The sequence below is a fragment of the Cryptotermes secundus genome, unplaced genomic scaffold (assembly GCF_002891405.2).
Source record: "Cryptotermes secundus unplaced genomic scaffold, Csec_1.0 scaffold289, whole genome shotgun sequence".
NCBI classification, from domain to species: Eukaryota; Metazoa; Arthropoda; class Insecta; order Blattodea; family Kalotermitidae; genus Cryptotermes; species Cryptotermes secundus.
Genome location: NW_019722431.1, coordinates 181195 through 253283, shown reverse-complemented (window position 1 = coordinate 253283; position 72089 = coordinate 181195). Strand labels below are relative to the sequence as shown.

The following is a 72089-nucleotide window of genomic DNA, read 5'->3' as shown; positions in this document are numbered from 1 at the left end:
CGAGCCACGGTTTCGCCAAGTCGGATACATAGAAAGTGATGTAGAAACCTAGTTGGTTACCTGAGCGGTAAAGTTTCGAAAAGCGCTCGATTCGAATCCCGGTCAGGACACGAGCCATCCTCACCGAGGTTTTTCGTGGTTTCACTCAGTCCCTCCTATATAATGTGGCGGTGGTACCTCGATTTGGTCTTGAGTATTCCTTTCCAAAGCCTCTGTGATCTACCATCCACCAATCAGCCTATCATCCGAGTTTAATCCAGAAAGAGTGGACAGAATGAATGGAGACAAGTTCGCCGGCGATAGAGTGACATTATAAATCTAGGGCAGTGTTTTTCAACCGCCGGGCCTTAGTCTTGTAGAAAAATAATTTACCGGGCCACGGACTCACAACGGTTGAGAACCACTGATATAGGGGACAAGAGCAAAGCGAAGGATACTGTAGAAAGACTGTTTTGAGGCCGGTACAGGCATTAAATTGCTTATTCCGTAAAGCGGACAAAAGAGGACATGTAAGACCATTCACAGATTTAACGTTGGTCTTCTGGGGAATGACACCGTGTAGTCTGGTAGGTGGTTATAAACGTTTCGGAGGACCATACGGTCTCTATCTTCAGGTTGTTCCGAAACGTTGCAAACCACCTACGAGACTACACGGTGTCATACCCCAGAAGATCGCAATCCGAAACAAAGATTATACAAAGCATTATTTTTGCCGGATGTTACGGTGGAATGAACATTTTAATGAGACACAGTAGTTCTCACGGCTGTGAATGTTAAGGTTACGTTCTACCTTGATGATGGAGGCGGCAAGTTTCTCCGAAACGCTGGTGCCTATCTAGTACACTATGAGGCGTCACCTGTTCCTGTGTGTTACGTTACATCGTTGTCAAAATCTATACAGCGTTGAATGGCAGCATGACTGATGAACTGGAAAGGATCTGGAAGGAAACGGTCGCGTCCTAATCGAGGTACTATCTCGGTATTTGTCTGGAGGGACTGGGGAAAACTACGGGATAGCAAATGTTCCAGTCTGCACCTCCCCAAATACAACAGAAACCCGTGCAATATTTTAATTTACCTTGTAGGAGTTAAGCTGTTCCACCTGAGCGTCACTCTCGGGATAGCAGCTGTTTGCTGGACTCCAATCGGCCGGGCGGGCACCACAGCGACAGAGGTCTGACTGCGCGCCCTGCCTAGCGTTGGCAGCAACAGCAGACGGGCGGGAGAGGGAACAGATGCGCGCGTATTCACATTCACTTGTTCCCTGGTCCACGTGACTACTGAGTGGCCTTCTCCCCTTACCCTCGTCAGAGTGGGCACAAATGTTACACTTTCCACGATACTCACGAGATATATCGCCTGCGAAGAACATCTGTTCTACGTTTCTTTCTGGTAGACTAAGAAGCGTAAATGTAAGCTTTCGGGTTTTCACAGCGCAGAACGTTCAAACTGACGTCTTCCGGGCTGTGACATCGTGTAAGCTTGTAAATGTAAACCAACGTTTCGCAGGAATATATTGCCTCCATCTTCAGAGTTCAAGTGAGTAAATTTTGAAATTCCCTCTTTTCCTTGTCCCGCCTTTGGACCTGAGTGACCATCTTATTTGCAACGTGTCTACGTAGCTCAGCCAATTTCTTAACCAGCATACTTCAACCTTGAACATGGACACGCCATGTTCCTTCGAAACATCGGTATCCGTGTACAAGACTACACAGTGTCAGCCCGAAAGACCACAATGGGGGGGGGGGGGGGGGAAACGCGAAATTGTTCCTGAAATCACTTAAGAACCACGCACGAAGACGTATTAGGGGAGCGGAGGAATAAATCCAAGCATTCGTAACTCCTGTCATAGCTGTAAGTAAATTGTTAGCTTGACGCCATGGCCGTTTGCCCCTGGGGAAGGAGCGCCTGGTCCTACCTGGATAGGAGATTGGGTGATGACTTGAGAGCCAACACTCGCTTGCTGCCTGCATCTTGCTTACCCTATTCTCCGAACCTGAAGATGGAGGCGGTAAGTTCCTCCCGGCAGGGACAAAAGAATTTTCCCTTTTCCACAGCGTGCAGATCGGCTCTGGGGGCCTACCCATCTTCCTATCCAACGGGCACGCGGGGGTCTTTCTCCGGGGGTAAAGGGGCCGGCGCATGAAGTTGGCGAGGTTATGAATGGTGGTGCTATACCTCCACTCCCCATACGTCTTTATCGCGTGGTGCAGGGACTACTTCACCCTGATCACCCTCTCAATGCTCATTTTCCCTTCTGTCCTACTTCTTGCTCCTTTCGTGTCCTCACCCCTTCATCATTCCTCGCGGCCATGTCAACATGCATCCATCGCAGCAACACGAGGCGCGGGCTGTTCTCGAGGGACTGCGCCCGGCTCACAGCAATCAGGAGCCCCTTCACAGTGACTACTGTCCACTGTCTTAGTCACTACGTTCACTGAGCTACGAGTATCACGGCTTCACAGCTTTTGCTGAAGATAAACAGATTTATCCGGCGCTGTTTCCAACCGACCTGTACACAATTTCACGGGTAATCACTTTTCTTAAAGGAGGGCATGCCGTAGCGTAGTTGGTTGAGGCACTCTGCTACAAGCCGGAAGGTCGCGGGTTCGATTCCCGACGAGGTTATTGGATTTTTCAATTGACCTAATCCTTCCAGCCGCACTATGGCCCTGGGGTTGGCTCAACCTCTATCAGAAACGAATATCAGGAAACTTCCTTGGGGGTAAAGGGCGGCCGGAGCGTAAGGCTGACAACCTCACCGCCATATGTGAGCCGAATGTCTAGAAAATGTGGGAGCCTCGACGTCTCATAACCCTATGGGTCTCCACGGCCTGTGACAGGGATAGCTTTACGTTTTTTACTTTTACTTTTTTTTCTCCAGGGATAAGGGCTGTAACTCTGATTTAGTTTCTTTCTAGAAGCTGCGCTTTCAAAAAGTGAATGACAGAGAAGGCATCTTTTGTGAGACGAGCGATTTTATTGGATTTGCTGTTCGACAGCGCCTAGGCGTGACTGATGTGTTCCTCACCTCGTAACGCGGTTATGTAAACTCGAGGCAAGTATGTAAAGCGTCAAGATACTGTTCCATTTCTCCTTTCAGTCTTCGAGGGCTTTGTCAGCAAGAACAGAGTCTATAGTCCGGTCGCGATTTACTGATCCCTAGCATCGGCGCTCAGCGCTGTCCGCCTCTAGACAGCAATGGCCAATAGTGACGTTTTGGCAAGGGGCGCTGGGAGTTGTATTATTTTATTCGCGAACACTGTTCCACTGCCACGGATCCGAGCAGGCTGGCGTGGCGGTAACGCTCTATATTTGTTTTATATTTTGCTTTGGACTTGTATCCGGAAGGTTCTGTGTTTGGATCCAAGCTGGCACATCGGTTTTCCTAATTGCGGGTTTTCGTGTTACTTCTCAGTTCCTCCAGGCAAATGTTAAAACAATGTCTCGATTAGGTCACAACCGTGTCCTTTCACATACTTCCAAATTCATTCATCACCATTCATCCCACCATGAAAGCCGGGATAGCTCAGTTGGTATAGCGACTGGCTACAGCTGCACGGCCCAGGGGTTGGAGTTCGAGTCCCAGTAGGAGCAACAGTTCTCTCCTCTCCTCGTCGTCCAGACAGGTTCTGGGGAACACCCAGCCGCCTATCCAGTGGTTACCGGGGTATTTTCCCCGGGGGTTAGGCGGCTGGGGCGTGAAGCTGACCACTTACCTCTAACTAGTGCAGAGGTCAAGATCTATACATCAACTCCCCCATACGCCTTCAAGGCGTAGTGCTTAATTAGTTAAGTGCAGGGACAACCATACCTCATCATCCCACCATGTGACGCTACACAGTCTGAGGGTCCCATTTCCAACAGGAGACACTGGCGCTTGCTGCATTTCGTTCCGAACCTCTCGTCCTTCGGTCTGCTGTCTAGAAACATAAGGATTACCGTATTTACGCATGTATAGGCCGCACATTTTTTGCCAAAAATTCAAGAGGAAAACTGGGGTGCGGCTTATATTCGAAATATTCGAAATCACACTTCATTTAAAAAAAATTATATTCATAATTAGTAATACAGGGTGTAATACTCCTGAAATAATATTCCAAGAAAATTATTTTTTCTATAATTTCTGTCTGAAAATTGTGCTGCGGCCTATACACGCACGCGGCCTATACATGCGTAAATACGGCATCTCTTGTTTTGTATGGACGGGAAGAGCACAGGTTCAGGTTGACTACAAACCGTACAGGAGAATGTGAAGCTTCATAATTCGCACACCTAGCCAAACTTTATTAGGGTGACCAAATCAAGGAGGATGAGATGGGTACGGCCTGCAGCATGCATTGAAGAGAAGACAAGTGATGCAAAATTTTGATGGCAGATGCAGAAGGAAAGAGGGCACCAACAATACGTAGATGTATGTGAGAAGATAATATTAAAATACGTCTTAAAGAGATTAGAAGGAAGGATGTGGATTGGATTAAACTGAGTCAGGATAGGAAACAGTGGCGGGCTCTTGTGGGGACGGCAATGAAACTGCGAGCTCCGTACGATGATGTGGATTTCTTGAGTACTGAAGCACTGTTTGGTTCTCAAGATGAGCTCTCGTACACGGAGTGTGTCTTACTTATGATTGTAATTCACATCAGTTTATTTGAGACTTCACCAACAGCGGCGGAGTATAACTGGCAAGCATGTAAATACGTAAGCACAAAAGAAAATAAAGGGAGAAAATGGACCAGAAAAAAAAGGAGGGGAATGGAGTAAAAGGAGATTTTTTTAAAAATAATAATTCATTTCAACTCTGTATTTATGTGTTCACTTAACTGCCCAAATGCCAATTATAAAGTAACCCCGGGTAGAAGCAAGACACAAAACAAATACATGCACATAAAGAAAACACAAAACAAAGCATTCTGAATCACTTGAAGATAAAGTTGTCCCTTTGCTTAATTAATTCAGCACTACGCCATGAAAACGTTTCGGGGAGTGAAGGTATAGCTCGACAAGAGGCAGCGTGAGCCCCACAGCTGGTATGGACACTGTGGAGCGCAGAAAAATTTCTTGCCCCTTCCAGGAATCTATTGACGGCCATTCAGCCCATATCCCGTCGCCAAATATATATCGTTTAGATAATAATTATAATTCCATTCGTACAATCGCGTTAAGCATTGGGGGCGGCCGCACACCAACTGCGTCAAGACAGGCATCCAGACATGAGATAAAAGACGCAGTCTTGCTTCATTCGTGATTCGTCAGCAAGAAGCTGACGTCAGCATCATGAATCAGACCGGTGTGGGGCGGTTTTTATAATCTCATTCGTTTCAACTGTGCTCCTGTCTTTGCGTCATGTCGCAGACACCGTGTCTTGACTGTTACATGTCTTGTCGCATGCCGGTGTGCGGCCTACCGTATGCGGCGAGAATATATATGNCTGCACTGAACTGAACGGCACTAGGGCGGGCGGGCGGGCGGGAAACGTAACAGATTGTACCCTGGTGGTCCACTTCCACCGCAGCTGAGTGCTAGGGCAACATGATGAAGATGAGTGAACAGAAAGAGCAGATACTCGGTGTTGATAAGATAACGGCTAATGGCGAATGTACGAGACCGAGGAACAAAAACAGTCCCTTCACAAAACACAACCTGATTACAGCAAGCCTCTCACCACGAAACCAACTGCTGCAATCTTCAACTAAGAACCAATGTAGGATCCGAGGGCCTCACAGCCCTGGTTAGGAAGAGTACTGTCCTCTGGGATATAACGCCGTGTAGCCCATTGACAGTCAACCAACGTTTCGGAGGAACATGTTGCCTCCATTCTCATTATCGAAGAATAAGCCGACGAAGAAACCAGCGTTAAAAACAGATGGCAAACAGAGCTCTGAATATGGAGATGGTATGTTCCTCCGAAACGTCGGTTGACTTTCAACGGACTATGCGGCGTTATATCTACATGCGTCTTGGAACAACGCAACGCTTTCTCTTCAGGGTCGAAGCGTAAGCTAAGCGAGAAACAATCCCAGTGATTTTCATGATGGAGGCAGTACGTTTCTCCGAAACGTATGTGAATTTCTACCAGATTACACGGCGTCACACTCCATTATCACTGATCTGAAAATCTCAGATCATTCGATAGGAGTTCCACGCCTAGAAAATACGAAGTTCTGCAACACGTAATGCTCGAAAGCTGATACACACGGACCGTCAAAATGTTTTCGCTGTTTCTATCGGCTTTCTCGTCACGTGACAAGTTGTTTGTACGTATTTGTAGGCCGCTGCGCAGTTTCAGCTGAACATAAATCTCAAGCAGCTCCTAATCCAACCACAATAAATAACTCTAACACATTGAGACCGTGTATTCTGACTTGAGATTAACTTCCGAACACGTTCTTTGAGAGTTCTATCGTATATAACAGTCCGCTGCTGCAAAGCTCATCGCAATACAGATATCACACTCACACTACCGCGAATTATTCCACTTGTATTTTGGTAAATACGAGGCCCTTATAAAGGAAATATTCCAAATAAACATTCAGCCCTCTTCGACTTTAACATGTTTATAAACTCATAAATAATTACGAGTATTTCTCACAGGAATCTACAAGCAAATTTATGTGTATCTCGAAAAATTCCGTCTTCTGGGATGTGGCTCCGTGTAGATCCTGTGTGAACTGACGTTTCGGAGGAACGTATCGCTTTCATCTTCAGACCAAGTCTGCAGCCACCTGTTCAATCTGGTTCCTTGTTTGCGGATTTTTCTATCCTGAAGATGGAGTCGATAGCTTTCTCCGAAACGTCGGTTCACACAGGATCTACGCGGAGCCACAACCCAGAAGACGCCATTCTTCATGGTCACCGCCGTGAAAACCTCAAATCTTACTTATGTGTATCCCCTTCCTTGCTTAACTAGTACAAACGTTAAAGTGGAATAAAGGAAGGCACGCGGTAGTGTAATTCGTTGATGCACTGTGATACAAGCCGGAAGATCGCGGGTTCAAGTCCCGATGAGGTCACTGGATTTTTTCAACGGACCAAATCCTTCCAGCCGCACTACGGCCCTGGGGTCGACTCAGCCTCTAACAGAAATGACTACCATGAATATTCTTGAAATATTCTTCTGGGTAAAGGGCGGCCGGCGCACAAGGCTGACAACCTTGTCGCAATCTATGAGCCGATTGTCTAGAAAATGTGGGAACCTCAACATCTCACAACCCTATGGGCCTCCACGGTCTGTTATAGGGATACTTTTACTTTCTACTTACTATGCTAATGTACAGAGGAGTTCTATCTACTGGGATGTAAATCCCTGTAGTCCGTTGAAAGTCATCCGACGTTTCGGAGGAAAATTTTGCCTTCATCTTTGCGGTCTAAAAACAACCAGACTCCCTGACCCTCAAGACGTATGTGGTAAGTTCTTCCGAAACGTCGATTGACGTTACATGCCAGAAGACAGAGCCCTTCATAACCACCGCTGTGACAACATCAAATCCTAAAAAGCTTAGGGAAACTTTAAAAATGGGCAAAATAATTGTCAATTTAAGAACATCGCGTGCCACAATTTAAGGTACAGATAATCTCTGCACGCGTCACTCAATTGTATCTATGATCATTTATCTAATAACCAATAAACTCCCCTTCTAGAAACTAACAGTCTGTGATAATCAAGACTTTCCAGCATTTTATGCAACCTGAAAGTGTTCACAAGAGACCGCCATAGGTCATAATTTGGGGATAACTGAATCCAGTCCACATATTCTAAACTTATTTAAGATTCGTTTTAATATTATCCTCCCATCTACCGCCTATGTCTTCCAAATGCTCTGTTTCCTTCAGGTTCTTTGCCAAAATACTGCATGCTGCTTCCTTGGCTTACTCTTCGATCATGAAGATGGAGACCGTATTTTCCTCCGAAACTTCTCCATTTTAACACATTTTAACAGCGTTTATCGACAATAAGCATATAGCACTGGAGCGCGCGTACATATGAACTGCTTTCTCTTCAATTTCAATAAAACGAACAGGGATACCACGTAAACGTGACTAGCTAATGGATTCTCGGGTTCGATTCCCGAGACCGATGAGACCACCGCAGAACACCCCCCCCCCTTACGTCCAATGGGCAGAAAAGGTCTGTGTCCCCGAGGATAAATCGGTCGGAATGTGAAGATGCTCACCAACGCCCGCCTAGTTCTGAGACAAAGAATTCATGAAGCGTTATCTCTTCTTCCCCACACGCCTTTACAAACAATTACACACAGACGAACCTTTATATTTTATCCACTCTTACGTAAACATTCATAAAATGGAAAATATTTCAAATCATATTTTCAGATCTCAATCTTATTTGTCAATACTCAGAACACGTGCCAGTTTACAGACAACTTTCATGGTTTCACGAAATCTCTCCCAGTGCATGTCAATACAGCACTTAGAAAATAAAATATATTGGCTGATTCCTTCAGATCCTTTTCTGATTGCTTTACTGTCTCGCTGGACGCTACATAATCTCTGCAGCTTAACGACTATCGCTGATTTACGATATACGGCAGGGCTCAATCAGTTGCTTAACACGTACCGCCGTGTTGATGCGGCAACTTCTCCGACATAACTGTTGTGCGTATTGCCCGTTATAGGCGAACTCTATACAAATCGATACATTTATACGAGAAACCAATGAAGTCTCAACGGGTAAACTTGAACATTTCCGGTCTCTGGTTTCGGTATTCACACATAACCCTTTCTTTAATACACACTATACATCAGAGCCCTTGAGGCACACTCTGAAATCACTATTTCACTTAACATTAACACTGAGCCAGAGTACAGTTTCGAGCTCTTATGGTGAAGGTTACGAACTCTTCTGATCCATAACAAGAATAAATCCCTTATTCAATTAAAAAACCTTATGCCTCTCAGGCTATTTAAATACTGAGTGCTACATCTAGTCCAAAGGTATATGAGGTAACTGAGAAGTGAAGAAAATTACATACTGAGAAACTTCATAATCTCTATTCATCATCTAAGACAACCCTACACGATGGTAGAGGCAACAACGCACAAGCAAGGAGCACAATTACAGATTGCAGATGTAACACAACAACGGGCTTACGAATGGAAAAACAGGCCGCCAAAACAGAATACCTGAAGTAAATGATACAAGGCAAAACAAGTGGACTCCGCCCCTTGTGAGGTGTAATAAGAATTTTACAAAATTATAATAGATTTAATTGATTTAAATTAAGTGAACTACAGCGTGTGCTATTTTAAAGCATATCAATTGACTACGAGTATGATGTATTAAACCAGGAAGCGTGAAGTCGCATATGTGACGAACGGACAATATTAGAGCAGTGTAGCAGTTTTAGCAGAGTAAGACACCTGGAGATGGCCATTTGGGACCGAAACATGTCGTGTCGAAAGTGAAAGTGTAAGAAGGAGGGAACATTTTGTTGCAATGTTGACGGACTGTATAGTAGAAATAAACAGTACCGGATATGGTAATGAAGCAAAAAAAAAAAAAAACACGAACTCCGTGGCCTGTAGTCTGCAATCGAATTATACCGACTGAGCGACCGCCGCTTGTCGGTGAAGTTAGTGCCAACTTTTGCGGATAGAGGGTGTCACGTGATCAGCGCAACGGAACCCCACGGACGTTAATCTCGGTTTTCTAGTCCGGAGCCACTATCACCTTCAAATTGCTTCACAGTTATCCTCACGAGGCTGAGTGAACCCCGTTCCAGACCCACTACTTGTTGAAAATCTGGTAGGGCCGGGAACCGAATCCGGGACCTCTGGGTCTGTAGCCAGGAACACTTACCACTAGACCACATAGGCGGTCCGTATTCGAAGTAATATGGTAACATTTAAGAATTCGCAGGAAACACGTTACATCTCCGCTACAAAGCCCAACCCGTTAATGCTGTTTCGGGAAACAGTCGCTGTTTATTGTGAGAACCGTAAGGAACACATAGATACACTATGTGGGCAGAATGCAGAGTTTTTATTTTGATTTGAGAGCAGCTGGTATAAGTAACCACTTTGCTTTAAAGGGTTAATAACCTACTTAGTCTGTTCACAACTTCCAGGTTTAAACGAAGAGATGACAACGTTTTGGAGTAATGTATCACGTGAGTGGTAATTAATCAGTTAGTCAGTTTTCTACTTTGTTTGCACTTCTGAAGCTTACAGTCTCACAAGAAATGCTCCCCCTCTCCAAAATCTGACAGCTGTACAAATGAGAGTCATCGTGAAAATACAAGGGGAAAGTGGTCTCTCATGTGGGCTATTATTTCCTGAACAATCTACTAACACACGTACACATTTGAGTTGTTTTGAGAGGTGCCCAATGACAGAGTCACGTGATAATTTGCCGGATGGTCCGCCCCCGCACATAGCCGCCCTGGCGCCGGGGAATCGATCGGTCGGTGAGCAGTTCTGCTGCACTTCGTCCATCCCACGGGACGGACGGATTGGCGCAAAGAAACCAAACTTGTTCAGAAAACTGGAGCGCAGGATGAAATGGAAAGATACCCCGTCCTGTTCACACACATATGGCTGCTAACCGCGCAGGCGTGTTCATTTCCTATCCAAATTGCAAAACTACAGGGTGCTAAGTAACTACTAAGAGCGCGGTCATTCCTGGTATGCGAATTCCTCGCCTTTTAATGAACCCGACATAATTGTCGTGTTCACAAGAGCCTGAATACTCAGTTACCTGCCTAATTAAGCCATGTCCCAGATGCGGCTTGACACAAAGACAGACTTGACCGTCGGCCGTAACGTAACTCCGACTACAGACTGAATTCATTCTACATAATATATAAAGCATAGTCTGTACTTCACAGGAAACATTACGTCACGGCTACAAAGCCCAACCGGATATTGTTGTTTACAGAAACAGTCGCTGTTTGTGTGAACCAATAGTATGTAGTATGCTAAAGCTGGCAGTACATATGGTAACCAGTGGGTTTTAAAGAGTTAATCAGCCTTACTGTCTACCAAAATTACCAGGTAAATAACTAATTAGCTGCTTCGTTCTCAAACATAGCAACTCGCCATCACAAATGCAGCAGAACATACAGTACGCGCCATGAATGTTCCCAGTTAACATAACTACATAAGTATGTTTAGTCGGCAGATATGACTAGCTTACTGACTCTGACTAGCAGACCATGTAATTAGCCGTTTACCCGAGTAACGAAATTGAAAATTAAGTCCATGGTAGGAGAACCCCCAGATTCAACACCGCTGACACCAAAGTCCGCCACTGGACACGATCCTGAGCCAGATCAACGCATTGTGGTGATCGTGTACGTCCGGTCGCCTTCATGTTCCCTCTCCGAAGTCTAAAAGCTATGGGGATAAATTTACGATTCTGCGTACTGCATTATGCATTGAGCCGATACAACGTCATATAGCTTATACCGAACTTCGGCATTAATAAAAACTGTTCGTTGGCAGGACGATCGCCTCTGTGGTCTAGTGGTCAGAGTTCCTAACTACAGATCCAGAGGTCCCGGGTTCGATTCCCGGCGCTACCAAATTCTCTGAGGAGTGGGTCTGGAAAGGGGTCCGCTCAGCCTCGTGAGGATAACTGAGGAGCTACTTGAATGGAAAAGTAGCGGCTCCGGTTTAGAAAACCGAGATTAACGACTGTGGGGATGCGTTGCGCTGAACACGCGACACTCTCTATCCGCAAAAATTGACACTAACTTCGCCGACAAGCGGCAGTCGCTCGGTCGGTATAGTTCGCTTGCGGACTAAAGGCCATGGACTTCATGACAGGACATCCAGCGGCAAGTTCTAGAAGCTATCGTAATTCATATTTTATTGAACCCTATAAACTTTTCATGATATAACTCTCGATAAGAAAAGTCTTTATCTTGTGGGATATAACGCCGTGCGGTCCGTTGAAAGTCAGCCCATGCTTCGGAAGAACATATCGCCTCCATCTTCTGGGTTGAAGAGTAAGCCAAGCAAGAAACCAACATGAAGCAGGTACCAAGCTGAACACTTCTACCGACGTAAGCGTAAAATGGTAAATATGGAGATCTATTTGTAAGGCTGTTTCGCTTTGTTGCAGTATTTTTGCCTTCGATAAATTGTAATGTTATCCCTTCATTTATATTATCTCAAAAGACAACTGTAAAATAAAGTGATTTTTTTTTTCAAAATAGTGACCAGAAATTGATCATGATCCTTTGGTGTAGATATCTTACTTCAGTTTACAATTTTACCGAACAGCTTAGTGTACGAGTATCATTAACTTTCTAGACATGTAATCTGGAGTTCCTCTATTCGAATCTCGGTCGAAACACCGGCTATACTGAGAATTTCGTTATTTTCCTTAGTCCCTCCACGCAAAGGCCAGGATAACACATCAACAAACGCCTCCGCCCCCAAGACACCTTCCTTAAAAATGCCTCCCACCAGTCATCCTACGATTCGACGATATACAGTTTCGATTCTGACGTCATAAAATAAACCACGAAGCACCGGCTTACTGCTTCGAGTCTCATCAGGTGGTTTTATGGGCGGTGACGACGTGCAGCCGTCAAAGTATGTCAGTGGGTTAATCGTCACAGCGACAGCAGCAGCAGCATCATCTAAAGTTAATTCTCGTGTATACAGAGTGCAAGCAGTTTATTTCCCTGTAAAACTGATCTCTGTGCAATCTTATTCCATTTAGGAGACAGCCGGGTTCTGCGTCGGCCGGACCATGCCGCAAGGTGACGACACTGTGTTTGCATGGCGGGACGGCAATCTCGTCCGAATATCGCGTCAACACGTTGGCAAACGCAAGCATGGGGCAACAATTCTAGTCACGTTTGTCGCGTTACCGCTTCTACGTTTCCAGTTCGCGAACGTTACCTTCTGGTGATCCGTCAGTTAGTTATATATAATTAATTGAGTCAAATGAATCCCTGTAAAAAGTAAACAAAAAAATGTAAAGATATTCCTGTAACAGGCCGTGGAGGCCCATAGGGTTGTGAGACGTTGAGGGTCAAACATATCCTAGACAATCGGCTCATAGATGGCGGCAAGGTTGTCAGCCCTAAGCGCCAGCTGCCCTTTACACCCAAGAATATTCCTGGTACTCATTTCTGTTAGAAGTTGAGTCGCCCCCAGGGCCATACTGCGGCTGGAAGGATTACGTAAATTGAAAAAATCCAATGACCTCAACGGGATTTGAACCCGCGACCCTCCGGCTTGTAGCAGTGCCTCAACCAACTACGCTACCGCGTGCGCTTGTGCTTAATTAATTAAGCATCAGGCTATGAAAGCGTGCCAGGAAGTGGAGGTATAACTCCATTATTCTTGACTTCGGCATGAGATGGAACTGAGTGGTAAGCTTCACGCCCCGGCTGTTTTACCGACGGGGTAAAAAAAAACGATACCCATTGGATAGGAGGTTGGGTGGACCCCAGAATTGGTTTGAAGGCCGAGCAGAAAAAAATCTCTTGCCCCGCCCGGGAATCGAACCCCACCCGTCGCTATACTGGCTCCGTTAAAAATCGACGATTTCAGCCAAAACGATGATAATTTCGAGTCCTTTAAACTTTCTACACAAAAAACACATCCAAACTGTAATGTCGCTGTTTTTGTCTTTTTTAAGAATATGATCTTCTGAGGCGTGACGCCATGTAGTCGTAAGTGTAACCGATCACTCCTTTTTACTAACATACTTCGCCTAATTTATACATACCTTCATTTTTATGTAATTACTGTATCTCAACAAAACTCAAAATATGAATTCGAGGGAATGCGCATATTATCACGCAGTACGATATATATACGCAGTATATATTGCCATGGGCCATACATTAAATGGGGATGACTCATGACTCCTTATGAACTCGTGATTCAGTCTTGCTTTGTATTTATAATGCATGATGCAAGTCCCAAGAGCACATAGCCAGGGACTTCACAGAGGTACTTCCCAATGTATGACCAATGAAAAACGCCTGTTACTGTATGATGTCATGTTTAGCGGCAGTAACGTGATAGCGCAATTCTTTGTCCCAAGACAGGCAAAGCCTAGTATCTGAGCTGTGCAGACGCGTGATAGCGCAATTCTTTGTCTCAAGACAGACAAAGCCTAGTATCTGAACTGTCCAGACGCGTGATAGCGCAATTCTTTGTCTCAAGACAGACAAAGCCTAGTATCTGAACTGTCCAGACGCGTGATAGCGCAATTCTTTGTCTCAAGACAGATAACGCCTAGTACTTGAACTGTCCAGACGCGTGATAGCGCAATTCTTTGTCTCAAGACAGACAAAGCCTAGTATCTGAGCTGTCCAGACGCGTGATAGCGCAATTCTTTGTCTCAAGACAGACAAAGCCTAGTATCTGAGCTGTCCAGACGCGTGATAGCGCAATTCTTTGTCTCAAGACAGACAAAGCCTAGTATCTGAACTGTCCAGACGCGTGATAGCGCAATTCTTTGTCTCAAGACAGATAACGCCTAGTACTTGAACTGTCCAGACGCGTGATAGCGCAATTCTTTGTCTCAAGACAGACAAAGCCTAGTATCTGAACTGTCCAGACGCGTGATAGCGCAATTCTTTGTCTCAAGACAGACAAAGCCTAGTATCTGAACTGTCCAGACGCGTGATAGCGCAATTCTTTGTCTCAAGACAGACAAAGCCTAGTATCTGAACTGTCCAGACGCGTGATAGCGCAATTCTTTGTCTCAAGACAGACAAAGCCTAGTATCTGAACTGTCCAGACGCGTGATAGCGCAATTCTTTGTCTCAAGACAGACAAAGCCTAGTATCTGAACTGTCCAGACGCGTGATAGCGCAATTCTTTGTCTCAAGACAGACAAAGCCTAGTATCTGAACTGTCCAGACGCGTGATAGCGCAATTCTTTGTCTCAAGACAGACAAAGCCTAGTATCTGAACTGTCCAGACGCGTGATAGCGCAATTCTTTGTCTCAAGACAGACAAAGCCTAGTATCTGAACTGTCCAGACGCGTGATAGCGCAATTCTTTGTCTCAAGACAGACAAAGCCTAGTATCTGAACTGTCCAGACGCGTGATAGCGCAATTCTTTGTCTCAAGACAGACAAAGCCTAGTATCTGAACTGTCCAGACGCGTGATAGCGCAATTCTTTGTCTCAAGACAGACAAAGCCTAGTATCTGAACTGTCCAGACGCATGAGTGCGTCGTTCCCCAAAGTGAGAACAAAGGACTTTATACAGTCCTAAGTTAAAATGCAAAGAACGCTGTAAATAACCAATTAAATATAGTGCTATGTTGTGAAAGTTTGTCTCGAGTTTGTCTGACCGCCTTCGTTAGAGCCAAGGCCCAATTAACGGCCCTTGTGATAGTCTCATATTCCCCGACCAGGGTGGCACCCAACAATAATGAAGGTGAGGCTACATCGTCACCAAAGGCAGCTGCAACAAACTTGAACTTCTCCAGAAGGCAGCTGCGGCCAACTTTACCTACATCCGTGACTACACACAGACCCTACGGAAGCTACCTGCTACATAAGAGAACAGCGCCATGTTTGTTGGTGGCCATGACTCGTACTATTATGTTTTAATTGACGATGATTTCACGAGAGAAAGAAAGAGGGAGACAGAAAGAAGGAAAGAGAGAAAGCAGAGCATGGGGGAAGATAAATTTAGAGACACATAGAAGAGACTTCGAAGTTAATTAATACAATAAATTCTAGAAACGTATTTACTGAATTGTCGCTTTCAAACTTGTAATATCCCCCCTATAAACATCATTACCGTTACAGATACGTAATTAAGTTAATGGCCTTGATAGTATGCCTCTGCGATGTACATAGGAAAGTGGTGTGTGTAGCTGTGGGCAGAGTTCAGGTCTGCACAGCACACTGCTTCACTTTAGCTACATTCATTTCTGTTCAACCACAATTTGGCAGGGCACTGAAATTTACCCTCCATGAGTTTTCTCAAAACAACTGTCCAAGTGGCGCCGGTACGCGACAAGGGTAGGCCTCTACAGCTTAGTCGGGTTTGCCTGACTATCCATCCATAACAACTTCAGAATCGCTCAATGGCTTTTCAAGTTATTCACTGTTGCAAAGTCTTACTGAAGTGTGTCGAATAATTCAAATTTTAATAGATAAAAACCTGAGAAGAATAACGGACCCTTTTCACGAACAGCTACTTTTGTTTCTATGCCATCTTGAGAAGAACTCGCTAAACAGTTCTTGGGGCAGACATCTTTTCGAAATAAATGTTGTAGCGACAAACTAAACACACCCTGGACATTTTATTTATCATACACTTTGCCCTTAAGTACTGTGGCAAGATAATTACGGGAAAGGAAGTGAACGCATCAGACTTGCTAAGCATAGGGCCCACCTAACTCTTCTCTGTCCAGTGCATATTTAATGAAATATAAGGAAACGTCTTCCATGAGCTTCTGGAATGTAAACCCTCGCTAATCCGGATTAATTATGCAAAATATAGCCCTAAAAGGCAAAAGAAGGGCACAAATAAATAGAAAATTTAATACTATAGATAGGTAAAAGGTAAAGCTATCCCTGTAACAGGCTGTGAAGGCCCATAGTGTTCTGAGACGTCGAGGCTCTCACATTTTCTCTAGGCAACCGGCTAACAAATGGCGGTAAGGTTGTCAGCCCCACGCGCTGGCCGCCTTTACTCCCCAGGAAGATTTCTGTTACGAGGCTGAGTCGACCCCAGGGACATAGTGCAGCTGGAAGGATTAGGTCAAATGAAAAAATCCACCTCAGTGGAACTCAAACCCACGACCTTCCGGCTAGCAGCACAGTGCCTCAACCAACTAAGATACTGCATGCTCCCATAATAATACAGACAGTGCTGATGAAGCTGTCTTGTTCCTATATCCCATGTGTCTTTCAGAATACGTACTCAACTGCGAACAGATTTATATTCTGATTATCCAACACCCGTATTAGCCAGGGTTTACTGCAGCTGTACTTTTGTTAGTAGGCTGATACAATTCAAACCGAAATTCATCCAATACACAGCCCTTCCTCACTTCGAAGATTCAATGAAATATAGTTATAGAGACTTAGGTTATGGTTCTCAAGAGTTATGATGCCTACTATCTTCCAAAGACGAGAAGGTAACTGTAACCATTATGAAGCTTGTATGTGTCAAAATGCAAGGTTCTCGACCACAACATTCATCACAAGCACAGATTCTTGGGAGAGTTGGAACCCTTACTGTCTGTACACATGAAACATATCATGTCTCTAGATCACATAATTGCTGAGCTGAATTTCACCAAATTTGATTGTGAAGATTTTAATGTATGATGTAATACACAGATGGCTCATAGATGGCAGGGGGGTTGTCAGACTTATGTGCTGGTCACCCTTTAACCCCAGGAACATTTCTGTTACTCATTTGATATAGGCTGAATCAATTCCAAGGCCATAGTGCAGCTGGAAGGCTTAGGTCAGTTGAAAAATCCAGTGATCTCATAAGGAATTGAACCCGCAACCTTCCGGCTTGTAGCATAGTGCCTCAACCAACTACACAGCTGCATGCTCCACCTCCCCCACCAGTACCAACACATATATCTAGTAGAGTCGCCTAAAGCCGCTGCCATAAAATCCCATACTCTGAAGACAGTTATAAAGGGAGAATCCACAGAAACAGAGAGAAAATGAACTGAGAGAGGCCCAAAAGAAGCTTTCCTAGTAATGATCAAAGCTGAAGAGAAAATGCTTAGTCGACTGAGAAACATAGAAGAAACAGATCCCATGGAAACTAATGCTCTGGCAACGACAGTACACGATTGCTACAATTCTGCTAAAAGGCAGTGTAACTGGATTATATAGAGATCATTAACATAGGAATTGGAACAAGAACTTATGCATGCAAGAAGTGTAACTTTGGAAATGAGAAGCAGCTGAACAAGGGAACTGGAGTCATTTTAATGTGAAGTAGGGAACAGGGGTGACACATGAGTTCAAACTTCACAGCACTGTATCTATTTGAAACATATTAATGAGATGATTCTCATCTGTATTCACTGAAACAAACATTCAGCAAACACCAACACATTTCATTTGGGAAACTCATCAAAGTGCAGACCCATGTATTGGGCTCAGCATGCATGAACTGCATAAAACGTGAAGTACAATGGAAATTCGTATCTATTGGCTTATGTCTCTGACATTACTTTGATGAATCAGGATTAAATTTTGGTATCTGAGCGCCTTCTGCTGAAAGTTTTCCCAGTCTACTCGATTTTGTTATGCATCAATCCAAAACCTATTTCCTGGGAAGTACTAATAAAAAGGCGGAGGGCATACATAGATAGAAAGGACATCTCATAAGCTGCAGAAATTATGGAGGACACACAATGACCAAGGTGATCTCATAAGTTTCTTTTTATATTTTCAAAATAAGTAGGCTGAAAACCAGACGGCCTGTATGACATAAAATACAGATCTCATTTAAATCTCAAACACTGGGTATGAATGGCTAGCTCGCTTAATAAGTTTTCATGCTGTCACTGGTTAAAATCTGGGCTTGGATACCAGATATCCTGAGACTTTCATTTTCTTCAGTCCCTCTAAGAAAATACTTTAAATTAGGCCATAACACCTTTTTTCCACATCCTTTACAATTCATTATTCACTGTCACCTTACCATCTGATGCTATACAGTCAAGAGCTCATGACTGCATCATTAAATAAACCACAAATAAATAAATTCCAACTTCTACTTCACACATTTATGGACACGGAGAATTTTTAACAAAATACAAGGTTAAATAATTTCTGCTTGTGCAGTGTAATCTCTGCCATGCAATTAACTTTGAAACAAGGTATTTGTACCAGCAATAAATGAACACCAAGGCCACTCTGATATGCAAAATTGCAAACAGTGGCAGTGGAAAATATGTGTAGTCCAGTAAGATACAGCTTTCAAAGTTTGATTTCAAAATTCGTTCTTTGTAGTTTACATCTCACTGGACTTATGATCGATAACAGACAAAACAATCTCCAGCGCTTGTCAGCACTGAATTTACTCACTAGATAAAGGCACAAATATTTAATTAAATACACATGAGAAAGGTTTCAAATAAAAGTTATAATTCTTAATGAACAACTTACACAATCAACACGTACACTGTTCAAAATGAAGTTCAAACATGCACTTTGCAAAGAGAAATACCTCTTAATGAACACTGCATATGGTACATAAATCTTTTTCAAACTAGTAACAAACTAAAAACTCCCTCTGTGTAAACTTCTGTCAAATTGCCACTGCAATAATTAAGTTGCCTGTAATGATTCAATTTGAGGAACATTAAGCATTTTAATGTGCCTCTCATGAACACATTTTTTTATATTAAACTGCTGTTTTAATACTGGTTTGCTGTGATAAAAGGACAACTTTGGTGCTCACCTACAAGGCAACAGGGTGTAGTAACCCAGAATAACAGAACATGAATCTTCAGCCCTGGGAAAACCTCACACCTCACAATGAGAATCCTCATTCAGGATACGAAATAGACTGACCAAAATTTGTTCAGTTTCAGTCTCGCAATATACATATTATTCTAAGATAATTATACAGGCCACTCCATAGCTCAAGCGGTTAGTCACTGCCTTCCCACTGTGGCGGCCCGGCCGCTCTATAGCTCAAGCGGTTAGTCACTGCCTTCCCACTGTGGCGGCCCGGCCGCTCTATAGCTCAAGCGGTTAGTCACTGCCTTCCCACTGTGGCGGCCCGGGTTTGATCACGGGTCTGGTCAAGCGGGATTTCTTGTGGACAAATGGCACTGGGACGGGTTTTCTCTGAGTACTTCGGTTTTCCTTGTCAATCTTCATTCCACCAAATTCTCCATCATCATAATCACCTGGGGCAGGCTATAATAGGCCACTTGGTGGCCGCTGTGCCAAGTGGGCCCAGTTGGACTCCACCCCCCACTAAGCTAATTAAAAAAAAAAAAAGATAATTATATTTACAGTTTCCCCACTATGAGAAGTTTTGGCCGCAACTCCAGCCATCATACGGAAGTACTTACACAGTCATTTGGGCTGCGCCATAGCTCAAGCAGTTTGTCACTGGCTTCCCACCATGGCGGCCTGGGTTCGATCCCAGGTCTGGCCAAGTGGGATTCGTGGTAGACAAAATGGTGCTGGGGTAGGTTTTCTCCAAGTACTTCAGTTTCCCCTGCCAATCTTCATTCCACCAATTGCTCCACAATCACCCTCACCTATCATCTGGGGCTGGTACAATAGGCCAGAAGTGGCCACAGTATAAGGGACTTAGTCCCACCCTATTAGCAATAAAAAAATATACAGTCACTCTAAACTTTCTCTCCTTTCCCCTCTCCAATGGTCAATGTTTACAGTTTTGGTAAGGTTGTATTGTTGTTTACATGCAGGTCTTTAATTGTGGACTTAGGCAAATACTGAAGACAGACGCAGCGCATTCCTCTGAAGCACTGGTTAACTTCCACTGGACTATACAGTGTAGGATCCAAGAAGGCAGTGCTTCTAATGAGTAATAAATTGGAAAGGATGTTGGAGAAAATAATCACAACCTAATTTGAGGTATTATTTCAGGATATGTTTGGAGGGACTGAGGAAAACAACAAAAACTGTCACTCAAGATAGTCTATGTCATGATCACAATTCAAAACAGTTACCTCCCAGATACAAATCAGAAACATTATTGTTTGTGCCAACTGTCCTCTGCTCCTCTGAAACACCCCATCATCAGTAACTGTGTGTGAGATAAGATGAACACAGCTCTGTTCCTCCGCAAAATCAGCGAACTTCCATTGCACTGCTTGGCCTCACATCCCAGGATAAATCTTCATAGTCACCGCTGTGAGAACCATGAATCCTACACGAACATATGGTGCTCTTTCAGGGATGAACATTGTCAAAACTGTTAGATATGTTGTGAAAGAAGAGTGTGGGAACAGTGAGCAAGGGAGGAGGAGGGACTTGCACAATTAGTTTGTCTGAAGTCATCAAGTGATCAAGCAATAAAAATCATATTGGCATCTGCCCAGAATGACTCCCGAACTAGTGTAGATATGACACCTAAACCTATTCCTGACAGACTGTAACTACTGGGTTCTCATTCTGATCTGATGGAGAATGAATCTGCTGCATATTCTCGTCAGGGTTTGGATATGACTGAGAACAATTTAATTACACTGTATTTCTTATTTTGAGGAGGCTTATGAGATAACCTTTTCTTTCTGTCTGTCTGTGTATCTTCCCCTCCAATTCCGGTCCTGTTTATATAACTTCTGGACTGACCACAGAGAGAACACAGTCTCCAGCAATTGGATGCACCAGTTTCCACATGGTCCAAGTCTTATAAAAGCAAAGAAGGCAATTAGTTCTTCCCAGAACTTCTTGTTTATTGCTTTTATTATAATTTGCTAAGAAAAAATGAGAAGCATATATATAACATGGGGCCAATGTTTTCATGACTGCTCATGATATCTGTTGATTCAGTGACAATCATTTTGCATTCTCAGGGCTAGGCTTTTGTCATGCCAAACACCAGACAATTCTGGTGAGCTGGTGAGTGGGTGGTAACGCTCTCACTCTCGTTTTGTGGATTATTTTACGACACTGTCAGTACCTAGATCACGCAGCACGGAATGGTGTGATGCATGATGCGCTGCAAGGAAGCGGTTGTGGCCTATCTGATGTACTGAGCCATGTTTATGTTTGAATGGCCCAGGAAAGTGTTGGCCAGCCCGGTACCTCTCCCCTCCTCGGTTTACATAATCCCATCCTTCCTGCGTACCACGTGATTTCCCTTTCCTCAAACTGTTTAGAAAGAAACCCCTATATCACTGCAGTGGAAGCTGACAGTTGGCCTTTCGTTTGCCAGCGGTTGGCAAGGTAGTTGGTGAAATTCTGTTTGGATTCTCATTCTGGCCATTGAGGACAGGGACTGCCTTATTGCAATGGGTATGCTGGGAGTGTTGCAACAAGGGTTTTGCTGAGGTTTTATTTTATTATGTGACTGGGTTTGTATTGCCCCATTTTGTGTGGCTGAGTGTGAAAATATAATGAGGGTTTACACAGTGGTTTGTTCTGTGTGTTTTTTGGCCCACAATGCCCCATTTGTGATTCTGTTCAATGTGAAAATGGGGTAACATTCTGAGTAATTAGTTGCTGTTATACAGTCACTCCCAAAAATTAGTTCTTTTCAATGTCTCTTTCATCCCTCAAAATTTTCACCCTTATGACAATGAGAAAATTACATACTGAAAGGTGTCCAATAAACTTCTAATTGTGGTCCCCACCTCCCCATGTCCAAAGTTGGGTCACCATAATACATATGTCAATACACTCACCACAACTCCTTCTAAAATGTGCTCCCCCAACAAAATCGTATGTGCATTTCCTGTTTCTGACATCCAACCTACATGTTCAGTCCTATTAAAGCATCACAATCTAACAGCATGGATAATATAATTTATAATGGTGCCACAGTGCAATTCATTGAAACACTTCAGTAAACATGTAAATAGATTATAACATTTAACTTATGTGGTAATATATTGTGAAATACCATTAAAATTTCAATACCTTCAAACACTGAACTAAAGTGACAGAAACAGACATAAATGTTTTAAATGAAATGGGAAAAGGGTTAAAAAGAAATGTCGTACTACTTGTACAAAGCCAAATTTTAAGTAACATTCCTGGTACATTAGAGCCAACAATATATCACTGTTACTTACCAGTTAAGAAGAATGTTATGCTATCCGACCAACTCCTACAACCCAGAAATGTCTGCGCAGAGCGTAAGCAGTCCAACCCATTGCGATCAAGACGAGAGGAAGGCAAAGCGTCCATCGGTAGACATGCGAGACTGGCAGCACATGGACTGGTGAGCTTGATCTTAGTATCAAACTGCACAACATATATAAAATAGAGAAGCAAGAAAAATACATAGAATTAGAAGCAGCAAAATGATAAATATAAATTTACAAAACTTATGAAAAACATGTCTAAGTTGCATGATCATCAGGATGGTGATGGAGATCATTACATCATCACCGCAAACTTACAAGATTCTGTTTTCAATAAACAAAGGTAAAGTTGTGCCTGTGCATAATTAGCTAAACACTATGCCATGAAGATATGTAAGGGAGAAGAGTTATAGCTCCACTGCTCTTGGCCTCGGTCAGCTTCATGCCAACAGGGAAATTGCTCCTGTTACCCACTGGACAGGAAGCTGGGTGGGCCAAGAACTGGTCTGGACGTTGTGAAGAGAAAAATCTTTCTCCTGCTGGGATTCAAACCACAGCTGCCCAGCCCGTCACTATGCTGATTAAGCTACCCCAGCTCCTCTTTCCAATATAAAATGGGAGACAAAACTGCCATACCAGTGAACATGTGAACATGCTGAACACAGAGAACTTTTCTTTCATACGGTTGCTTGAACAATGTATGACATAACTTCAGAGATGCTTTCAACAGGCAATAATCTAGGAACCAACATCGAAGTAATGTACTGACATTTAAAATAATGACATGAATTCATCGAAATCAGCATCATGAATGCTGGCACCATGTACCAAGAATTAAGATGTGCAATATGTTGCTACTGGGGATGTAATACTGAAAGTGTTCTTGATCTAGAAATACAAAAATTTTCAGTCACACAATGTATCATCAGTTTCCATAACATGTGCCACACATTTCAGCACCTAACTGCTTTCTTCAGGCACTTAATTACTTGAATATATGTGTGTAAACTCTAGTATACTTCCTGCATGTAAGTAATTTTGTGAGCACCTACCAAACACATGTAAAGAGTGTTACAACTACGCCACAACGCTTGCAAGACACAATATGAATCTTCACTGCTATGAAAATCTCAAATCACATTCATCTATAATGCTTCTAATTTCATATGTAACGATACAGATTCAAATGTTTCTAAATATTAGAGGCAGTATTCAGAAAGCAGTAGCAATTGTACTAACTTAATGGCTTGGAGATCTGCAGCAGTAACGATCTCTGGGCGAAGTTCCCGCAGGACTTCAAGAGCAGATCGTTCACCTGCCTGTACAGCTCCATCCATGTAGCCACACCACTGTGTTGCAGTTTCTGTACCAGCCCAATATATCCTGCAAATAAAAACATTGCTAAAAGCTGTTCTGGAAGCAACCCTGACACTCACCTGATTAAAAATATTACCCACAAAACATTGGCATGATAAATAATTTGTTAAGTACATGGATTAAAATAAAATGTTAAATAAAATGGGTACTTTCTGACACATTCACATCAGAAAGTTGTAAAAAATGCACCTATTACCTGTTTGTTTGCTGTCCACTTGAAATCTTATATTATGGAATTATACTAATATTTTTTTATGATATTCCAGTTTTTGTTAAAATTGAACAATAATAGACTCAGAATGATGACCTACTTCTTTCTGCAGCTATCTCAAGGATACTGATTGCAAAATTTGATAAATAATTATCAGGGTGGAAACATTATGAAGAAAGCGAAACAGAGAGAGAAACAAAGCACACATTTTATGCCCAATATGCTAATAATTTAACAAAAGGGAGTAAATTTGACAGAACTGTTACACTATTTACACATTTCAGAACTTGTTTACTTTATGTATAGTTGCAATACCATAATAAAACATAGCAGGCAAGGCATAATGGAAGAACTAACAACAGATTGGGAAGGAAGTATTCAGCACTAGACACGTAGATGTCTTGCGTTACTGAATTTTAATCAAGAAGAAAAAATCCTCTTCTTGATTAGAACACCGATTTTTCAGTCTCAAACTTCAAGAAACATCTGACATCCACTTTTGCTTTGNCCCCCCCCCCCGTGCCAGTGCTGAAAGAGGACATGGCCCGAGAATTACATTTCTTCAATGCGACAATATGAAAATATTTCATCGAAGAATGTTCTGATATCAAAAGGATATGTAATGCATTTTAAAAAGAAGTTTCCAGTACTATAAATTGTGACTGCAGTAAGAAAGCAGATCTAGTAGGGAAAATTCTTGTTCTCATCTCAATTCTCAAAATTTTTCCAAATTCTCATCCCAAACTAAAAAGTAATTCCTGCGCATGCCTATTTAGAACATACTGAGAAGTACAGGAACAAGATGGAAATGAAATATACTCAAAGAAAGAATAACAGGTAAGCCAAAAAAGAAATAATCTACAGGGAGGTCCAGAAATCCAGAAATTCCTAGAATGCATGAATTCAGAACATTCTGAGAGGAAAATAAACAGGATGGAATGAGACCTCACTATAAACCACAGACCAGAAATACATGGTGCCCTTTGCAACAGCCCTACACCATAAGGTTGACAAGGACCGACAAGCAAATAAATTATGTAAAAATGGCTTTACTTTATGCCAAGCAGGTTGGCATAACCCTGATGAAGTTGAGTTCCATCTTGGAGGTAATCATTTTAATTCTAGTTAGGTATCAAATGTTCTAACCAAGAAGACTGAAATCAAAACAGGGACAACAGGTTCGGAAAGACGTCACACAGAAGGGAGGAAGGGCCTAGGAGGAAGATAGAGAGAGAGGCCTGATTGCTAGATGACCCACATAAAAGTGGAAATGCCAAAAGATGAAGGACAAAGAAGAAGGAAAGAGAGAAGGAGGATGACATTAATAAAATGCCTCTACTTCTTCACTCAACTGCCTTCTTTGAAAATTCTAAATCTGTGTAAGTAATAAAGAGGAATAAGTTACCTTCCAAAAGAAGCCCTTATGTGATGAAACCAGCCCATCACCCCAGGCGAGGTCCCATGCATTGGGCAGCCTCCTACATAAGTCTCGTCACTCCAGTTCTTCTCTACATAGTCAATGGGATCATGAACCCAGTCACCCCAAAATTCCGAAAGCGTCTGCAATACTGACTGTTTCCGATGGCACGGCTGAAGTATAAGTATCAAAAACATGGAAATAAATGCATGATTGCTGTAAAACTGATATGTTAGTGGCAAACTGCCCGTAAACTATAATAACTAAAACTATTAACTAAACTAGTAACAAAATAAACTGTAAAGGGATTGCTATTACCACACCTCAAATCTTTTTGACTGGTCTGATTTTAAGTTTCCTAACAATGGTGTTCTGCCTCCACAGGTCACGATGATCATGAACATAAAGCACTTAGAAATATGGAAAAGCAGACCAAAACCATTCTCAGCTGATGTAACCCTTGGTCTCAGTGTGAAACTTCATGTACCTCTTTCAGTGGTGACTAAATTCTTCTCTCAAACTACACATCATCCTCCATTATGAAAAGAACAAGATACAGCAGCTTTTTCACTAGAAAGCTCCATAAAAACCTCAAGTCTGGATACGACTAGTGTATCCACACTAGATCCGAATAAGGTATTTCTAAATATAAAGTAGGCATGCTAACCACTCAACCATAATACTTGGTCACATGTAATTCTGTGCTAACAAAACTCACGTCTTTAGAACTCCACTCTATTCCGGTTTTGCTTGCCATGTAGCCGGCTATAGCAGGTTGACCGTCATGTGTAGTGGCGTCATATGCTGCACTTATGGGTCCTCCATCACAAATGTGCTCAGCTTCATGTCCTCCACAGCTGAACACTTCTCCTGAGAAACCTTTCTCCCTCCAAAAAGCCTGAGAACATAAAGCAACATGCTGGCATGTCAGCCAGTGTAGGGTAACTACACAAGCAATCTTCACTGTTACTATGACAATCTTGAATGCTCACACGCACAGTATCATTCACCATGTTTAACGAACTACTGCTGCAACATGTATCGCCTCAGAAGTAAGTTAAGTTGCAGGAGTGGGGTGAGCAATACCATGCCCTCAAATGTGCCCACTGCACCACATCTGATAATAGATGCATATGAAGCATTGGTGAAACAATGATAGGAGTGGGGTGAGAGTAAGGGGCTTGACACTGCAGCCTCAAATGGGTCTACTGTATCAGCTCCTGGTGATGGATGAGTCTGAAGCACTGGAGCTGGATCATGATAAATTCCTTGGCACTGTAGCCTCAAATTGGTCTACTGTACCAGCTCCTGGTGATGGATGAGTCTGAAGCACTGGAGCTGGATCATGATAAATTCCTTGGCACTGCAGCCTCAAATGGGTCTACTGTACCAGCTCCTGGTGATGGATGAGTCTGAAGCATTGGTTCAATACATACAGGAGCTGGGTCATGATAAATTCCTTGGCACTGCAGCCTCAAATGGGCCTACTGTACCATCCCCTGATGATGAATGACTTCAAGACATTGGTGGAATGAAAGCTGGTTGAAGAAATTCAAACCACTCAGATAAGCATCTGACCCGGTTCCAATTTGTCCACCATAAATCCCACATGGACTAACCTAGAATTGAACCCAGGGCTCTGCAGTGGGAAGCCAGGAACTCACCTCCTTTGCCTGGGAAATACTTAGTATTCCCTGTGACAAATTCATGCCAATAGTATGGACTGTGTGCTTTTCCAATCACCTTAGTACATTACAGAGACTACTACAGAGGAACCCCCATATAATGTTTCTCGATTTCAGGCTTTTCCTCTTCTAACAATTAAGTTCAATGATTCCAAGTCAGTAAATTCAGTGTTCAATCTTCTCCACTTAAGATTTCCTTGTGTCTAGCACTCAAATCCACTGCTCCACAATGAAACCTTAAACGGGAGTTTCACTCTAGTAACTTTAAGTTGGTTATTTAACGATGCTGTCAATATCAAGACTGTAGTGTTGCAGAGCAATAACGTACTTTGGGATAAGTGATGACAAACTTGGTGAGGTGACCAACAGGATACCGCTGTAATAACTGTCTGTGCTTGAGAGGCAGAGGTGGAGAGAACAGGATTCGGAGTACCTCTGAAGGCGGTAATGCTACTACAATATATTTACTCCTGAAAGAAGAATGAACAAGCATATATTTTTAAAGAGAATGAGAAAGAGGTGAAGAGACAAACACGTAAGTTACCTTGACTTATCTCAGAACTACCATAATACCTTCATACACAAAGTTTCAATAAAAAAAACTTCAGATTTATTACTTTACACACAAACGAAACTCAGATAGCTCAATCTGTATTGTGACTAGCCTACAGGCTGCACAACTGAACAGGTGGGATTCAATTCCCAGCAAGAGCAAGAGCTTTCCTCTTCTCCATAACATCCAGACTGGCTCTGAGGCCCATCCAGCTTCCCATATTACAGGTACCAGGGTCCATTTCCTCAGGGGAAAAGCAGCTGAGGTGTGAAGCTGACCACTCACCTCCATCAAGTGCCATGGGTAACAATGGTGGAGCTATACCTCCACTCTCCCGTATGTCTTCATAATGTGGTGTGTAATTAATTAAATCCAGGAATAACTTTACTTTTGTATTACATATAACGCTACATGGCTAAACAACCAGCAGAACCACTATATTATTATTCACTGCCTCAAATCTCACACTGAGGACTTTATAAAAATAAATAATGTCATCTTATTCACTAAAGAAAATATATAGCTGTCCCTGTTCCCATGCAACATGCTATAAGAGTACAGAATTGTGGTGGTATAGCTCCACACACTCTACACACTGGTACAAGACAGAAATGAGTGATCAGCTTCACACTCAGTCACGGAGGCAACACCCCACTGCTTCGCTTTGTGCTGAACATTGGTGCGGTTCTCATTTTAACAACAGTCATATCACACAAATAAATTATAGCTTACTTAATGTCTGACCTCCCTGTTTGAGGAACCTGCTATGATTTATATTACTCTACTATATATTGCACTGTAATTCCTTTATTTGGTCTACTAATACATGTAAGGTTTACAGGACAGTGAAAATTTATATTGTGTATTAAGACACCAGAATTTTTGTAGGTGGTTACCAACATTTTGGAGAAATGTTCTACCACTGACACATATCAGGCCCCTCTAAAACACTGGAAACCGCCTATAAGACCATAAGCCAGGAGACTACAATGCAATCTAGGTAATTACTGTCTTCCTTACCTATGCACTTGGCCAGATTGAGTGGTCACTTGGACTCCACTTTCAGACTGCTCAATTTCTGTTACTGGGGTGTTCAGGATAATCAACTTGTTCCCAATTTGAGCGGAAAGCTTCAAGGCTATCTGCTGTGCTCCCCCCTTAACAGAAACAAAATAGCTTAACACTGTGAAGTGCATCTAAGTAACACTAGTCCCTCAGAACCCTTAACAAATGTCTGAACTTCTCACAGTAACTTCTTGGACATGTAAGCAAGTGAAGGGTTAAGGAAGCATTTCCTAAAGTGTGTACTGTGGAACACTGGTGTGCTACAAGAACGATAAAAGCACGTCACACAATTTACTTAAATACTGTTTATTCTATATTGAGCTGTTTACTGCCGTAACACATTAATTTGGTATTAGTATTCTAGCTTGTGTTTTAAAATGATTTAATAATGGTATTTCTTTTTCAAGATTTTCCTACAGGAGGCCTCTGTGTGTGCTCACTTATACTTTGCACCCCCACCCTCACCACCAGAATGCCAAAAATTTAAAAACTATAACAAACTGTGCTGTAGGTAAATACAAAAGGGAAATGGTGGGTAATTTATTTTTCTTGAGACTTGCTTCAAGTCACTGCCAGTAGCTATGACTACATAACATAAAATGATGGAATGAAAGATGAATCTGAGAGGACTTGGAAGGAATTGGTCATGGCCTAACCAGGGTAAGTCATCATTATATACTGAGCTACTTAGCTCAAGCAATAATGCTTCTGCCTTGTATTCAGGAGGTGCTTGGTTCAAAACTCAACTGGGACAGAGAGCACATTAACTGCAGTTTCTGGGGTTTCATTCAGTCCCTTCAAATCAAGGGATAGCACCTTAAAATTGTGCCATAACTATATCTTTTATGATTTATTATTCACCATCATCCAATCATTCCATGCTACACAGTCTGGATAACTGATGGCATTATTAAATAAAGCCCTGTCAATATGGAGTTAGTATTCAACATTCTGCAGTCTGCCTCCATCCCTACTGACATCGATATCATCACTACAGTCACCACGAAAGCTTCATAACATTTAAACTGTAAATAAAAGTATACTAAAAAAAAGTAAAGGTATCCCTGTAACAGGCCTTGGAGGCCCATAGGGTTTGGAGATGTTGAGGTTTCCACATTTTCTAGATAATCGGCTCATAGATGGCATTAAGGTTGTCAGCCTTACGCGTCGGCTGCCCTTTACCCCCAAGAATATTCCTGGTACTCATTTCTGTTAGAGGCTGAGTCAACCCCAGAGCCACAGTGTTGCTGGAAGGATTAGGTAGACTGAAAAAAGTCACCTCATCGGGATGCAATCCAACGACCTTCTGGATTGTAGCATAGTGCCTCAACCAACTACACTACTGCATAAACTGTAAATAGGTATATAAAAGAGGATAGTCCTTACATGCATTATCAGGAGTATACTATTTGCACAGGCTATACATTAATATTATCTAGAAAAAACAATATTCACCAATTTACTGTTTACAATCTGACCTTTATCCGTAACTCTCTTGCTCCAGTTGCGCTTGCACTAAACTGATTGAGCAGTCCATGTGTACCATTTGATAAAGCTATAACATACAACGCTGACAGCTGTGATGCTTCAGTTCCTGAACACAAAAGGTGCATATCCAATTATAGACTGTTTTAACCTACCAACTTTTTCTTTTGAGGATGCTATACTGAAAACAGTTTCAAAATCCAAACACCCATAAATATTCATAAAAATACTACTACACACCAACTAACTAACTAATCAGCTATCTACATAATTACTACATTTAAACCCCATTTTAATGTTCCTTTGAGGACCACTCAACTTGAACACTAAAGAAATGAGATCTTTAGAAGAGAGAAAATGTCAAATTTTGGAACAATAAATAACAGACATGTGTCATTATTTTGTACTAATTTTACTAAGCTTAAATCAATTAGTATTACACATAATAATAATTTTAATACTTAATAATCACTTGAAAGGCCAATGGATATATCAGCAAGAATTACAAATATATATATATATAAATATACACACTACTCTGTCCAAAATGTATCCGACCTTGGGCTGGGAAAAAAAAGTTCTGTATCTGGGTGGTTACAATACCTAATCGCCTTCAAAATAGGCCCCTTGTGACTCCACACACTTAGCCCAGTGGTCCTTCCATCGCTGGAAGTAATTCTGGAAGGCTTCTTATGGAATGGCATGCAGCTGCTCCGTCGCGTTCTGTATGATGTCCTCACAGCTGTCAAAACGGCAGCCTTTTAGCGGTGTCTTCAATCTTGGGAACAGCCAGAAATCACAAGGAGCCAGGTCAGTAGAGTAGGGAGCCTGGCAAACCTGCGGAATGCTGTGCTTGGCCAGGAAACCCTGGATCAGGTGTGATGAATGAGCTGGGGTGTTGTCATGATGCAGCTGCCAGTTGCGTGCGTCCCACAGCTCCAGTCTCTCGCGCCGAACTGAATCACGAAGATGGCGGAGGACTTCTTGGTAGTACTCCTTATTGACAGTCTGGCCTAGTGGTGCGTACTCATGATGCACAACACCCCAGTAATCGAAAAAAACAGTCAGTATCACCTTCACATTGCTCCGAACCTGCCGTGCTCTTTTAGGCCTCGGGGATATTGGATGCTTCCATTGTGACACCTGGACCTTGGTTTCCGGGTCACATCCATACACCCATGACTCACCACCAGTGATCACAGTCTTCAGGAACTCAGGATCCCTGTTGGTGCACTCCAGCATGTCCTGCGTGACCTCAAGGCGGAGTTGTTGCTGCTCCAGCGAAAGCAGGTTGGGGACAAATTTTGCCGCCACTCTTTGCATGCCCAAATCCTCAGTTAAAATTGTGTTTGCAGAACCTCTGCTGATCCAAACCTCATCAGCAACTTCACGGATGGCCAAACGACAGTCCTCCATGATCAGTGCCCGCACTTTTTCAATGACATCAGCATTGACGGTCTCCCGGAACACTGCTCACTGTCCGCCAACATACAGCCATGTTTAAAGTGGTTGAACCACTCTTTAATTTGAGTGACCCCCATTGCATCATCACCGAAAGCCTGCTGAATTTTGCGAATTGTTTCCGCTTGGGTATCCCCAAGTTTCTGACAAAACTTAGTGCAGTATTGCTGCTCCAAGCGTTCTGTCCTCTTGAGTGAAACGAGAATGCGACGAACACGTGTTACACCACTTTGCTATCTGGCAGCCACAGACACATCCAGCGGTGTTGCGAGTCAGCAAAAAATCACGCATGTGCAGGAAAGTCCCTTCTACCACTGCGTTCAGTTTCCCAACCCTTTGGCCATTACCTACAGCGGAAAAAAATAAAGTCGGATACTTTTTGGACACATGATATATATATATATGTACAGTCTCCCACAATATAGGAGTATAAGGTGTACTCAATTAAGGCACATATGTACTGATATATTTGGCAGTTTTATACTGATGGGTGATCTAAGCAGCTGAACTATAGAAGTTTGTATATAAAACAAAACTGAAGCCTAACCACCAAAACCTTGTAGATTTGTTGGAGGAAGATTCTGAAATTAGGCTTTGGGTCTTGTTTTTGTAATTAAACCTCCAAGGTTAGCAGTGATAACATGGAGGACCACATGATGGTAACTTTTAAAGTTACTTGGACAACCCGCTAACACGTAAGTATCCAACATTTCCCCCCAGCATTATGACATCTGTGTGGTTTTCCCTCGAAGATAAGGGCAAAGTTTCACATTCATATTAAAAAGAAAAACACTTTGTCACTGGCATAGTATTCCCCTGTAACATCAGAGGTGAAAAAAAAATGTATTGTACTGTGCAAAGTTCTAAATAAACTGCTGTCATATCGATACCGATGCTCTGAAATAACCTGCTGCCTCCATCTTCAGGGAAACTCTTCTACTCTGACAATGGAGGCAAAAGGTTCTCCCAATATGTTGGTATCCACGATGATACCACACAGTACCACAACCAAGATTTCAATCTGAAGCTAACTGTCGCTTAGCCAATTCAGAATTTCACCACCTTCTACGTGGAGCCCATTGGTTTTTTACTGAACCAGACATACCACATTCTAACACCGTATTTCCTTAATATCCATTTTAATATTAGCCTCCCATCATGCCAAGGTCTTCAAACTGGAATCTTCCTTTCAGGTTTTGAAACCAATATTTTAGATGCATTTCTTACCACTCCTATGCAAGCTACAAGATGAGGCATAAAAGATTAAATGTGCATACCAAATGTGGAACGAATGGCTGCCCTCACAATATCCTGGGCTGCTTTGGTGGACAGATGCCTAAGCAACAAAGTCTCCATTGTAATTGAATCCAACTCCTCAGCAAATATACATTTCAATGGATCAACAATTGTCACTTTGCTTAACATCTGCTCAATCTGAAAGAAAAACAACAGCACACTTCTTTAGTCTTGTTTATATACAAGACTCTCAAGAGATAGCATCCATATTCTAAAGGATTTCAGTTAACAAAACACCATATTTTCCAGAAAATAAAGCACTCTTCTTTCAGGCAAAATCTGCTCATAAAAGTGGAGCATGTTTCATACTGACATGCTCAATTTTGTTTGGTATTTCGCTAAAAGCTACCACCAAAAATTATGTAATTTACTGCTATTAATTTGTTCTCATTTTTTAAAATTTGTTTAGTTACTTAAAGTTTTCATTACTTTCTTCTGTGGTTCAACAAAGAAAAATGTACTGTTCTTTGTCTAAAATATATATAAAGGCATGCCATATCTTGAGTGACCAACTTTATGGAAATAAAAGAAATCTCAATGTAAGTTGAAAACAGAATCTAGTAAGATTCTAATTATGACAAAGATCTTCATCACTGTCTAATAATGACAAACACTCAGATCTTTTAGCCACGGGGTTACAAAGTTAGATTACAACAAGCATTCAGCTTAATTTTGCAGGATTATAGGATGGACGACTGGGTAAATAAGGTCTGATTCCTGGCAGAGGCAAAAGATTTTTCTCTTCTCCACCGAGTCCAGGGAAGTTCTGTGGCTCACCCAGCCTATCTAATGGGTATCTGGGACAGTCTCCCTGCAGGTAAAGTAACAACTCACCTCCATCTAGTGCCAAGGTAAAGAATGTATGGCGCTGCAGATCCACTCTGTCATGAATGTTTCTTAATTAAGCACAGGGGTGTTTGCTTCTTCACTTTTAAATTCATTAATTTATAATTCTGGATTTTATTTTATTCTGTTCCTCTTTCTTCCAATGAGGAAAAAATTACATATGCAGTTATATAATAACAGGCTAGCTCAGTATAAGCACTGCAATACATTTTGTAAACTTGACATATACAATGTACAATGACTTTAATATAAAATTTTCAAAATGTTTTAATACAGCATTAGGTTTAATCTTAATCAACCATTCAACACATTAAGTTATGGTGCAGAAATATCAAAATATCTCCAAATACTGGTAAACATACTGTCTCTTGTTAAACAGTGCATCTGTCAGAGAACTGTAAAAGTATACCGAGAAGCTTACTTTTAAAACAAACTGTCGAAGTTCATAGCAACTGTAAAATGAACCAAAATATGGGAAACTTGAGCTGTACTTCTCAAACACTGTGGCACCTGCTAGCACCACTTTACAGCCAGCACTGTACTGTGGGTATGTGTGGAGATTCAGCTCTTGCAGCAACCGCAAAATGTGTGGCTGTGATGAGCTGACCCACTGACCTCCCAGATCAAATTGTTCTGTTAGTAGATTGGATGTTTTCAGGGGTACTGTCAGGGTTCGGCCACCTACACGATCTGAAATACATGAAACAGAAATTTCACTGTGAAACTTCATTCAAAAGTAACATGCCTGGCTTGTATTTGTTATATGAGCCCACTTCACATACTGGATGGGACACCGACTAGCCTGGCTGTTTTCATGATTTTACTCAGATCCTCTAGGCCTTTGGCTTCCGTGAAGGGTGTGACTATTGGCTTTTCATGGACTCTGGAAAATGGAGTTTGTTATGACAGCTGCATAATTCCATTATATCTAGGTTTACTTTATTTTATATACAAGTAAGCAAACCATCTTGATAAAGTCCTCCTGCACACCACTGCACATCTTCACTAACTGCCACACTGTCCATAAATGTACGCCTACCAACAAATGATGCATTCAATTAAACACATTATGAGAATAATTTTCATTCCTGAGATTACAGTAAGTTCAACTGCTACTGATAAATAGACTGCAATAAAAGTTTCCAACCTTTTGCTTCTAGTACTAAAATCCTTAAACTTGAATCTCTCCTCAAGAGTCTGTACGCTGCAGTCAAACCAGAAATACCAGCTCCTACTATTATGACATCTGTTTCAGTCATCATGCCCTTCTCACCGCGCTCAACGCAGTTACTTGCAGATATAGCGTAGTGTGTCATTATTTTTGGATTTTATAAAAAATACTGATCACGTAACTCATTCCACTCAAACCCACACACGGCATAACACACACTTTCAACCGCAACATAAACACACACACAAAAATACTTCGTCTACCGCGGTCTCACGCGTCTCACTGACCTCACGGATCACGAAATAACTGATAGCCTTTGCTTTCGTTAATTTAAGTTGTGACGGCTGTGCTTCCGAATATTCGTTAGTTCGTTAGTTCGTTAGTCTTGTTGAGCTGCTTAGCTGCTGGTAAAGAGCGGTAAAATATATAATGCAAATCAGCCTGATAATGTGTGTATGCAATTTGTATTTGAAAACAGTATTAATTATAATTGAAATTGAGTGTGTTAAAGCGTTGTGACGCAAAAGCAGAGTTTTAAGGCTCTGACTGATAGTGGTTACAGATGTTCTTTCCAGGAAGTCTTCCTTCTTTATTTACTAACCAATAATCGTAAATTTTTGCAAATATTTGTTTATGATGGATCCAGAATCATGTTATGATGAAAGAGTATGTGCAACATTGAACGCCGAAAAGCATGAGACAAGCTGTGCCAGTCAAGAGAGGCCTAGTGTCAGTGATGTTCCAGCATTAATACCAGCTTCACAAAATCGAATAGAACAGTATTCAAGTGTAGCTAGTGGTCAGAGCGTAACGCCAGCTGTAAGAACCAATCTTTTAACACAAGCTGTTGAGCGTTATAATAGATTGCATGACAGGCAGAATGCTTCATCCACAACCTGTGGCCCATGTAGTTTGTCATCTCGTACAATTTGCAGCATGCAAACCAAGGGGTCTCAACCAGAAAATTATATAGGTAACGGTAATTACTGTACTCAGGGTGTCAGACGTTTTGGTGTAGATGTTGAAGCAACACAACATTCTCAGAGTAGTAGTAAGAATTGCAATGAAGAGCGTCACAGAAATGTTATAGGGCAAGAAACTATGTATACACCGAATGCTTCTACAGCTGTTGTAGTAGAATCAGCTCCACAGGAAAGGGAACAGTCAGTTAGACCACCTCTTGTAGGCCAAGCTTCAGCTTGTGACAGTTCAACAGCAGTGCAAGATATGTTGTTGCCAGCCGTCGGTAATACAGGAGCAGAGGATAACTCTGATCATTCAGTTCAAGAGGACTTACTGCAACACACTTACACTGAAAAGGAAACTGATTATTCTGGAGCCATAAAAGAAACCCAGTTACATAAGGCATTTTGCTCTGGTAATAGTTCAACAGAAGATAAGGATTTAAAACTCTATTCTTGTTCACAAGGAAAAGAAGATAAGACAGAGGCTTCTAGAGATGTGAAAGTTTTGTGTGAAATAAAGGAAGATTTTGTCTGTGGTAGGGCTGCAGAGCCTCGAGACTGTCACGTTTCAGGTAGGGTGTTTATGGCAGTGCCATGCCCAGCTGACCCTCAGTACCAGACTTACATGTCATCAAGTCAAAATCAGGATAGTTCTGCTGTAGCAACTGAAGCAGTGGGAAGTGGTAGAGCCCCCTCACCTGCATCTGTCTCCAGTGTGACATCAAGCCGACGTCTAGAATGGGATAGTGGTGCTGATGTTGGGTATCAGAATTACCAACCTGAGAATGGTGAATCTTCTCCAAATGAGGGTCTCAGTACCATAGAAAGAATTGCTTTAGCAAGAGGTTGTTCTGCTGCATTGAGACTTGAACCAGAGGGTACATCTGGATCAGTGCAGCAGCTGAATACAGTACAATTTAAACCTGTTGCAAAAAGTTCAAAATTTGTTTGCAAGAAGCCATTGGCTGTATCAACACCTGTAGAATTTGGGCAGAGAGTTGCAAGCTGTGTAACAGGAACTGATAGTGAAAGTGAAATAATACCAGATGTGCAGTTGCAGGCAGAAAGGTGTATCTTTCATGGAGAGGAACACAGTTGTCATTTAGCTGAAAAGAAATCCACTTCTGTTGTGCAACAGAAGGTTCCGAGTTTACAGTTTAAAGGACAGGAAAGCTGCAGTGTTGTCTCCTCTCTGCGTGATCTCCGTGAACTTGGGCATCCTCGAGCAAGTAAGAACTTGCTTTGCCGAAGTCAGAGTTACCAGAGTTTGTTCTCAAAGGAAGATCACAAAACTAAGGCTTTTCAGGACTCTAATAATGGTTCATATCCTTTGCGGCATCAGCATAAAAGGAACAATGGTTTAACTGCATGTTCCCTATCATCATCTTCAGTATCTACCGTAGTCACAAACCATGAATGTACTAGGATACCAGATAAACCAATTCACACTTCAGAATTTCATGTGCCTGTTAGAAATTCTATTGGCATTCGGGTATCAGAAACTGAAAAAGGCCCTAAATCTCTGTGTGCCACACCAAATTGTAATCGGAAACATGATGACAGTGCTCTAAAACACGTTGCAGCCTTGAATCCTGAACAAGAAATAATGTTAGAGGGCACAGACTCAGACATAATTGACAAAACTGATAGTGCAGTGGAAGATGCAAGAACTGCTGAACATAATCCAAAACATATGTTTGTTTTGAAACAGAATTATGTTCATGTTTCAAAGGTACAGCCTCAAAAACAATCCTACCAAGAGATGAAACCCTGTAAATTACTACTGGATAACACAAAAATTGAAAATGGGGGTTCTGCGTTTTGTAAAGGCGTTCAGAAGAGAAGAAGCATTGAGTGTCAGTGGGGTTTGTCAGCAAATGGAGCACCACAGAAACTTACTGAGACAGCTGAAGGGAAATTAAACGATATTGGTAAACCGTCGTTGGAGAGGAACCAGAGTGAAGAAGACTCTACAGAAAAGAATTCTGGAACGTTAGATAGTGTAACAAGTAGCACACAGACAGCAGGCTCATGGTTTCTGGGGGAGACTCCCCAGTCAACAAATGAGAATCAAAATGTAAGTGGCCGAAGAGGTTCATCTGGTGTAGTTGGTAGTGCAAACAGTTTCGAATATCTTCCTGGCCATGTTTATGAAAACAATACACTTGCACTTGATAAAAACTTGTATAGAAACACGACTGCAGGATGTTCGTTTGCAGAAAGTGCATCATCTCAACCAGTGGCAAGTTTTGCAGACAGTAAATTTGAAGCCAGTAATGACATGTCCTGGGGGTCATCTGTTTCAAGCTCTTTCATTAGGGATATTGAAAAGGGTATATCTATGCTTAAAGATCTTTTAAATGCAAAATCATACAATTCTGACAAGAAAAAGAAGCTTATGCGACAAGTGGTGAATAGGCTGATTGAAACGAGTGATGCTGAAGGTAAAGTAGTACTGGAATCGAATGTAGCGTGGGTGCCTCCCAAATCACATTCAGCTGCTTGTGTAAACGGTCACGCTGTCCAGGAGGCCAGTCAGGAAGTTGTGAGTGGTGGACGTAAGATGAGAAGAACAATGGAGAGGGGAGAGGTGTCAGGTGAATCTGGCGGTGAACAGCAAGGTGGCAGCAACCCTCGGCTACACCAGACATCTCTTGTAGCTGACAGAGGTACTCAGTCAGGTAATGCTCTTAGATCGTGGTTATATTCAGTACCACCCACTGTCTGAGCTATATTTTCACATGCAGTGTATTAGGAGCTGGCTGTCATCTTGTCTTCTGATGTTGCATTGTAACATAAACCCCAGGTGTAGACAGTAGGATATGGGCACCACATTGNCAAGGTGGCAGCAACCCTCGGCTACACCAGACATCTCTTGTAGCTGACAGAGGTACTCAGTCAGGTAATGCTCTTAGATCGTGGTTATATTCAGTACCACCCACTGTCTGAGCTATATTTTCACATGCAGTGTATTAGGAGCTGGCTGTCATCTTGTCTTCTGATGTTGCATTGTAACATAAACCCCAGGTGTAGACAGTAGGATATGGGCACCACTGAGAAGCTCATGTGAACATGGTAATGAACTTTTTGCTTCATATTAAGGGAGGGATATCTTTTGTAGCTGAGCAGCTGTTAGCTTCTCAGGAAGGACTCCTCTGCATATAGTGAGATATTCAAATTGATTTCATCAATGTATGTATTAGCATAGTTGGTATAGTGACTGTCTGGGCTGAACGACCGAGGGGTCAGAGTTCGAGTCCTGGTAAGGTCAGAATTTTCTCTTCTTCATATCGTCCAGACCAGCTCTGGGGCCCACCCAGCCTTCTATCCATTGGGTACCGAGGGCTCTTTTCCTTGGGGTAGAGTGGCATGGATGTGAAGCTGACCACTCACCTCCAACTAGTGCCGAGGTCAAGAAAATCTGGATCTATACATCCACTCCCCCATACGTCTTCATGGCATAGTGCTCAGTTAAGCACAGGGACAACTTTACAGGAGCTATATTTATGTGAACCCTGTTATGCAGTGCTGTCTGAAGCTAGTGGACCGTCCTCTCTGTCAGTAAGTCGTGCAGACAGCAGGGCTGAGACAACCACAAGTACCACACAAGGGCGTGCTGGTTCTTCGTCAACTAATTCCACATTCCCTAGAAACTGGAAAGAACTAACCACACAGTCAGAAAGAGAATATGAGCAGTGCAGGCACAAGCCAGGTAAGTGAAGTGTCATACTTTCCAACTTATTGTATTTGGTCTCAGTTTGATGTCCTTAAATATTTTATAGTGATACTGTGGCATATTTGCTCAAAGCAGGTATTGTGGAACCAGGAGAGACAACCATTACTAGACAACTGCTTTCTGAGCACATAACAATACCAGGGCCATTGCTAAGCGACATGAGCATGCAATGATGTAGGAACTGTTGGAAGCAGTATTTTCTGTGTGGTCTGTGCTAAGACTACATAAGGAGTCAGTTGTGCGTTGTTTGTTAGCTCAGCTTGGTAGCCAGTTAGTTCAGCAGATGGAAGCCAGTCGAGAATTCACATCTGAAGTTGGAGGTTGGCAGTTGGAAGCCAATCCAGCCAGGGAAATAGCAGCTGAAGGAAGTACCAGCTGCAGCCAGCAGTCAGAGTATGAGGTTGGCATGAGATGGCCGCCAGCCTGTGAGAACATGATCCTGGGAGCAGAGGAACATCTGCTGTTGGAAGCTGCTACCAAGCAACGTGACTGAGGACACTGGTCTGTTTGATAGTGATCTGTGAAATGTAGTCACAAGCGGTAAAAGTGTCCAGTAAATTCAGTTGTCAATTCAAAACCTGTCTGTTGTCACTCAAATGTGTAACAATACACTACGTTTCATATGTCACACATGAGCTCCTACAGTTCATATCCACATCCGTCAGCCAACAGCAAACAAACATCAAGCAACAACAGAAAAACCAACCAGAAAAACTTCAGCAAAACACAGAACAAGAAACAGCTGAATCAGAATATCAGTCTTGAAGTTAACATGAATCGTATTAATAACATTGGCTCCAGCCATAATTTTGATGTGAATTTAAAGAAAATTTTAAACAGCTTTAATTCTCTTAAGTAATTCAGAAGTTGTACTCCAGTTGTCTATAATGACTGTACAACTGATGGTGTGTCAGTTCACAGAATAGAACACACAACTCGTGTAAGCGCCTGAGGATGATTGTGTAATTGTCAGTGTGTTGTGAACTGACAGTTTGGTGGCCGGTGTATGATCACAACATTGTGATTGGTTAACCAGAGAGTATTGCTGACATGTTGCACACAGAAGACGGTTCAGAGTACTACATTGTATAACATTTCCTTCCAATATACCATGAATTGGGAAGATTAAAAATGCATTAAGAATTTAGGTGGAAAGACTTGAAAAGAAACCTGTTGGGAGCCCAAAACACAGATATGAAAATGTTTTAATTGTGTTTCATTTAGTGACACTGCTAAGTATTCCAGTTTTCACAGTGTCAGTTGGTAGGATAATTAGTGAGCAGTGAATTGGAGACGATGTGGAAAGAAGTGATCAAGGCTTACTTTGAGGTACTATCCTAACATTTGCCTGGTGTATCTGAGGAAGCCCATGAAAGATCTCAGTCAGGGTAGTCTTTTTTTTCAGGCTGGTAAAATGTGGGAATGGACAGTATAAAAATAGTGTGAGTGTCTGGTCTAGATTCAACTGGCACAGGGATTTTGTGATCACAGTGATGAACTTGGTGTTTATAAAGGTGTAGAATTTCTTGACCAGGTGAACGACTGTCAACTTTTCAAGAATAGCCGTGCAGTATGGAGTTTGGTAGTCACATTTTACACCAAACCCCCCAGATGTTTGGATGATCATGGTAGAAATATTAAACTGAATCTCATGGAAATTCATTTTGGTTATGAAGATTAAATTGAATGAACAATGGACAAGATGCATTGCCTGATATTTATTTTAGAGCTGTGTGGGATTTGGGCTACTCATGGCAGTCAGATAAGAAGCTGTGCAGTCAGGTCGAAATAAAGTTCCACTTTAGTTGAGTCTGCACTATAATAATTTCCCTTTAATATGTAGTTATTCCCCAGGGGCTTTTCTGATGCTCAGGAGTGTCTGCCTGGTTCTGAAAACCCGTTTTCACCCCTGTCTAGAACTTGTGCAGTGTTGATTGTGTGTTATCAGTATGTTTTCATAGTGTGGTGCTTACGCATGAGAATAACCTGAAGTTTACAATCTTCTGGTTTGTGACATGTAATTTGGCCGATAGGTACCACTACTTTGGAGGAATATGTCACCTTATTTTCACTTTTCTACCATGAAGATGGAAGCAACAGATTCCACCAAAATCTTAGTACCTATGTACCAAACTATATGGCATCACATCTCAGAGGAGATCATAGCCCTCAGTCTGAGAACCATAGATCTTGGGGATAACTTTACTTTCCTACTCTCAAGTGTCCTGTGGTGTGATTGCATGTGTGTGAGAGGCTTATATGATTGATTCATTTTTACAGGGCGACAAAGCATCAAGTCAGTACTACTCAGCCTCTGTGAGACAGAAAGAGAAAGCCAGCTGTCCTGGATTTGCACGGAAATTCGTCATCTGAACAATCTGAAACAGTTGGGTAACCTTGAGGTTTCATTTTGTTGTGTGGTGGTAATTCATGACCTTTCCGTATCTTATATCAGTCTGTAAACTGTGTACTGAAAGAACTGCCACAACACAAGAAATGAAGATTAAACCACTGATGACATAATACAGCAAACTCTCTGTCATCTGGCATGTGTTGAGAATGGGATGGTTATGTGAATATTGTAGTTGGATGAGGACTATTACAGAACCCATTTATCATGTATTTTTCACCCTTCCTCAGTGTTCCAATATTTCCATTTTCTGTTTCGAAGTTAAAACCACACACTCTCACTTTAGTTCTTGTTCAGGAGTCCTTCCAGAGGTCATAGCATATAGATGGGTGAAAATCTGACTAACATCTATTGTAATCGCTGAATGTCAGTATGTCTGTAATGGTACCTGTTCGAGGGACTATGTCAGACAGTGCTATTAGAGCTTCTGTCATCATGTCCTGGCCAGCCTTAACCTTTAACGTACGGACTTTTAAATTGCCGGCAGCCCTCTGCGGCCGGTATTTAAATCACCCTAATTAATTAACATTGCAAACTTTCAGAAAAAATACATTTTTCCGTTCTATACAACATAGAAATACAAACTAAAAACAGCCTGAAAGACAATAACATTTTCTACATATACACAAAAGAACAATTTTTACAAACGAAAATTAACTGTGATTATTTTGTCATGAAGTGCAAAATATAATCTTTATTATGTATGTTATGAAATTCCAAAGGACTTACCCGTTGTTTTTTCTTCAACCTTGAATCATGGTGATATTGTAAATATAATCACACTGTGTACAATAATATTTTGTTCAGACTGTACACGAGTTTTGAACTGCGTCACTTCACAGTTTATGATACACTCTGATGCGCAGTCCGCCTCACACAAAGTGGCATTGCGCTTTTTACAATAGAAGAGTGTGCTCCTGCTTTTCTTATTTAGTGAAACACACTACGTCTTTGTTTCTCTTTGGTTGGCCAGTGTTGTGAATGTTTCACCTCCAGTCGACTCAGTTGGGCTCCAGATAACCTTGGCCTCCCGCCAAGAAACGCCACTGACCGTGATATTTGCTTTGTGCAATTGAAGAATCGTCTTGGGGGAATGGGGTTCTAACAAAATCAAATAAATTATGTTGATTGACAAAGCGACACTCTCACCTATTAGTAATACTCGCAAAATAGTGATGCAAAGTAATTATAATACTAGTCGAAAAGGGTGTCAGTCCGACACTGATACTGAAAGTCACAGTGGCAAAGATGCCTTTTGCTCACAAAGTAATACTGGCTCGGTGGGTTTATACCTCTTCCAAGACGCAAAATAAAAATGATATATAAAGAAATATATGCCAGTCTGACACTGACTTTCTAACTGATAAAGAAACATTAGACAATCCGACACTGAATTCCTGACTGATAATTCGCCACTGAAAACCAATCCTTGAATGTGTCAAACTTTCTTGAAGGCTCTGGATGCACTCATGTGCAAGCACCGATAAATATTTCCTCATCAGTTCTTGAAACAAAGCTGGGCTATATTTGGCTGACGAGGTCATAAACAGTCATATCTAAACATAAATAGTTTTGAAACCAGTACCGTGATAAACGATTTCATTGTTCAGAGCTAAGGAGTGAACCACTGAGATGACCTTACGAGCGTTTGTTTTGGTTTCAAACCCAAGGTCAAAGTGCCAGGAGTCCCAAAGAGAGCACGTGTCCTGCCGTATATATATGTATATATATATAATATTCGGCCAACTCGGGTTGCTGCTTGCTGCGTATATATATATAACATTTGGCCGTTAAAGGTTAATGTCTTCCCAGTCCCCTGTTTGGTGGGTACTAAGGGATCTTTTGCAGGTAACCACTAACAGTCTGTTGCAAATGTTAAAAATCCACAGTGCTTGACCTCTGTTCTTCCTGTAGTTAGTGTAATGAACATAGGCATATTGTAAAGGAAAATGAGCTTCCATGTCTAAGTGCCATACTGTGATAGTATAGATGTAGAAAGCTTTTAGCTGCTTTAATCTCAAGAAGAGAACGCCTAGTAAGCATTGTATAGGGGCTTATCTGTACCTCTGTGCTTTTATTTTAAATATTGTTTTCTATACACTTAATGCGATCTTCTGTTTTTGGAAAGAGACTATCCAGGAAAAGTGATAATGTGGTAGTTTTTCCATTTGCTTTCCACATCGCAGTACAGCAGCCGTTCAAACCACTCTGGTCACGCCTGTTGCTATACGAACTTGAACCATCTCGAGCATCATTTGTTCTGTGCTTCAAGTCGCTACTGATGACGCTGCTTCCGGCATCTGTCGTCTGACAGATTACTGATGAATGAATGAATACAAGTAAAATGGAATTTATTGTTAATTGCAGATTACTGGAGAAACAGAAGAAACTGGGAAGTGATCTTATGGACCTTGAGATTCAGACTTATGGAGGAACCCATAAGAAAAGACGAGATCCTGTATCTTCCCAGAAGAGCAGTGAAGTTAGTGCTGAGCCTGAGTCAGTTAGGTGAGGTGTCCTTGTATGTTGTCATATATTGCAAAATATTGTCGTGTGTTGCCTATGTAACGTGACAAATTAATTCACGCAGGTCTTGGATTTAGCAAATAAGTTTATTAGCCAATCCCCTCTGCACTTCCAGGTACAATTATCATCCACTTATAATGTCAGACGTTTCTTACAACACTGATATAGTTACTTCTTGCACTGCTAATCTCAGTGAAGTCTTGTGTTCCCTCAGAGCTACCTGAAGACTGGCTGCTCTTCTAAGGTCAGCTACAAAACTGCAAACTGCACTTGAATTGTTGAAGCTGGAGTCTTATATAGCCTGCTTTAGTTCGGAATATAGCGCACCATGTAGGAGCCTTTGATCTCGAACGCTGTTATTCAACGAACCTTTTTGTTCTCCCTTCATCTCCAGGGAATAGTGTTTGTTGCTTAAGGTATTCCTAGGCAACGGTCTGCTGGTATTGTGTTTCCATGGAAGTATACCTTCTTATTGCAGCCATTGCCTAGGAAATCAACCATTCTGGATTCCTGGCATGCCACAATATTTTACCAGTTGTTTGTATGGTCCTCGTCTTACTGTGAACATAGTAACATACTAATGTTAGTGCTCAGAACAATATTTTGACCTAAAAGGAATGAACTCCGTAAGAGGCTTAGGGCACTACATAATGAGAAGCTGAGTGATTCATATAGGTCATCTAGACCAGTGGTTCTCAACCTTTATGAGACTGCGGCCCAGTAAGTTCTTTTTTATAAGACGAGGGCCCAGTCCCAACAAATTTACTCGTAAATACCTTTCCAGTTTTGTTAAAGTTCATGCATGAAGCTAATGTAATATTAGTAATTAATTATAGCATAATGATAAAGAATATTAGTACACTTATGTATATGGTGTGGCATGTTGATAAACATAAAATTACATTTAAATTAGTTATCAATCACTGGACTAATGAAATCAAGTAGCATTTTGTAACTTCCTCAGACCAACATCATTAAATTAATTTGTGCTAATTTTCATTGACATATCCCATGCTGATCACCAAAAACTTATGTTATTCAGCGTAAAATTGATTATTGTATTATTAAATTGATTTTAATGATGTTGGTTTGAAAAAAATGGCAGTGAGAAAAATATTTATGCTTTGTAACTCGCCATAGAAGTCAGCTGAGTAGGGGAAGAAGCACTAGGATGTCAACTTGCCGGTGAAACAGTTATCACATACACACACCAAATAATTATATAGTATGTGAAGTATGTAATTTGATAAATAAAAATGTATGAATCTCTCAATTCTAAACACTACTTCCAACACTAATTAATATTTTGATTTAAAGATGCAGCACTTTAACACAGCAATTATAAGTTATTGGAAAGTTAAACTTAGTTTCTTTTATCACAACTGAGTTTGGAAGGTTTTAGTTAGGCTAGTGAGACTTCTGTTTCTGTTTTCCGTCCGTTAGCTTATTAATTCTGGGATGAATTGAAGTGAGAGCCAAACGGAGACAGTCAGAAAGTTGCAGGCAGTTCCTCTGTTTCGTTTTAAGCACAGTCATGGCAGAAAATGCAGTTTCACAAAGATATGTGGTGGAAAAACAAAGAAGAAACCTCACTGCTATTTCATGTAAATTTGGATATTCATTTTTCATTCTTATCCAGAATTTCGAATTACTCGTAGTATTAAAAGTACTTTCCAGTCCTTTGTCCGATGATAATTCAATAAGTTGAAGGGTTTCTTCATGGGAAAGGGCTGTCTCTTTGTGTTCAACAAAAGGGTTCACAATCCACATATTTTGCCTCCGGGGATCCTTATGTTCGGGATAATATTTTTCAAACGACAACAACAACATCTTCAAGTGGGCTGCAGTAATATCTGAAACTGAATTCTGTGAATAGAAATCATCTGCTTCCATAATATAATCTGAGTACGACTGAAACATTTCATTGTTTCCTTCTGCAATCATATTAAGCCAGAGTTTGAGTTTCTTTTTGAATGATTCGATCTTGTTCCACGCATCAAATATTGCTGTATCTGGACCTTGAAGTTTTAAATTCAACTCGTTCATGTAAGAAAATATGTCGCTGAGATACCCCAGCCCCGCTACCCATTTCTTATACTGGAAATAATGGGACTGGTTACTTTTCTTGTCAATTAGAAAGATCTTGACTTCCTTTCGGAGTTCATATAACCGCTTGAGAACTTTACCGCTTGACAACCAACGAACTTCCGAATGGAAAAGAAGATTTTGATTATCAGAGCCCATTTCATTGCACAATGCTTTTAACATTCTTGTATTAAAGCACTGCTTTTTATATGATTAATAATCTTAACAGATTGAGACAGGACATCATTAAGCTCAGGTGCCATTTCTTTGGAGGCCAGGTTTTGCCTATGAATTTAGCAATGCGTTGACACTAAGTTATTGCCCGCCATATCCTTAATTTTAGTGACCTAACCTGAATTTCTACCTGTAAGACAGGCAGCACCGTCAGTGCAAACTCCAATGCAATTTTTCCATTCGAGACCTCTCTCTTCAATGAAACCATTAAAACTTTGAAAATTTCACTGCTGGTAGTGTGTTTAGGTAATTCAGAAACACTTAAAATGTCTTCGTTCATGTCACTCTCATCATGGTCAATATATCGTACATATGTAAGTAAAATGCTGCTGTTCTGAATGTGTGTAGATTCGTCCAGTTGTAATGCAGACAATTTCGATTTTTTTAATTTTTTCAGTGACTTGCGTTTCTGTATCTTCTGCCATATTAGATATCCGCTTACCAACTGTATCATTTGACAATGGGATGTCTTTCATTTTACTTGCCGCAGACTGGCCTCATACTTCATTACAAGCAGCAATCAAAGAAGGCTTAATGAGTTCTTCCCCAATGGAATATGGTTTTTTACATTTAGCTGTCTGTATTGATATTAAGTAGGATGCCGTCAGAAGTGAAGTGTCAGTGATTGAGGCTTGGTAAATAACTTTCTTTTCTACTTTAAGTGCATCTCTTTTACGCATAAAGATTCAATGGGTTTGTTGACTAGATTGGAATGTCTTGTGTTGAGTTGTCGGGTAAGTCGCGATGGCTTCATAGCTTCGTTTCCCAGAACAGTAGCACAAATGACACATTGAGGTCGTGGCAATTGGTCAGTGTTAGGGCATTATATGGAACCAAATTTTAAGTAGCTGTCCATGTACTTACGAATGGATGCAGACTTTTTCTTCTGTGTGCTGGTGGTTTTCCCTTCATTTTGTACACCTAGAGGTCGCTATGTAGGCTTGAGGTGGATGAATCACTACTTGTTGCATCACAAACACCTTCAATACAAGATTTCTTAACACCAACATTGAACAAAGTCCCCTGTCTCTTATTTATATTAAAATTTAGATCACTCAGGTTTCGAAACAAGCACTTACACACTGAAATGCGAACTTGTGAAGAAACAGTATTCAGTATTACTAGATTTGAGAACTGGATACAGACTGCCTTGATCTTCAATTTCAGTGGAAACATTTTCTTTATACTTCCTTGCTGATTGGTCACTGACATTTGCAACACAGATGTTTTGCTCAGTTCTGAGAACAGAGGATATACCGCCCATTGTTGTAATTGGCTTGCAGGCGATATTTATGACTGCTCATAAACATCGGTATTGCCTTTCCCGAATGTTGAAAGATTTGGATGTCTGAAAATTTCCGATCATTCATGAATACTTCCATGTTTAAAAATATGCGGCTTGGTCACTGACATTTGCTACACAGATTTTGGTGTTCTGTGTCTGAACTTCTCAACACACATATTATTCTCCTCAGAATATTTCCACTATAAAATATTTAGTCATGAAAAATGCTTAGAAAATGAAAATGACAAATTCCAGAAGAGCCTCTTGTGGCCCAGTATAATTGATGCCAGGGCCCACTACTGGGCTGCGGCCCGGCAGTTGAGAAGCACTGATCTAGGCCACCAGAATAGTGATGTCTAGGCGGCTGCGAGGGCCAGCGATTTAGCTTCTGTGGGGAAGAAGACAAATATAAATACAGTGTTGTGTTTGGGAAGCCTGCTGGAAAGCACTAACTTTGAATGCCGAGAAGGAGATAGGTGGATACTATTAAAATGGATAGAAATAAGTGAGTTTACAGTGTAGTGTGAACTGGATTAGGAACATGTCCAGTGACAGGTTCTGGTGTTAGCAGTGCTGGACTACAGGCATGGTAGAGTTGAGGTATAGCTCACATATTCTTAGCCACAGCAGTGGATGAAGATGAGTGGTCACCTGTTTTGTAACCATTTGAAAGACTACATGGTGTCAACACAGAAGACCACAGTCTACACCAAAACTACCAAATTTTCAGCCTACAGCCACAAGAGTACCCTTCAGTTCCGAAAATGTGTGTTGATGCTTTCCTTCTCTTTATTGAAGGTGAACATATGCTGGTGAAAATACTTTACAAAGAGTGCTAACTGAATACCCTGTGAAATTATTTTATTGATATCATATGGCATCTAATAAACAACTTAGAAACATATGAAATTTTTATAACTCTGTGATCATATGCAATATCAGTACTATCTAAAAAATCTTAGCTGCTGATTGGTAAGCACTGTTGACCTGGTAACACTGTTTGACAGCCTTATTATGCCTGGAACACATTTGTGTTGCCCAACCACTCAGGTTACAAGTAGTGATGTAAGACTATGTATGAATAGATGTGTAAGGTACAATGAGGCCCCACAGTGGTCTGAAGTTGTTCAGTTGCTGTGAGAACCTCAGGTCTCATTCATAATTGTATTGCTTTATTTCAGGTCGGATGGTACATACAGTAGCAGTATTAGAGAGGCACATCTCAAAGAAATTGAAATTGAACGTAACAGATCAGTTAGAACTCATCGTTACAAACATATCAAGCCAAGTATGCAGTTGATGAGCCCTAAAGTACCAGAGAAGCACAGTGGAACTGATAAGTTCTCAGTAAAAGTACCTCAGAGTTCATCAGACTCAGATATGAAAACAGTTGTTTCAAACAGAAAGGATGTTTTTACTCAATTTCCTACATCAGCTAAATTATGCAACATAGAAATCAATGATAAATTACGGGTGGAAGAAAAAGGAATTCAGGCACCTACATCATCAAATGTGTCAACAAATGGGGATACATATGAACTGATCGGTGGTGTATTATCAGACAGCACAGCTTCTGGAAGAATTAATGTGTTCATGCAGACCAGAGATAAGAAGTTTGTAACAAAGGAAGATTCTCAAAGATCACAGGTGATCAATAAATATATAGCAGAAGCATCAAAATCTAATGAATTCAGAAAAGCTAACGTGAAACAGTCAGAATTGAATGAAAGCACACCTTTATGTTGCTGTGAATGCAAGAAACTTCTGGGTGAGATCAGTTCAGATCTCAGATCTACAAAACAAAGATCTGTAGGTAATTCTGTTGAACGTCATATGAAGATGAACAGCCTTGTTGATAAACAGAAATATGTTCCATCTTCAGGTAGAAAAACACAATCAAAAAGTGTGGATAACAGTTCTGCCAGAAGTTGTACATTCTCTTCTTCTGGAACGATGGGTGATGCCATTGAATTAACTCATGATTCAGATCACGTGCAGACATCAGTAGCTACTGAAACAACTGGGAATACTGGAGTGCAAACAACACAGCCACTAAGTTCACTGCCTCTGATACGACCACAGTGGTATTCAGTGGTCAGTCAGGGGACACAGAAATTGTCGAGCAAAGTAGAAAATGGTATAGATGCAAGTCTTAAGAAGTGTCCTTGTTGTGGTGCTTCTGAGGATAAGACTGACTCCATTTTAATATCATCACATAGTACTGCTGGTGAGTGGAAATGCTACAGGTGTTTGAAGAAGGAGCAGGATAAAAGGCACAATCGGAAATGCCAAATTTGTGGTGTGTTAGAATCAGAGCAAAATGGCATTGCAGACTGTGATACAGTGTGGAAATGTAGCGACTGCTTAGCGAAGCTGTTGGATAAAGGAAAGCCAGTGTTGGATAAAAGCATTCAGTGTGGACTTCAGAAAGGCTGTGAGAATGTTAAAGAAAAACAGGGAGATGCTGGTATCAGTAGCAGTAGCACGACTGCTATGAAGGCTCCTGTTGGATATGTTGTAACCATTGAGACAGCTACAGATTCAGTCTCTTCTGTGGCAGAAAAGTCAGAAAAGAAGCCACTGGAAAAAATCAGAATTAAAGTTCCTGGAAAGAAGAGGCGTTCAGTCTCATCCAAGAGAAAAGAGAAGGAAAATTTAAAAACAGGTTTTTCAAACTCAAGCATGAAGTCATCTAAGCAAAAGCAAAAGCCAGCAGGAAGCACAGAAAACAGATCTACAACTGATTGTGCAGTTATGAGGAACAAACATTATTCAAGAGAACATACATTGCAGGTACACATTTGTGATAGAGCTGTAGAAGCATCTGCTAGTCTAGAAAGAATACTGTTGTTGTCACAGTCACTTACATTTGCTTTTCCTAACAGGAATATCTTGCAGCAAATCGTCCTGACTTTATTCAGAGTGCTGAGTACCGTAGACAGTGCCTTGATGAGCTCTCATACTTACGAGAACTTAGACAGAAGAGCAAACAGAAGCTGTTGGCACTTGCAAGCAGCACGTCTCATTTTCGTGGAGACAGCACTGAGTTGATCAGTACAGGACCCTTACCTCCTCCACCACTGGGTAATGTAAATTCATGAATATTCCTTTTACTTCAGGATTCTACATCTGATATCATAGACGTTTTTGTATGTGTGCTTTTGAGCCCCTCCTCTCGTCACACAGCCAGTGCCCATCACATAGCCAGCTGCTGTCTTTACAGTCTTGTTGTCCATCAGGACTTCCAAGTAAAGTTGTGCTTATTCTTAATTAAGTATGAAGATGTGTGGGGTAGTGGGTGTGTAGATCCATGTATTCTTAACATTGGCACTAAGTGAAAGTAAGTGGTAACTTAATATCATGGGGACTTACCGCCTGGGGAAGAGTATGTGGTACCTGTTGGACAGCAAGCTGGGTAGGCCCCAGAGTCAGTCTGGACACTCTAAGAGGGGACAGATCTTTTGACACTACAGGGAATTGAATCCTTATTCCTCAGCCATTAAGCCTGTCACTGGTGCACATCATAATCTATATGTAATATTGTAATGGTGCTGCTGGTTGCAGGTAGTAGTAATTCTTTCAGTTGGTGGATCTGGCAGCAGTAGTCTGTCGTCATTTTGATGAGGAACGTTTATTTAGAAGAGCTTCTTGAATCCTGTATTTGTATCTTCTCAGAATTGGATATTCTGATTGGATTGTGAGTCCTTAGTAAATACATTCATATACATATTTGCTATGTATTAACATTCTTTTATTGTCCTTTATATGTATGTGTTACATCAAGTTATAATATTTATGTACCTTGCCTCTAAGTAGATTCTAAAGGGTTCTGCCAATGATGTAACACTGGGATGATCTTCAAAATTAAGCACCCTCTTAGTAGTTTACTCATGAGAACCAGGCTTGAAAGATATCCACAACAGATGGCACAGTGCATCTACAGGATTCCCAGTGAATGTGGCAAGAGCTATGTTGGTGAAACAGGCAGACCTCTAGCCATGCCGCTCTGTGAACACAGTCTCAATCTCAAAGAGGGACCTCTAGGAATCTCAAAATTAACCCAACATGACTATGAAGAGTGTCATAGAGTAGGCTGGGATGAAGCTAGGATTTTGGAAATTGAAAATAACAGCAGGTATAAGAAATACAAGGAATCGGCCCATATGGTGTTCTTAATCCATCTGGCCAACCCAGCCTTAACAACATTTCTCCCATCTGGATTCAGTTTTTACTCAACAAATGGTGCTAGTATTAAGCACAAAATTCTCCATTTGATCCTATGCCTAGATTTTCATGGACATGGTTTATTGCAGAAAATTTGTCACCTCCCTTTCTGTCTTAGTTTTGGGTCCATGCATGCTGTATCATAATTTTTATTGCATGTTTTACTGTTATCTAGGCTGCACCATAGCTCAAGCGGTTAGTCGCTGGTTTCCCACTGCGGCAGCCCGCGTTCGATCCCGGGTCTGGTCAAGTGGGATTTGTGGTGGACAAAGTGATGCTGGGGCGGGTTTTTTCTGAGTACTTCGGTTTCCCTTGCTAGTCTTCATTCCACCAAATTCTCCATCATCATAATCACCCAGGGCAGGCTACAATAGGCCAATGAGAGGCCGCCGTGCCGAGTGGACCAAGTTGGACTCCACCCCCCACTAAGTGAATTTAAATTTGTTTTCTGTTATCTCCCTTTGACAGGTATTTACATAGCTGTAGTTATATGGGTTGTTCGGTGATTGAGGTAAGCTCTTTGTAAGGGATGCAACAGAGCAGGTGTCTGCCCCCCTCACCTGAGGACAGAAACATCCAGTTTTCAAAACGTGTTCTTTAGTTTCTAGAATACTGGACGCTGGACAATGTCCAAAAATCCAGTAATTCTTATTGTTTCCAAGCTCATTTCCTGATGCATTGTTTATAATTCCATAGCTCACCTAGGCCACATGGTAACCTGCTTTGAGAAGATAGAATGTTTCTCTTTCAAAACAGTTTTCAGCTTATGGTTTTTCTTGTATCACTTTTAGCTAGTTTATGGACATACATAGTTTTATTAGCTGTTCATTTCTTTACTGTGAAATACTGCAGACTGCTAGTATACAGCCAGAAGTTTCAGGGGTTGGAGTTGAGCCGGTTGCAGATTTCCTGTGATTATAAATGGTAATGGGAAAATAAATTTCAGTTCAGTTTAAGTTGTATTCAGGGTTCTCACAATGATGATGTTAGCAGTGCTATGTTCTGGGATGTCATGCCATTTAGTCTTGGAGTGCCCTGAAGAGGGCAGGGTGTGTGGGTGTAACAGCCTGGTGGAGACTTCTAATCATGAGGAATCCTATGAAGGAGGCTTTGTGCATTCTTTCAGGATGTTTTAATGGCTTTCACAAGCAGAACCAGCTTGTTTGTTCATACTGTTCGGACAGAACTGATCTCATTGGTCTCCTTGAAGATACCCTTCATATATCTGGAGTTTGGGGAGAGACTGCTGTGTTCTGGAGAGGAATATGATGTCATGCCCTGCTGTGGCTGACTTAGCTGAACAGATCTTGCTTCACTGACAACTTTCAAGGGAGATATTCCTTTTGTAAATTGAGCATGGTTCCTTATTTAATGACACTGTCAATGTTGAAACTAATATTGTGTGTAAATTGAGGAATTGTCAAAGTGACATGAATTCAGATAGCTAAAAACATAGGGCTTCTATATAGATGTCAAATGTTTCAGCTGTAAAGAGAATATTCAGCCAGCGCACAATGCGCGCACAGACAGAATGCAAATATCGCAACCTGCCAGAAGTGCTCAATAAGAAAATAGATAGGAAGAGGAAAGAGGACTATCGCACCAATAGACTCATGGCTGAGATTTTTGCGAGGGTGAGTATGAGAACCTCAGATGCATCTAGTGATTCTAATTTTCCTTATTTTCAAAGAAAGACAGTCCTGTGCTGTGAGGATGCCCATGTGACCATCTTATCTCCTGAAATACATCTGAAACAGCAGATCATGAATCCTGGTATGAATATTAATACCATTAGTGGTCATCATAACCTTTCTAGTTTCCAGTTTCCTGTATGAATGCTATATATCAACATGACTACTTACATTTTGTGTGGTAATAGATCTTTGAAAAACATACTACTTTTATTCAGGTAATATCTTTATATGATGTAAAGCAGCAATGTGGTGCCCTCGTGTAATATGTGTCTAGCTTCTGGTTCAAAGTCTATAGCAGTACACCATATCAAGTTTGGTATGGAGATAGATCATAAATATAGCTACAACTGTTATACAAAACATTTTCTTTATATGTTAAGAGTTACAGGCATAGCTGTATCATCTGTGAATATTTCATGAAAATTTAAGATTATAATAATATGTACTAGTGGAAATTAAGCATAAAAATGTATCACTGAATTGAATGACTATAAATCTATAGTTCTTCCTAGGCTTAATTATATAATAGCATCATGGTTTCTACGCTGAGTTCCATAAGGTTCAAGCCAGAAGTGAAGGAGCCCCTGACTAAGGACCCAGTTGATGGTAACGTCATGACTAGTTGAGCCTGTTATACATCTTGGGGGCTGTGATGGATGAATATTGAGCATTGGTGGAATGTTGATTGCTGGGATAACTGAAGGAATTGAAAAACACTTCTGTGACATTTTGTTCAGAAATCACATATGGACTTCCTAGAACTAAACCCAAGCCACTGTGAAGAACTATGGCACACAGCACTGTTTGTGTATACAAGTAATAACTTATTTTTATGTTTCTCGTAAATTGTGAAGTGACACCATGTTTCTGACATGTCATTTCTTGTTTTCAGAAACTGCAGAAGAGAGTGCTGAAGGGTGATGTAAATCTCTCCAACAGCAGGAGTGTGATTTCCAATATATGAAATGTTGTTTTCCACTTGGTGCTGGTTTATTTGTGTTATGACAAGAGCCACGTTTTAGCTCCCCAGTGTTTTATATGTACCTAAAGATGCATCATATCAATTTCTTTTTGTATTAAAAATAATTACAAGGCAAAAAATATATTAATATTGCTCCTTCATGTATTCTGCTTCATCATCATTTTCCTTTGGCTGTAGTTATCACTAGGACCCAGATCTTTATGCACTAAAAACACTTAAAATATGCACTAAAAAGCGGGAAAATATGCACCAAAATAAAACAATATGCACTTAAGAAACAGGTCACTTTATTCACTCACCTATTTACATATATCATTCACTGCAGAAAGTAGCATCACAATGGGCAACTTTCAGTGTTTTCTGGAGACAAACTACGTCTGTTGTCCGTCAAAATGAGTTTATAGGCCAAGAATGATCTTTCTACAACAATTGACATGATTGGACAGGATCTATACACTGGCGCTGAAGATTCGGAACATTCTACTGGCAAAGATACCCTAATTCCACCCAAGTACTGACTGACTGAATCTTTTTTAGTCCTGGGTTCGAATTCAACACCATTTCTAACTTGCATTTAATTTTCTCTCCAATTTCGCCTGGAGCGGAATTTAGTGAACAAGTTACTTTCTGAACAAGTTCAAGTGAGTCATGAAGGAGTTCACCACAAGATTCTAAGCTCTCAGTAGCTTTTGAAACTGTAGAAAAATGTGCATGGATAAAAATTCACATCTTGAGAAACAGTATCACATCCAAACACCACTTTTGCTTCACGGACACATGCATACTCATCTTCAAGTTTCAAGTTTTGCAACCACACCATGGTGGCCCGGGTTCGATCCCGGGTCTGGTCAAGTGGGATTTGTGCTGGACAAAGTGGCGCTGGGGCAGGTTTTTTCTTAGTACTGCAGTTTCCCCTGCCAATCTTCATTCCACCAATTGTTCCACAATCACCCTCACCTATCATCTGGGGCTGGTATAATAGGCCAGAAATGGCTGCAGTACGAAGGACTTAGTCCCACCCCACTAGCAATAAAAAAAAAGGCCTTTGCTGCCTTCAAGATATAGGAAGCTCCATCTATGAGTAATACAAGCACCTTTCAACAATTATTCTCAATTTCAGATGGCCATAGTAGTCTCAGAGAATTGTTTACAAAACTTGCTATTGTACTATGGTTGGTGTTCTCTAGTACTTTGCAAGCAAGAAGATGAGGTTTGCCCGGTTCGTCTGGATGTAGCTTACCAACTATGAAATTTGCTATGTATCACCACATAAATCAATTGTCTCATCCACCGATATCCAGACACAGTTCCCTCAGATGTCAGAACGGATTGATCCCAGAGTAGATTCATACAGCAAAGGCAGATATTTTTTAGGCATTTTCAGTACACAAACACTTGATGCAGACTATTAAAGTAAAGGGTAACACATTAACTGAAGAGACTTCTCTCAACACCAACCCTCTGATGCTGCTGTCTCCTGTGGTGGTCAATGGAATGCAGGAAAATCCCACCCTCCTCCCTTTCGAAATAGCCAAGCTACCTGTACTGTAAGTGGTAAAAGTGCCGTTACTCAGAGAGTTGAGAACAGCAACTGGCAAGGGATGTCCAAAACACAGGCAAAACCCATTTTGTTAGAGAACATTTGAAATTATCCTTAATTCCAAACATATATGCAGAAATATGCTCTTACGTTTAGAATATGCAATAACGACCAAAAATCCTCTAAATATGCATTTTCAAAAAATCTTGGCCCTAGTTGTCACACAGCACCTGCTGTCTCTTCCTATAACCACTCTGACTCTTTTCCTAATCACTTGTCTACACCTTGTGTCACTTAATCCCTTTATCTTGTTCTTGACCTAGCTCTCACAAGAATTCCAGTATCATCCACAGACAACACATGCCCATATCATTACATCCTTAATATTATACAACAACCGTGAAATAAGCAGCTATACAACAGCTGTTGCTAGGGAATGGCTCTGTAAACCATGGCCATTGATAGATAATGGTCGTAACAGATTCACAACATGCAAAAATGGAGTAACTGGGAAGCTGTGTTGTCTACATAGTTCATGTGATAGCTGTGTGACACAACAATAGAAGAACTTTTAGGAGAGTTGTTTTCTATGGAGTCCATGTCAAGGCTATATAACAAGGAGCAGCTGCGATTACAAGAGAGTCTTAAGATGGCAGTGAGAAGAGCAGGAGGTTGATGTGAGATGGCTGTGAGCATGGGAGTTAGTGGAATTGAGTTGAGTTGAGAGTTCGGCAGTTGGAAGCCAGTTAGTTCAGCTTGGGAGCTGGAGTGAGATGGGCAACAGTCAGTCAGAACATGAAGATGTGGACATGGAAGTTGAGGGATCTAAGGCATTGGAAACCATTACCAGATAACCAGTAAACACACGGCAGACCGAGAAGACTTAGTACATGCTGTAGTGAACTGCAGAACATGTGAATTAGTGATAGTCATAGAGTTACTTCTAGTTACAATCTGTAAGTGTTCAATAAATCCAGTTACCAATCCAAACCCTTTCTATAGTCTATAGTCAACTTTTTTAAATGTTCATACCTTCAGATATTGCCTAGTGTCCTGGGTTCCCTTCCATTTTGTTGGATGTTAGGTTCTCACAGCAGTGACTATGAAGAACAATGTGTTCTGGGATTATTTTCATGTTGTCCAGTACAAGTTCACCTTTTTCTTGAACAGAGCTTTTTGAATCTGTAGATGTTGCGTAAAGCAGCCTCCGCATATTAAGGTTCTCACAGCAGTTACTGTGAAGAGTCATCTGAGAAGTGACATCATGTAATCTGATGTACTTTACCAGACTACATGGCGTCACATCCCAAATCATAGTACTCTTTCCATTTATTATTTTCTTTTCCTTAAGGTTTCATTTGGGAACAGTGAATTTGTATTTAGTCAGCTGGAAAATCTTACATGGAGGCTATTTCACACAGATGTTTTGATTAGAAGTTAAATGAGGAAAAGTCTTGAACTGAGAAAAGTTAGATGGGGATTCCATTGTACTCCTTCGTCTCTTCTTTTGTAATCTGTTTATGTCTGTCCTGAGTTCAGATCTAAGTTCACATTTTATAAGTCAGAATAGACTAGTAATGTAAAACTTACTTATGAAAACATCTCGAAGGACCTGAAAATTTAACTGTCCTTTTATAAGTACTAACTTCTAGATAAGTAACTTTGCACAGATCATATCCCAGTGTATCTGTGATTTCAATCACGAGTCACAGACTGATGTTGTTTATTGTTACTTTCCAGTTTTGTTTATTTCATTTTTATTCTTCACGTGAAGATTACTCTATTCTGGGATGTGAAGCCCTGTAGCCTGGTAGAAGTTTACTTTTTTTTTTTCCTTGGATCATGGTGCTACCTACATCTTGAGTACGGATGGAAGCAACACAGTTATATGTCAGGACAGGAGCTGTGAGCAAACCTGTTTGAGTAAGGAGGGAGGTGGACCATGCCATAGCTCAAGCGGTTAGTTGCTGACTTCCAACCGTGGTGGGCCAGGTCTGGTCATGTGGGATTTGTGGTTGACAAAGTGGCGCTGGGGCAGGTTTTCTCCGAGTACTTTGGTTTCCCCTGCCAATCTTTATTCCACCAATTGCTCCACAGTCACCATCATCTATCCCCTGGGGCTGATACAATAGGCCAGCAGTGGCTGAAGTACCAAGTGGACTCAGTCTCACCCCACTAAGAAATAATAAGGAGAGGAGTGAAGGACTTGACCCTCAAGTTGCCTTCTCCAAAATAAATCCTGGGAGTCTTGGAGGGGAACTGACTATTCTTTTGTGTTAAATTTTCCATTTTTTGCATATAATTTTATATTAATTTTCAGTCTGTTCTCGAGAATAGAGACAGATTTCTGTTTTAGTCTACATTTCATTTTAAACAGTTAGTTAAATTGTGAATTACAGACACCAAACTTTTTGGTGTAGTGGTTCACTCTTGTCTTGTATTCAGGAGGTGCTTGGTTTTAATATCAGCCATCCTGACAGGTATTTCTTAGTTTTCCTCAGTCCCTCTGGCCACATGACAGGATAGTACCTCAATTAAGCCATGACTGCTTTCTTTCAAGTTCATCATTTGTTTGTCATCCTACAATTTAGAGCCATATTGGTCTGAGATACTGACAGCATCGCAGAATATCCTTCCTGCCCCTCCAAAATAGCAAGCTGCGTGCAATTCGCAGTAAGCAGAGATGCCTGAGAGAATATTCTTCTTGTCTGAATATTAATTAACGTTTTACACTAAGATTTACATTTTGAAAGTCCTAAGACTTTGGAATAAGCATTACCTTAGATGTTTTGATGCAGAGCAACTGAATGGTTCGTTGCATGTACTGTGTCAGTCAGTGCCATCAGCCATGTTGGGCGTCCCTTCCCATTGATAAGCACTTGAGCAGCAGGAGAAAATTACTTTAACACACTCCTGCGGCACTAGTACTTAGGAACGGAACAGGTTGTTCAGAATGGGCTTGAGAAATGTGGGTTTGCATGAAGTGTGGATGCAGTACCTTGATTCTCAGCACAACTCCTGAAAATACAAAAGTGATATCAGAATAATATGACCAAAATAAAATCAGATTTACAGTACCAGATCCAAGATTAATTTCACCTATGTTTTATATTGATGTTTCTTTCATAAAATAAATAAAGCGCTACAGAGTCACTAATTAGTTTAGGTTGTATTTGAAAGGGGAAATGTCTAAGAAGATAAAAATGCATTTATTTAAAAATTTTTTTTTTCTTGGCCTAGTGGGCCTAGGCCTACATCCATGAACTTCTCCGTTCACAAAAGTCATTCAAAGCAGACGGTTAACAACTACAGACATGAGATTTTCAAGAAATCATCATCATTGGCAAAACAGCCCTTTTCAAGCCAAAGCCTTCCTTAGAAGGTTCTGCCAAATCTGTTTATTTCTGGCTAAGCCTTTTTACACTTTTGTTTTCCCAGGGCTGCAGGGTGTGTACAGTGATAAGACAGTCCTTGCGTAGTTTGCCAGGTATTTTTTAAAAAAATAAAGAAGGTAAAACCAGACAAGAAAGAACAGGGAATGAAAATATTAGAGAGAATTTAAAGAAATGCATTGGAAAATAAATTAATAAATAATACATTTATGTGGATGTATTTGAGGTTAAATTGAGGAAGAATCGCAGAAGGCATTGAACATGAAACTGAAAGGAAAACAGACAAGGAGGAGACCAAGATCAAAATGAGAACAACTGATTATGAAAGATATGACAGATAAGGTAGAAAATGGGATAACAAGTGAGTAGGATTAGCTTTGGGAAGATGGAAATAGATGGAGAGACTTTGCTGCTAGTGGGCCCACATAAAAGTGAGAATATGTGAAGAAGAAGTTTCTTTGAAGTAAGGTGATGGTTATACCAACGTGACACAGAATTTGAAGACTAAAAATGGAGTTCTGAAAGTGATACATTATGAGTACCAGTGAGAAAGTCTGAGGTATTTTATCTTCCCAAAATGTCACAGTGTGTCTGGTGGAGGTAGGGGCCGAATTTTAAATAATATATGAACTGTATGCCTGAAAGGGTTAATGACAGAACAAAATTCAAAGAACTGTGTAAAACAGGTAAGCAAAAGCCTGATCCAGTCCAACTACATTTGAAACACCAATATGTTAAGACTACAATGAAACGCATTTAATACTATGTTTTTGTTTAAGATGAACAGACTGAAGGATTTGCTTACTGCCTATGTCTTGCTTTCTTCTCACTTGGTTTACTTTTCAACCTTGAAAAAGGAGCCATATGTTCCTCTGAAACATGAGTGAATATCTGCCAGACTACAGAGCGTAATGTCCCAGAAGATATAACTATTCATGGTCACCGCTGAGAGAACCTGAAATCCAACATGTTTATATTATAATTTAATTGGCGATAAGATTACAATTTTGTTTAGGAATAAAACCTTTTTCAACAACGTTTTATTTCGTTACTTTTAACCCCTTTTTAACACATTAATTGCATGCCTTAATTTTCGTTATGTACAAATATAGTAGTTATTTAACGATGTTGTAAGTAACACAGACTACTTAGCCTCAAATGGTTGGATGATAATTAGCATGGAACTTGAAAGGATATGGAAGGTAGCGGTCGTGAATTACGTTAATGTGCTATACAGGAATTTCCCTGAAATGATTGAAGAAAATGCCGCAGAATAGCCGGTGTCTGGGCTTAGACTCGAACTGGGCGCTTTCAGAATTGGATCCTGAAGTGATATCGCTTCAGTCATATTTCTGTATATGTGCAATTAGAAGACAACTGAATATTCGCAACGTTACACTGATAGGACATGTGGCCTGTAAACCATACATACATATATGCATGGGCTGCTAGACAAAATAATTGCCCACTCCTGTTGTCAAGGTGTACGAAGCTGATATACATTTTATAGCATGTTGGGCTGCTGGGAGAATGACGGGAAAATTGTCTTTGAGACGGAAGAAGCTAACAAAAGCCCACCTTGAAGTATAGTATGATGGTGATAAGTTTTAACGTGAGTTGAACTGTGGGCCTTCCCTTCAGTTTGACAAAGAATGTGTAAATGCTTTTTGTTCTGTGTCTATGTAACCATTATTAGTCCTGACGTCCATTTATTGCAGAGATGAACCTGTGTTCTTAGAGATAATTAACAGTAATGATTATAGAGACGCCTGCGTTTTTCGTTCTTATGACGGAGTGTTACTGAGTCCTTTGGTAACTACGCCATAAATGGCTCACTATACTATCCCAGAATCAGATGAGGGAATGGAGCTGTGGTGGAGTGATAATTGACAGGGGAAACCGAAGTGCACGTACAAAAACTAGTAGTAGTGCCACTCTCCAAACAAACTCCGTGGTTTTAGTCCGCAAACGAACTCTACCGACCGAGCGACCGCCACTTCTCGGGGAAGTTAATGCCAACTTTAGCGGATAGAGGGTGTCGCGTGGTCAGCGCAACGTATCCCTACGGCCGTTAATTTCGGTTTCTAGACTGGCTAATGCCGCTCTACCCACCAAGAATTCCACATTAATTGAAAAACGTGCCCACTCGGTAACTAGCCGAATGTCGGCTCACAGATGCAGCCCTAAACTTAAAGGCCGAGGATCTGATAGTGTGCTACTTGATCAGGGCTGTCGTACACGAGAACGGGTGGTGATAGATCGGTATGGTGCAATGGTGGAATGATCATCAGCGGGGAAGAAGAAAAATCTGCTCCAACGCAACTTCATCCGCCACAAAACTCACTTAAAGTCGCCCGGGACTGAACCAGAACCATTACCATAAATTTATTTTTATTTGCGTTATGTCACATACCATAGGGAGCCGGGATATCTCAGTGGTATAGCGACGGGCTACGGGCTGAGGAGTCGGGGTTCGATTCATGGCAGGGGCAAGTGATGTCTCCCTCCTCCACAGTATCCAAATCGGTTCTGAGACCCACGCAGACGTATGGGGGAGTGGAGGTATAGCTCCACCATTCTCGACCTTGGCACTGCATATGAGTGGTCAGCTTCGCTCTCCAGCCTCTTTATCTTTGGGGAAAGAGTCTCCGGTACCCATTAGAGAGCCTGGGTGGGCCCCAGACCCAGTCTGAACACTATGGAGTAGAGACAAGTTTCTTATTCCTTCCGAGAAGCGAACTCCGACCGTCCAGCTCATAGCTACCGACTGAGCTATCCCGGTTCTAATCTCATAAATGTTCTGAAAAGAACGGTTCAACCTGCAGGGAATATCGCTCGTGCTGTAAGTTTGAAATATATTTTGGTATGGTTTTTATACGATAAATACGCCTACAAGGAAAAATTAGTGCTAGGAAATAAGATAATGGTAACATGAAAAAAGAAACCGTATTTTAAAATTAACTTTGATATGCTCATTTCAAATGAAACACTCTCCACCACGTCACAGTTTTATTCGCCGAATTTCAGAGCAAAGCAGCAATTTCTTCAATTTCGTATCTATTCTTGATGTTATTATAATTTTTGTCAATAATAATGTCATAGAGCAATGTTTGATTATTGAATACAATTTGAATCTCATATAAATAGCGCCATTATTTCAAGTTTCATAATTAGTGGTATATGTTTTCAAATGTCTTCTTGCATTCGAAAGGACAGAGGGTAACAAGAAAGCTGTGTGTGTTATAAATTTCTGACTGGCATTTTTTGTGATTAGTGAAACCGATTTAGTCAACAGCAGCATATTTCGGACTGAACTATTCATTAGTTCTGCAACAGTCGATTTGTATTCTCGTGAAATGTACATCCAGGACAAAGATCGAATTTAGAAAATTTGGTTTGCACTTTCTTCCTAATTCTTTAATGTTCTGTCACAGAGGAAACCCCTGTTGTGATGATTTCTCTCCGACAAGTCATACGGCGTGTCTTGAATAAGAATTTAGAAAATCGCTAATAGGTTGTGGAATCTAAGACAAGAAGGCTTAGTGAAAGCGAAGAATAGAAGGCCACGAAGTGCCAAATTTTGGCCCGTAGATTTATCTGAGTTCAAGAAAGGGGAGATAAAGAAGAAAATAATAGTTTACACAGATAGTCATAGTTGAACATCAGCAAAAAGCGTTTTTGTTCACTATGCCGAATAACGAAACTATTATACCTACAGCACTTAAGAGGAATTAACTGAGTTTGATTTCCTGCAACAGCCTGAGTAATGTTAATATAAGAAGTCCAAAGGCAGAGAGAAAACTTTAGTTGTTACAGCCAAAACCCTTTTCAACACTAAGGCTTTCATCTTAACTGACGTGAATGAAAATTAAAACACCATACATTTACTACGAAGGTCAATATGATTACTTCTCACACACAATACGCTTTTAAATCACAATTCATCTAGGCACTTCACATACAAAAAGATTACTTAATGTTTCCTGTCAATCTTGATACGATGATAATCGTTCCCCCTTTGAAATAACACGTCTATTTCTCTCTTCCTGCCGCTTAGCGAAGCCCCCGCATCAAGTCTCGTTGCACAACAATGAGACAAATGAATGACGTCCTGTTTCTATATGCTGCACGCTGTAACTGCCCATACATCGGCCGCAGTAAATACCAGAGCTAATCACAGCCAATCTCGTGACCTTGTAGCTCAGTTGATGCCGCTGCATGTATCTTAGTGATGCTTTCTTCTCGTACAGAAACGGACATCTGCTACATGTCCTCAAACCGGCGTGGAAGTGTAATAATGAGAGGTCACGAGTTCACAGACTCCTTCGCTGACTAATTTAGTTCCCACTGATAATGAACAGACATATGATCAACATATTGCTCTGCGTCAGTTTTCAAAACCCAGTCACATTAATTATACTGATTATTGCGTATATAGAAGGTGCTTTCTGAACAGACACTACCGAACGTCCATAGAGGTAACTTCGATTGTTAGCGTTTCCATTTTAATATATGGGACACTTCATTTGGAGGGGACTACCTCTCTGGTAACAGAACCTGAGAATTCGATAAAATTACAGGTTCTCGCCATTGGACGTGACACCGAGTCGCTTCAAGGCAGTTATCAACCTCAATGCATAGACATATTAACTATACAAATCGTGAGGTGCAGGTTTACTCCAACACTCTGTATGCACTCACTTATAACGATTGGTATGCCACGAATCCTGCACAACTTGATAGCCAGACTTGAATCTTAGCATCAGNATACAAATCGTGAGGTGCAGGTTTACTCCAACACTCTGTATGCACTTCCATGGCGAGATGCATCGCCCTCACTTATAACGATTGGTATGCCACGAATCCTGCACAATTTGATAGCCAGACTTGAATCTTAGCATCAAAATGGTATCCTTCATATCACTGTGCATTCTTATGCCCTTTCATTTCCGGTTAATAACTACATTCTAGCTCTTCAGATTGTCTGTTTTCTTGCATGATAGATACACAATCGGTTTTACTCATTGCAACGAAATATCAAAATCGCGTACTTGCATAATAGAACACAACAGGTTCTACGAGATTTCAGGTGCTCATGGCGTCCTATTCTAGAAGACGGTAACTATCACAAAACATCTCATCACTGGATGTTTCAGATTATATTCCTTCCGAAATACAACCCCAATATTACATATCCAAAACAGAAGCATCTCAACAATAAATAAATTTTTAATGAGAAATACCGTTCAGTGAATGAAAAACACCATGCATTTCCTTACGTTGAAGGAGGTGAGATTCGATTTCTCTATTCCTATCGAAAAAAAAAATCAGAGCGATTTCCTTTAAACAATCGTTTCACTACTGTTTCCGCGTCATCACATTTTGGCTTCCAGCTTTTGCTTCGGCGCTGTAAGCTGATAAATCACCATCTAAAATGCCACATATTTTAAAATAGATAACCACGTGGAAACAGCAGTTAAACGATGGTTGAAAGAACAGAACACCGCCGTCTTTTGATAAGAGAAGGAAAAGCTTCCTGTAAATGGTAACTGTCCTATTCTGTGCGAGGTCTGTTGAGGAAAACAATTGGCTAGTCGTAAAATGACGCTGTATTATTCATGGCAATCATTCGGCGAATCACTTCGAAGTAAATTTACTTAGAGCTCATATAAACGGATAGAAGACGATCTCTTTTTGTGCGTGATAATTGAGAATTTCCGTTACATGCATGGTTCTAATTAGCATCCAACCTTTGGACCTGCAGGGTCCATGGGGCTGTACTAGGGCTAAGTCTCACTGAGTCGTACTTAGAAGATGTGAAGTGAACAAGGGAATATATGGAATAACTTATAATGTCCAATTTCCTGCAAACGTTTCTTGTGAATGTAGCAGGAACTACTACTATAAGCGGTCAATTTCTGTGCCTTCTTTCTGACTGTATTGTGGTTTTAAGATATACCCTCAAATTTCTCATATTCTAATATCTTCAATTGTTTGATATATAGGCAATAAATAATATTTCATACATAATTTATAGCGATGTTATGATCTATTACCATATATAATTCACATATTTACTTCCAAGTTTCCTCAGTTGAGGATAGCAAACGAATAGGTAAATGTAATTTATTAACTAAGTAATTGAAGACTTTTCTGATTAATGATTTGGAATAGGGAATTGGTGTTGATCAGAGCGGCCCCACAGTCTTATGTCTAACAATGGAATCTTGGGTTCGAATCCCACTCGGGGCATACGTGTATATGTAGTCTGCTTTCTTTCTTCTTTTTTTGTATTACGCAGTGTAGATAGGGGACTTCAGACGGCCGATGCCATGTCCAATGAGTCCTACAAATTATCTGCAAATAAAATCCCAGAACCAGGAAAACTGGATGCCTCGGATCGCTTTGGTTTGTCGTGACATACAAGAATAACAAGAGAAATATTTAATTAGTTTAATAGATGGTCGCGTTTTACCAGCGAGCCTGTAACTGACTTTCAAGTTCATTAGTCAGGAGCAAACCCTAAGAGCCGGCACCATGTTAGTAAGAGCTTGCAAATGGACTTTATTCTGGGCAAAATCAATTATGATCCTCAACCTACTATCAATTTTCTTAAAGATTCATTTCAGTATTTTCTGTGCGCATATTTCTCGAGTGCCCTCTCCCTGTCAGGTTACTCGTGGGCAGCATTAAGTTTTTATTCCATTTGTAGCTTCTTACTATCGGTGATATATTTGAACCCCCGCGGCGGACTGTGACCATGATCACCATGATGATGTGGTCTCACAAATATGGCGGGCGTGTGTCGCTATCACATTGCTCCATTCTGTAACCGAAGACTGTACAGTAGATATCCCAACTAGCAGACAGATGCATTCTGAAATTCTGTATAATTCTCACCAGACAACTAGTCTCATGACGTCACTCTTCCAATTGTCGACAACATATGTTTTAATTAACATCCCTGTTATGAGTGAGTGCATAATATAGGCTCTTCATCCTGGAACAACCTGCAGCGACCATAGAGCCGAACTTTATCAGGCCGTCGAACTCAAATGTTTTGTAGAATGAGGAGTATGGACACGTGATCCTCTCGGTAGCCATGCAAAACTGCCTCCATGAATTATATAGGGCAGATGGTCTTTGTTGCGTAGTAGCTCAGCTCATAGAGAAATTTCATGTGTTTATAAGGAGCCGTAGGCTCAGTACCATATTCACAAAAACCAATCAGTGACCACTTTCTGAGCCTGCTGAATCCAGCCCACACTTTCCAACCTTATTTATATGCTAAAAGTATGTTTGTCCCTATGCTTATTTAATTAAGCACCACTGCCTGCAGATGTATGAGGGAGTGCAGGAATAGCTTCATGCGTTCTTAACGTTGGCACAAGTTGAAGCTGAGCGTTCAACATCATGCTTCAGCCGGGGAACAACCCCTGTACCAACTGGATTGGAGATTCTGTGGGTCCCAGATCTGGTTTGCACATGTTAGCGAAGATTCGCTTCGAGAATCAAACATCGAATTTTCAGGCGTCCACCTTGACTGATTTGCTGTTCATTTTAATATTATTATCTTATCAGCGCCTAGGTTTCCTTTGAAGGTTTCTCATCTCCCCATTGCCTGCTACATGCGACTGTTTAATCATGTTAATAAGATTATGTTGTGAAACTCATCATTATGCAGATGTCTTCATCCTCCTGTTGCTGTGAAGCGCCCTGATGAATATTCAAAGAATGCCACCAAAAGGGGCAGACTTAAGTTTAAATTACTTTGAAATGTGATTTTATAATTATTTTAATTCCTTTCTGATTCCTGTGAAGCATTATTAATCTGTGATATTTGCCCGTGGGCCACNGCTTAAACGAACTATGCTACCGCGTGCAGGAGTTCAGTTACTTGTATTTTTCGTCTAGAACTCTTATGATGATGGAACTTTTTTTTATATATATATTTATTAGCAATCAGAATAAAATACATTCTTTTAGCTAATTTGCTAACTTAAACACCGTCCTCGTGTGCTTATTGTGTCGTGATGAGGGCTCCTCCAATGAGAGATCCTCTAACCATCAAGTAGATCTGCGGGCCATAATTTCTTTAGCCTTCTTCGTTGTTGTTCCAGTAGGGGCTGCAGTAATGTATTGCTATGGTGTCCTAGTTTATCATGATGTTTTATGCTTTTTTCTTGGATGACTTCTTTGATGAGTGGTACATTGAGATCGTCATGTAGGGTCTGATTAGTCACATACCAAGGTGCATTTGTGATCATCCGCAGTATTTTGGACTGCCTTCGTTGCATTATGGCTATCTTCGATTTACTGGCGCATCCCCATAGTTCGATTCCATAGGTCCAAATAGGCTTTATGATTGTCTTATAAAGAAGTACTTTACTATCTAGCAATGTGCTAGATTTACTTCAAATGATCCAATGTATGTCTTTTACTTTTAGGTCTACCTGTTTTCTTTTTTATTTGGCTATATGCAAGAATGACTGTGTCATCAGCNAATGTCCCTGTTGTAGTGTAAGTAGTCGCTGGGAGATCTGTTATGAATAGCACGTATTATCGGGCCTAAAACGTTCCCTTGTTGGACACCAGATTGGATGGTGAAATTGCTGGATACCTCCTCGTTAACTCGTGTTCGGAATTCTCGGTCAGACAGATATGACTTGAGTATTCTAAAGTATTTTATAGGGAGCACCTTTTTGATCTTGGATATGAGTCCATCATGCCAAACCTTATTAAAGGCTTGGCTTACGTCTATAAATACTGACGTGCAGTACTGTTTGTCTTCTAATGCTTGATTTATTTTATGGATGATTCTATGTGTTTGCTGTATTGTAGAGTGATGATTCCTAAATCCGAATTGGTGTGGAGGCATCCTTTCATCTGGCTTTAGGTCCATATTTAGCCTCCGAAGTATAAGCTTCTCAAAGAGTTTGTTTCTTATGGACAGTAAGCTTATTGGACGATACGAAGATAATTCTTTTGGGCCTTTTCCTGGTTTTGGTATCAAGATAATTTCTGCTGTTTTTACTTGTTTCGGCCAAATACTGAGTCTTAGCATAGCATTATAGATGTATGTAAGCATGACCAATCCCTTTTTTGGCAACTCTTTCATCATTTTGGGAGTGATTTTGTCAGTACCAGGTGCTTTTTTGATATTTAAGAAGCCAATTTGTTCTTTGATCTCTTTTGGGTTGAATAATTTTATTGTCTGAATATTTGGCAGTAATGTGGTAATATCGTCCTCTATCTCTTGATCAGGATGACTGCCATTAGGCGTAAAGACTTTCGATAAGTGAGCTGCGAAGAGTTCCGCTTTTTCTTTATCGTTATGACCCATCGTTCTGGATGACCTATCTGGATTTTTAAAGGCGATACAGGAACTATAGGATTTTTAGTCGACTTCACTGGTGTCCAAATGGAGTTTTCGTAGCGATTGAGCTTTCTGAGGTACTTGTGTAGTGTCAGCTCTCTGGACTTCTTGATCTCCGCTCTTAACTTATTGGTGGCCCTGCTATATGCAGTTCTGTCTGATGGGGCATGACTTAGTTGCCATGTCTTCCTAGCCCTTCTTTTATCTGCTATAAGCTTTTTGATTTCAGTGGGGATATTTATGCTTCTTATTTGTGTAGCCGGATTTGGAGTGCCATGCAGAGCTGCTTTTTTAAGAAAGTTAATGAAGTTAGTCAGGGCTATGTCTAGTTCTTCAGGACTTTTAAGACTGATGTGTAAGTTAATGGTTTCTTCTATTTCTATTTGATAATCAGTCCAGTTGGTTCTTCTGTTATGAAGCCTGGGAGTGGTTTTTCTTATTGACAACTTCGGTAGTAATAGTAGCTATTACGGGTGTGTGGTCCGATTAAAGGTCATCATAACTAGGGACTATATCCATGTAGGATGTAGAGGTGCCACTTGTAATATAAAAATCTAATGGATCTGGGATTTTATCTGCGTCACTAGGCCAGTAGGTAGGGGTTTGACAGGAATGAGTACTGTTGGTTTCGTATTATTTTCGACAGCTCTCTACCTTTGGTTGTGGTCAAGCGAGATCCCCATAGTGTGTTTTGCAGTTGTAATCACCCCTTGCGATGAACTTATTTCCCAGTGTTCGGAAGAATTCGTAGAAGCTTTCTTCTTTGATATTATGCCTAGGTGGGCAGTACACCGCAGCTACTGTTAGTTCGTATGCCTTCATTTTTACCTTAATTGCTGTAGCTTGTATGAAGTTTTTTTCTTCAAATTTTGGTAATTCATAATGGGTTATGTTATTTTTAATAAGTATTCCAGTGCCTGCGTGTGCGATGTTATCCGGATGACAGGCAAAGTACGCGTTATAATGGGGTATCCTGAAGCATGTTCTGTCAGTAAAGTGGGTTTCGCTTACCAACAATATGTCTATTGCATTGTGATACAAAAATGTTTTAATTTCATCTTTATGCTGTAATAGACCGTTGGCATTCCAAAGGGCTATTTTTAGAAACTTAGCCATTGTGGGTTTTAGTTAGTAGAGTTGATAACATGTTGAGTATCATAGTATTCTGCTGGATAAGCTGATTGAATATGTTCTTGAATTCTTCAAGAAATCTGTTTAAGGTTATATTTTCTTCTCCTGTAATCGAACTCCAGCCAAAAGAAATACGTGCTTTATCATTTATGAGTAAATCCTTAGAAAACAGGAATCACAGTCCATGAATATGGAAAGACAGCAACTAATAACAATTACTCTCGTGATTAGATTAATAATCAGAGAAAATTCGGGAATGGTTGGTATCAACTTATTAAAAAATCATGCTTTCTCCTGGACTTCTTTCCCTGAAACTGTATATTAAAACTGTGAAGCATAATTTCTATATGTCGCTTCTGTGGGAGGAACAAAGTCGGCAGGAACACGTTTCGACCTAGGAGACAGAGAAACGGGGGAGAGGTTCATGACGGTTTAAGTTTGTTCACCCTTCGAAGCTTCAACTTCACGTAAATAGTACTTAAATATTTTGTTCCTGTTTCACAGGTAATAGTATATAGTGTCTCCATTACAGGGACCAACCGGTTAATGATGATTGGGGAATTAATATAGAAATGACTGAAGCCGAGGCCTTCAGAACATGTATTAGAATCTACTCCCTGTTCAAAGGTGAGCGTTTAAGTGGCAACGTTAAGCTAACCCTCCACAAAGCACTTATTATATCAATAATGACTTATGCTCACCCCGCCTGGGAATTTGCCTCAAACACCTACCTCTTAAAATTGCAGCGCCTGCAAAACAAGGTTCTCCGCACCAATGGAAAATTTCAAATGTGCACACCGGTCCGCGATTTTCACACGGCTTTCAGCCTTTCTTATGTATACGATTTTTTTTCCTTGGCACTACAGCCCCAGTGAGCCTAGGCCTACCTCCACGAACTCCGTTCACTTCGGTTTTTCTAGATCTTACACATACGGTAGGACTCCTTGGGCAGGTGATCAGCTCGTCGCAAGGCCTCTACCTATAGACAAACACAGAAAAACGCACACAAACATCCATACCCTGAGTGGGATTTGAACCCACGATCTCGGCTTCCGAGCGAGCGAAGACAGTACATGCCTTAGACCGCTCGGCTACCGTGAACGGCATGTATACGATTATATAACAAAATTGTTCAGGCAACAAGCAGAAGTCATACACAATCATGAGAATAAATAATATTGTATCGTAGCAGCCTGTTGCAATCTCTGGTCTTGATACT

At 41.0% G+C, this 72089-nt stretch overlaps 3 protein-coding genes across 7 annotated transcripts in view; 1 reads left to right on the top strand and 2 right to left on the bottom strand.

The window, feature by feature from the left end:
- Positions 1–1106, bottom strand: part of LOC111861371 (synaptotagmin-5) — a 78271-nt gene extending 77165 nt beyond the window's left edge. Inside the window, exon 1 of the mRNA XM_033750294.1 lies at positions 1079–1106. The gene's annotated coding sequence lies outside the window, so the exon portion shown is untranslated. The remainder of the gene's footprint in view (positions 1–1078) is intronic.
- Positions 1107–20220: 19114 nt separating this feature from the next.
- LOC111861366 (probable flavin-containing monoamine oxidase A) lies at positions 20221–35539 on the bottom strand. Of its 4 annotated transcripts, XM_023845870.2 has the most exons (12): positions 35267–35539; positions 35084–35154; positions 34541–34809; positions 33255–33411; positions 30510–30625; positions 28987–29123; positions 27742–27883; positions 26447–26626; positions 25717–25901; positions 23963–24106; positions 22712–22883; positions 20221–20841 (listed from the first exon to the last, which is right to left on the bottom strand). In XM_023845870.2, the coding sequence occupies exons 2-11, from the start codon at positions 35142–35144 to the stop codon at positions 22727–22729; spliced, it is 1548 nt and encodes a 515-aa protein (XP_023701638.1). In that variant the 5' UTR covers positions 35145–35154; positions 35267–35539; the 3' UTR covers positions 20221–20841; positions 22712–22726. The 4 variants fall into 4 exon arrangements, with proteins under 4 accessions (XP_023701638.1, XP_023701636.1, XP_023701639.1 ...); XM_023845868.2 differs by lacking the exon at positions 35084–35154 and having other exon boundaries at positions 35267–35536; XM_023845869.2 differs by lacking the exons at positions 20221–20841; positions 35084–35154 and adding an exon at positions 20854–21788 and having other exon boundaries at positions 35267–35537.
- A 127-nt stretch (positions 35540–35666) lies between these two features.
- Positions 35667–55571, top strand: LOC111861365 (serine-rich adhesin for platelets). 2 transcript variants are annotated; one of them, XM_023845866.2, is made up of 9 exons: positions 35667–38876; positions 39098–39157; positions 39782–39967; positions 42272–42377; positions 44769–44909; positions 49713–51324; positions 51417–51615; positions 54241–54389; positions 55342–55571. In XM_023845866.2, exons 1-9 carry the CDS (start codon positions 35924–35926, stop codon positions 55411–55413), a joined length of 5478 nt encoding a protein of 1825 aa, XP_023701634.1. In that variant the 5' UTR covers positions 35667–35923; the 3' UTR covers positions 55414–55571. The 2 variants fall into 2 exon arrangements, with proteins under 2 accessions (XP_023701634.1, XP_023701635.1); XM_023845867.2 differs by lacking the exon at positions 39098–39157 and having other exon boundaries at positions 35667–38936.
- The last annotated feature ends 16518 nt before the right edge of the window (positions 55572–72089 follow it).

Coding starts and splice junctions, on each gene's coding strand:
- LOC111861366 (XM_023845869.2), bottom strand. CDS start 35,435: ATGACACACTACGCTATATCTGCAAGTAACTGCGTTGAGCGCGGTGAG. Junction 27,884..28,986: donor CAATCTGGCCAAGTGCATAG/GTAAGGAAGACA, acceptor TTCTTCTTTCAG/GAGTAAATATATTGTAGTAG. Junction 24,107..25,716: donor ATAAGGGCTTCTTTTGGAAG/GTAACTTATTCC, acceptor TTTTATTTGCAG/GATATATTGGGCTGGTACAG.
- LOC111861365 (XM_023845866.2), top strand. CDS start 35,924: ATGATGGATCCAGAATCATGTTATGATGAAAGAGTATGTGCAACATTG. Junction 39,968..42,271: donor GCAGTGCAGGCACAAGCCAG/GTAAGTGAAGTG, acceptor TCATTTTTACAG/GGCGACAAAGCATCAAGTCA. Junction 51,616..54,240: donor CTTACCTCCTCCACCACTGG/GTAATGTAAATT, acceptor CAAATGTTTCAG/CTGTAAAGAGAATATTCAGC.